The 72,089-nt window shown below is 37.3% G+C and overlaps 3 protein-coding genes, 1 non-coding gene and 1 pseudogene across 4 annotated transcripts; 3 read left to right on the top strand and 2 right to left on the bottom strand.

Annotated features, from left to right (window-relative positions):
* The first annotated feature begins 32,530 nt into the window (after window positions 1–32,530).
* On the top strand, window positions 32,531–38,939 carry LOC147568007 (glucomannan 4-beta-mannosyltransferase 9-like). The gene is made up of 8 exons (XM_086654468.1): window positions 32,531–33,370; window positions 33,644–33,742; window positions 35,272–35,524; window positions 36,586–36,833; window positions 37,562–37,675; window positions 37,819–38,018; window positions 38,130–38,330; window positions 38,495–38,939. The coding sequence occupies exons 1-8, from the start codon at window positions 33,035–33,037 to the stop codon at window positions 38,655–38,657; spliced, it is 1,614 nt and encodes a 537-aa protein (XP_086510594.1). The 5' UTR covers window positions 32,531–33,034; the 3' UTR covers window positions 38,658–38,939.
* A 7,936-nt stretch (window positions 38,940–46,875) lies between these two features.
* LOC147568006 (Thioredoxin superfamily protein) lies at window positions 46,876–47,969 on the bottom strand. The gene has a single exon (XM_086654469.1). It carries the CDS (start codon window positions 47,819–47,821, stop codon window positions 47,132–47,134), a length of 690 nt encoding a protein of 229 aa, XP_086510595.1. The 5' UTR covers window positions 47,822–47,969; the 3' UTR covers window positions 46,876–47,131.
* A 220-nt stretch (window positions 47,970–48,189) lies between these two features.
* On the bottom strand, window positions 48,190–48,263 carry TRNAE-UUC (transfer RNA glutamic acid (anticodon UUC)). The gene has a single exon. It is a non-coding gene; the product is annotated as a tRNA-Glu (tRNA).
* Window positions 48,264–62,965: 14,702 nt separating this feature from the next.
* On the top strand, window positions 62,966–67,114 carry LOC147568004 (enolase). The gene is made up of 15 exons (XM_086654467.1): window positions 62,966–63,110; window positions 63,458–63,521; window positions 63,954–64,018; window positions 64,114–64,161; window positions 64,555–64,641; window positions 64,728–64,808; window positions 65,034–65,135; window positions 65,223–65,303; window positions 65,573–65,647; window positions 65,755–65,817; window positions 65,898–65,975; window positions 66,076–66,270; window positions 66,364–66,555; window positions 66,661–66,717; window positions 66,801–67,114. The coding sequence occupies exons 1-15, from the start codon at window positions 63,045–63,047 to the stop codon at window positions 66,879–66,881; spliced, it is 1,335 nt and encodes a 444-aa protein (XP_086510593.1). The 5' UTR covers window positions 62,966–63,044; the 3' UTR covers window positions 66,882–67,114.
* A 1,274-nt stretch (window positions 67,115–68,388) lies between these two features.
* On the top strand, window positions 68,389–68,574 carry LOC147568003 (U2 spliceosomal RNA; annotated as a pseudogene).
* Window positions 68,575–72,089: the final 3,515 nt, after the last annotated feature.

The raw sequence follows: 72,089 nt of genomic DNA, 5'->3' as shown, positions 1-72,089 counted from the left end.
AACAAGCAGTGGCGGATCCAATTAGGGTCTAGGGGGTCTATAGACCCCCTCAACCTTTCCGATTTAGTATACGATATTTGATAAAAAAAACGAAAAAAAAAATTATCTTAACAGTCTAAGTATATGTAAGTTGTTATTAATAACAATAATTGTAGTTAGCTCAACGGTTAAAGGGAAGCTTTATCACTCTTGTGGTCGTGGGTACGACACTGGTCATACACATTTTATATCTTTATTTTTCAGTGGGTTCAAACCCCAATTCTAGGATTTTTCCTAACCAATTTTAGGATTTTCTAATGTACTTTTGAACTGAATTTTTAGAAGAGGCGTAGTAATTTTTTATACACCCCTCAAAGTATATCTTGGATACGCCACTGCAAACAGGTTACCAAAAAAAGAATAACAAGGAAAAAAGAATAACAAGGAAAAAACAATAAATAAACATCAGTTTCTTCAAGACAAACTCTAGTTTGCTAGACAAACAAGTGTTTTTATCGGTCACACAGATAGAAAATAGATAGTTGTTTCCGATAAAACTAATTTAATGCTTCGCAAAACGATCATCTTTAAGTTGAAAAAAGACCTGGTGAAAAGATCTACAAAAAACAACGACTACAAAAATACATTAGAAACAACAAACTATTAAGAAAATTTTTCTCTAAAAGGCTCATTGAAAAACGACAAAAATAACGGCGAGGAATGAAAAAAGAAAAAAGTGGAAACAAACAAAGCATTTCAGGAAAAGCAGTGAAATAACGATAAGCAAATAAAAAAATATGACGATAACTATAGCAATTGATACAATTTCGAGTTCTTCAACTGCTTGAAGTGAGAGAAGCTCTGACACCGGGAAGAATTCCGGCGAGATCGTACGATTAGAAACCCACAAATTGAACTCCGCCTTTTCTCTTTCAGTCCAGAGGAGCGAGATGGATACCGGGGAGTAAAAGTAATTTCGAGATACCACAGAATGACGAGCTCATCCGGAAACTGTGGTCAGTGGGTCAGACGCATAGTTCTGGCAGGGAAGAAATTTGGATTCTCGGTGCTTTCCAATGGAAGGGTTAGCATTTTGGAGATTGGGAAGGAAAAGTCATGGGAAATATCTCTTCATGTTGAAGGGGTGATGGGTCTCTGTCGATTTCTGGTCGTTGTGTCGTCAGCTCGTCGACGATCAGAGATAGCAAAGAAGATGAGTTTCCTTAGGGAAGGATCAAACCTGTGGATCTAGGAAAGCAAGATTAATGTGCGAGGGGAGTACATTTGGGTGCACAGGACGGGAGGCGGCTACAATGGGGCTCGCTCCATCAGATTTCCGGCAGCCGTCGCAAAGGAGAGTTTGTCCGGGCTGGCAAGCATGCTGGGTGACGTCATTTCACCTAATATGAGGTGGACGGGGAAAGGGGCAGAGGCTAAGTCGAGATGTGACGGCTTCACATTGCCCGAAGACGACCACACACATGCAAGGAATGAGGGCAAGGTTGTCAAGTCGCCGCCTGAACCAACGTTTCGCATCCCCGAGAGAGGATATAAACCCATCAACGCCTCTCAGTCTCCTTATCATTTCCATCTACACCATTGCCCTTACTCTATTCGCTCTCTTTCTCGTAGCCATACCGCCATGGTTGTCGCAGGGAATGTAGGGATCTCTTGGGTAGATACACTCGTTTTAGAATTAAACCCGTCGGTGGATGACTGGACGGGGGTCAGGAGGGTGATTACTAGTTTCTTGGGGTCGCCCGAGTTCGACATTCTACCGTTTCGACTGGGGGAAGCTATATTACGCACATCTCTGAACACGGTATATCTGCGAGAACTGGAAGCAATAATGATCGACGAAGCAGATGCTACTCTCTCTGTTCGAAACTGGGAGCCTGCATGCAACGCCTTAGTACAGAGAGCGAATGTGTATGCTGTTAAATTGTTTGGTCTGCCGTTCCACCTCTGGTCGGTACAAATCTTCGTGGTTTTGGTGGAAGGTGTCGGGACTATTCTTGCCATCCATGAAGATACCGACAAGATGAATAACCTATGGTATGCTTCGATAACAGTCCTTTGTGAGAAGGACAAATCAATCCCAGTCAACCAGGAACTTGTTATAGACGGAGTTTCTTTCCTTATATACGCGGAGGTGGAGTCCCTTTCAAGTACAGAATCTAAAGTTTGGCACAGGGGCTATTCCCCCCTCCAGAGTTCCGGTGAGTTTGCCTAGGAACTCTTTTCCGATCCTCCGTAGGACCTCTCGACCTAACGGAAGTAGCATGAGTTCCATCCCTAGTGGGGCTCATTCGGTGGGTTCAGTCAGCAGGAAGAAAGATATCATTGGTAGACTGAGGGAACCGGAAGGGGGAATAAAGATGCATGTGAAGGAGGAACAGTTAGATCGTTGCACGATACGTAAAGGGTCTGGGAACGAGGGACAGACAGGTAAAGGGAAGGAGATAGTGGGAGACAAGGTGGAACCTAGCAAAGGTAACCATAATTCAGTTGAGGAACCATCTCAGCCGGAGGAGGTATTATCGGCGGTGAGGGTACTCATGGATATGTCGGTCAAATTGGCCAAAACCAATGTTGGGCCGGAGCGCCTCAAGAAAGCAATTCACAAGGCAAAAGGCTTAAAAAAGGCGGTAGACGAAAGATGCCTGAGCCTGGCATCTAGAGGCACCTATAATCCCTCAGTCTCGAGCGAGCTATCTTTGGAAACACCAACTCGGGTTCTGAACAAACAAGAGGAGGCCCCGGGATCAGGAAAGGAGGATTTGGGAGACAAGATGAAGGAACTGGGCTGGTCGGTTGGGCCATTTCAGACTACGGTAGCGAAAGGGAAAGAGGTGGTTCAAGCGGAGCATGGAGAGTCTATCCTAGCGAAGCCTCTTCAATTTCTGGCCTCTCTGCCACCCCATCAGGATCGGGTAACGGAATTTGAATCCTTATTAGATGCAATGCGAGCGAGAATCAAAAAGAAGAGATTGGCAGGGCACACTTGGGAACTCAAGCTCCTAGAATGGAACCTAGCAACCCCCATGAAGCAGATACCAGTAAGAAATATTTCGAAGGAAAAGGAAGGGAAGGAAGGAAAGAGCAAGGAGGATGATGAAGAGCAGCCAGACCGGGTGTGAGCGGGTAAATCGACGAGGAGGGACCAAGGAGGGGGGTGGAGGGCCTCAGTTTCAATCTTTCTGTTGGGTTTAGGTTTTGTGATGGTTGATAAGGGTGGGGGGATAGTTTAGTTAGTTAGTTTAGTGAGTTAGTGAGGTTAGAGCCCTTGGTGGGAGGCGCGTCTGTGAGTGAGTAAGTTTTTAGTTTTTTTATCGTTTTGTGGTACTTGGGTCCGCGGTGGCTGAGTTGGTGTTGGTGATGCCCACCGCTTGTGGTTTTGTGTTGGGGGAGCGACCGGATCGCTCCTTCGTTTTTTAGTTTTATCGTCTTGTTTTCGTTGGTATCCAGCTTTCTCGTATCCAGTTTCTTCTTTCCAATATTAATTCAAATAGTTAAAAAAAAATATGACGATAACCACTTAGTGAACCAAACAAACATTTTCACAAAATGTGGAGACAACATTTAATATGTTGTGGGTAGGTTCAAGACTGTAATAAAATGTCATGTGTTTATTTTTTTTGGTAATTTTACACTAACAATGTGTTTTTTTTTAAATCTGGAATCTGAATTGGATTCCATGTCATATTTCAGATGTTTGTTTTTTAATTTAAGAAAATCTAAACATTTAGTTGAACTAGGTCAAGGTTTGAATTAGCTGAAAATGAGCCCACATATTTCAGACTTCAAAACAAGTCTGAAATAAAGATCAAACTTCTTAAATGCGTAAAATGACGATTTTTTCCCCGTCTTTAAAAAAAATCAGACTTACACCGCCACCGTCATCAGCACCACTGCCACCACCATCAGGACCATCGCCAGAGAACACCACCACCACCATCAAGACCACCACAACCACCATGACCAAAAAATTATCACAACCACAAACAAACCCCAACCACCACCACCAGACAATCATAGATGAGAAGTTTGGCAGAAGGGAACTCGCAATAACCTCGAAGGTCGACAAGGTTTATCTCGAACCCTCTAATAATGGTATGATCTGATCTTTCAAGACATAAATCTATCCTGATATTTACAGCAAATATTGATTGGTTGAAATCTGACAGAGCAAACAAGGATTGTAAGTTATTCAGTAGTAGAGCTAGCAAGGGTTATCTTGCTCGAAACCCTTGCTGGATCTGGCGAAGGTTTAGTTTTCTAGATCTTAGATTGTGGAGAGAGAAAAAAAATTGTGATCATCGGTTGTAGAAGACAAAAAGAGTATGGGTTCCCTACCATGGAAACCACCATTAGGAAGAGATGGAGCAGCAAAGTGAAAGTGAAAGAGAAGTTAGGATTTTTTAGAGGAGAAAGTGAAATTAGGGTTTTCTATGTCAAAAAGGCCAATAAGGTATAAATGTCAAATTTCTAATTCAGACTTATTGATTCAGCTTTACAAAAACAAATAAACTTTATCAATTAATAAAATACATTTGAATGATTGAATCTTTGTATTTCTTATCCTGTAAAAATTGTACATATTTCTAAAGAAGACTTCAAACATCTTTGTCAAATCAAAGACGTCTTGGGTTGCTATATAAAGACCCTTAATTCAGGCTATGTCAGAGGGCGTAAAAATTGTACATATTTCTAAAGAAGACTTCGAACATCTTTGTCAAATCAAAAACCAGTGATGTATCCTAAACAGGTTGCTGTAAAGAGGTGGCCCTACAGTAGAGATGGTCCAATGATCGATCTTTTTGGCATGGATGAACCACCAATGATCGTGTTGGATCCAAGTGATGAGGAGATGGAGTGTGAAAGAGATACAGATGTGGTTAGAGATGATCAGATGGATGTCCAGAATGAGTCTGAAAATGCTATGGAAGTGGTTACTGAAAGAGAAACAGATATGGTTAGAGATGATCAGGTAGACGTCCAGAATGAGTCTCAAAATTTTGAAGGAGAGTGTACTGAAAGAGAAGCAAATGTAGTTAGAGAAGATCAGATGGATGTCCAAATGGAACATGGCACTCAAACTAGAAATATTTTTGACTGGGCATCACTTGATTGCGATAAGTTCATGATGTATGATGGTGATCAGTAGAGGGTACTCTGAAAGATATGGTTGGAGTAAGTGATGCTTATTTTAGTTCTTTACAATCAGAGGTAACTGAAAGCAGCTCACAGGGTCGATCAGAAACGGTCCCTTCAACAACTGTAGAAGAAAACGAATACCAGGACTTTGGTGATGATGTAAACCCTGAAGAAAGGTATCATTCAAATAGGGAAGAGTCAGATGGGGGGAGGGATTTATACTCCAGTGATGGTGAAGATACTGAACAAAATAATCATTATGATCCAAGATTTGAAGAGTCTGGATCATTTTATGCAGAAGAAGACTTGTACAATACAGATGAGAAAATGGGCCAACATGAAAATGGGGGCCATAATGGAAAGGGGGCCAAATTGGAAATGACTTGTATCTTGGCCAGACTTGGCCAACGATTGAGCAGGCCCTAGTATCCATTAGAAACAATGCAATTGACAATCAATTTACAGATACTCAAATAAGAAATGAGAAAAGAAGATTGAGGTTCAAATGCAAAGAAAAGGGATTTTACTGGTTTGTGTACGTACCTCAGCCAAGCCAACCTTGAGCATACATGTACTGCATACCAAGATGATACAAACCCAATGGTTAGTTAAAATTGGATTGCTCACAAACTGATGGATGCCTTTGCTCAAAATCAGAATCCAACTCCGGAGAACATACAAGCCTCGGTAAAAACTCACCATGGTGTGAATGTCAATTACAAGAAGGGTTAATTCCATTTTGGCCACCGATTTGTGACCAACTCACCTTTTTGGCCCCAATAAGTGTCCGACAGTTCATTTTGGCCCCAATTTCCTATTTGGCCCCCACATTTTTTTTATAAGCTTCTCCATTCTACCCTTATGGAAATTCCGTAATTTAAATGTGTTTTTGTCTCTGTGTCCACCTCACCAAGCAATTCCACGTCACATTTGTCCACATAAGATCGCTGGAATATGTCGCTAGATGACATCTTTTTCCGGCGACCTTCATTTTTTTTTTTATCTTCTTCTTCTCCAATCATCTTCGCCAGAAACCGAAAATTTTGAGAGAGAAAGAAGAGGGGTAGAGAGAGAGAAGAGGAAGAAGAGAGAGAGAGAAAAAAAAAGAGGGAGAGAGAAAAAGAAGAAAAAAGAGAGAGAATGGAGGTGGAGAAGAAGATAAAAAAATGAATCGCCTAAAAAAGTTTTCGTCCTGCGACATTTTCTGGCGACATATTCCGGCGATCTTATGTGGACAAATGTGACGTGGAATTGCTTGGTGAGGTGCACAAAGAGAAAAAAAACACATTTAAATTACGGAATTTCCATAAGGGTAGAATGGAGAAGCTTGTAAATAAATGTGGTCGCCGGAAAAAGATGTCGTCCGACGACATTTTCTGGCGACATATTCCGGCGATCTTATGTGGACAAATGTGACGTGGAATTGCTTGGTGAGATGCACAAAGAGAAAAAAAACACATTTAAATTACGGAATTTCCATAAGGGTAGAATGGAGAAGCTTGTAAATAAATGTGTTCGCCGGAAAAAGATGTCGTCCGACGACATTTTTTGGCGACATATTCCGGCGATCTTATGTGGACAAATGTGACGTGGAATTGCTTGGTGAGGTGCACAAAGAGAAAAAAACACATTTAAATTACGGAATTTCCATAAGGGTAGAATGGAGAATCTTGTAAATAAATGTGGGGGCCAAACAGGAAATTGGGACCAAAACGAACTGTCGGACACTTATTGGGGCCAAAACGGTGAGTTGGTCACAAATCGGGGGCCAAAACGGAATTAACCCTTACAAGAAAGCTTGGGTTGCCAGAACTAAAATGTTAGAGCAAATTAATGGAAACTTTGAGGAAGTGTACAGACTTGCACCTGAGTTGGCAAGACAAATACTTATATCAAACAGAGGAAGCATATCTACAGTATCAAGACCAAGGAATGAAATGTCGACCGAAATTGACGAAATTTTTCGGTTTTACCAATAACCTACACGAAAAGTAACTTACAAAGATTTCTTGCAAGATTTCGGCCGAAATTTACGAAATTTCAGCCGAAATCTAAAACTAACCAAATATACGAACATGAATAAGGTAGAAACCGAAACAAATACCCTACTCTTCAAAGTTCTTGGATTATTTCTTCAACATTTCTTGTTGATTGCACTAATTTCGGTCTTCACCATCGAAACTCTAGCAAGTTTTGTGAAAATATTCAGAGATTTGATGGTCAAATTGAAACCCTAGAGAGAGAAAGTGAGTTGCGGCTGAAGAAGGACGGAATGAGATTAGGGTTTCAAATGCCTAAAAAGAATAACCCTGAAAGCACCCCTTTAAAATGTTGTTGCACCCCTTTAAAATGTTGTTGGCGCCCCTTCCCCTACTGTCCCCCAACACCTGCGAGGGTGCCAATAACATTTTGGAGGGGCACCTTTAGAACCACTGAAAATTGAATTTGTTATTTATTTATTTAAGATTATCTTTTTTACTTAACTCCTAAACTATTTCTTAAATGAATAAAAATCCCTCAAACTAACAGAATGGTCAAAATATAAATCAATTTACCCCCTAAACTAACTACTTTATTGCAGATTAGCTCCTAACTTAACCATTTTAGGGTTATTAGGATGTAAAAATCAATTTAGCCCCCTAACTCAACTATTGTATTGCATATTAAGCCCCTACGAGATTAAGCTTTCATACTAAACAAACGTTATCAAGGATACTAACATTTCCGTAGATTTGCAAAATTTCCACACAGACCGAAACGTTTCCACTTTTGGACCGACCGAAATTTCCACCGAAACTGAAGTTTTATTCCTTGATCAAGACATGATATGACAGAATCCTTTACATGTATGTGTGTTTGTTTTCGAGCATCTATTGAAGGATTTGTGAAAGGTTGTCGACCAGTTTTGGGCCTTGATGGCTGCTTCTTGAAGGGAAAATATCGAGTTGTTTATTTATCTGTTTTGGGAGTAGATGCTACAAATGGAATTTTTTCAATAGCTATCTACATATGTAGAAATGAATGCAAGGAGACATGGTTGTCTTTTCTACAGGCAGTGGGTCCACAATTGCAACGACACGAGCGACCACTGACTATCTTATCTGACCGGCAGAAAGGTCTTATTGATGTTGTTGATAATGTGTTTGGTAATGGAAGACACAGATATTGTTTCCGTCACATGTACAATAATTTCAAGCAAGTCCACCTTGGTCTTCATCTTGAGGAAATTGTCTTGAATGCGGCAAAGGCTTATTCAGTTACAGATTATAGGAGATGGATGACAATGTTACAGTCTGTCAGTCCGGCTTCCAAACAATGGTTAGAGAGGTAAACTCCTTCTTCATAGGCAATGTCACACTTCGATACTGATTCGAAGTGCATTTTCATCACCAACAACTTTTTAGAGAGTTTCAATAGTAAAATTCTGAAGCTTAGAGAGACAAACCCCTCTGCAACATGATTGAGAAGTACTGGTTAATGATCATGGACACATACCACAAGAGACGTATGCAGGTGAAAGACTGGTCGGATGATGAGTTGGTGTCAAAGGTGAAACCCTCCCTTGAAAAGCTCAAAAAGTCGACTAGGCATTACTATGTCCAACCTTCTGATGAGAACTACCGGAATGTGAACGTGAGGACTGGAGTTCGATGCCAAGTGGATTTGGGTAATCGCAGATGCACCTGTTGTGCGTGGCAAATATCTGGATTACCTTGTGTGCATGCTCCAGCTGTATTGGTGCCTAGAAGAGAAGATCTTACAAAGTAAGTCAAATTCCCCCATTTCCTTGTTGACCCCCATTTCCTATATTGCTTTTATGCAGGTATTGGAGATAATATTATAGGGTCATACCTTACAGAGCGACGTATGGACATCGGGTTGTGCTAATCCCAAATGAGGCAACATGTGGACATGTAAATTACTTCCCTTTATTTCGCACTTGTTTCAACGATGGACAACAGTTGATAATGTGTATCCTTGTAGCCTCGATATATCGTCAAACCCTCAAGAATGACTAGGCCGGCAGGGACACCTTAAACTCAGAGGAGGATAGATGCTTCAGAGAAGTCAGGTGGTAACGTTCGTGGTTATTACTGCAGCACTCGTGGGAGTCATGGACATAACAAAAAATCCTGCAGAGGACCCACAGGTCCAAGATCAGGGTAGGCATCTTCAAGTAGAAGGATTGGGAGTCAGCAACAACCTCATCAGCAACAACCTCAGCAGCAGCAACCTCAACAACAGTCTCAGGGAAGCCGAGGTGGTACTCGAAGGTGAAGAGGGGGTCGGAGTAGCACAAGGTACGAACTGAAACTAGGCAGTAGGAACCACACCAGTAGACCAATGAAGGTGCAAGGAGGGGAAGAAGGTCAGGGACCCGTAGTAACCCAAGGGGATCTAAGTAGTATCTTTGTTTCAAGATAATGGTTTCGTTTGACTTTTTGTGGTTGTGTTTTGAATTTGAAGACGGTTTTATGTGTTTTATTCCAGACAATGTTTTTTGTTTGGTTTTTTTGTGGATGTGTTGTGTTGATGGTTGAAGACGATTTTTTGTGTTTTATTCCAGACAATTTTATGTATTTTATGGATGTGTTCAATGTTACATGGAATATTCCCATTTTGGCGCCCATTCCCGTTTGCCCCAAAACACATAATAATTTGGATAACAATGAAGCAGATACATAATAACTTGGATAACAATTCCATTTTGGCCCCCATTCCCATTTGCCCCAATCTCAAAGTAAATCCTTAAACTTCTTACACATTTGATCATATGGAACTTGTGTAGTAACCATCTTTCCTTTGGTCGCTTTAGTCTTATGAACTCAATCATCAACCTAATCAAACTTGTTGCAAACAGCACAAGAAAAAAAATTCTTTTCATAATTCATATCTGTTAGCGATGTTCGAATCTTCCTCCTACCTCTGCAGTTTGATCTTGGGCAGGGGATGTCTATCCATGGACAATCTTTCGCCTAGTGATCATGAAGCCCACAGCAAAAGCATGATGCATCTTTGTTGTAAGAATCAAGACTTTTGAATCTTTGTTGTGGAGGGGATTTTTGTTCATCTATCTCTACCTTTTTCTCTTCGTCTCTCTCTTCATCCTTGCCTTCATCAAGCCACTGGAAAGCAAGCCATGTATGAAATTGGCAAGAAAGGTATTTCCCAACCATACCTTATCTAGTTTTAGCAACCTCAATACGTCTTATGCCAATGCATTTAGGGCTTTTGCAAGGACTGTAAACCCAGGGACATTCGATTGCTGAATGAAATGGTTCATCACACATCTGACAGGAAACTGTGAAAGTTATTGGTGGGGATGAAAAACTGCATCCCATCTCTTTGTTAGATGATAAAACTGAACCAGATTTCTTTCTGGTGAAGGAGAAGAAAAAACTAAGAAAGATGAAAACAGAAGCTAAGAAAACGGAAAACAGATTTTTGTTGGTAATTGAGCTCTTATTGTTGTTGAAGAAGAAGTTAAAGAAAGACTGATGAAGTTAATGGAGAGAAAGGTCTTATGTCTTGGGAAGGTAAAGAATAGGGCATTAGATGGTCGGATGGATGTGACAGCTCGGGATTTGGCGTGGGAAAGTGAAGATTTGGTCAGAGGGGTAATTCGGGTATAGAAAAGTATTGAATTTGACTTGATGATATCAACACTGCTCCAAAAGTGGATTTGAGGGCCGAAACGAACTGTTGGACACATATATGGAGGCCAAAACCGTGAGTTGGTCACAAATTGGAGGCCAAAACGGAATTAACCCTAAAATGTATTTGTCTCCTCCACAACTAGTGATACGAATCAATTTTTTCTTTCCCATCATTTTAACTTATGGTCAATTCAATTTCATTTCTAGCTCTGTTTTTTTATTTAATGTACATCCATAATATACTATATAATATATTTGTGCCGACAATTTTCTTTTGTTAACTATAGTGTTTGGAATTTTTATTATTTAATATGTAACTTCATTTTCTCCGTGTTCAAATACTGGATCGGGCAATTGTCGAACACAGACAACATTTGAACACAAACAACTCGGTCGACAGTTATTGTACACAATTTCATGTGTATCAAATGGTGAGACGCTTTTCTTTTGTTGAACTACATGGTGAGACGCTAGTGCCGGCCCTGGGCCTAGGCGACCCAGACGGCCGCCTAGGTACTCCAAATTTAAGGGCCCCCGATTTATATATAGATAGTATCATTGTATGTGTTATTTTATGCATATATATATATATATATATATATCAAATTTGTTTGGTAGTAAAGTTGGTGGGGCAGTTGATTAATGAACCTAAGGTCAAGGGTCTTGACTCCCGTGACTAGCATTGTATTTTAGATAAAAAAAATTCCTGCTGAAAACAACCTAATTAATAAGAAATTTAAAAGACAAAATCATAACATTTAAACTTAATCAAAAATAACAACAATCAATTTAAATACATATTTTTATAATTTATTTTTTCTTCTCTTATCTAATTTCTCTTCGAGGTGTAGGGACTCTCGTCGATACATTCGCCTCAAGGCCCCTGAAGATCAGGGCCGTTACTGTGAGGCGCTGGATCTTCTTAATTTAAAAATGTTGGTGGTAATTCATTACTGAACCACTCCTACTTCCATGTGATTGATAGTTGGTGAATGGAATCATTTAATAAAACCTAGTAGTAGCAAAGATCCAATCTGATAATTGTCACGTAAATTAGGGAATAGTGGATCTGATTTAAAATAATTTATTATCCCTAACTACCGTTCAACATTCTGTCTTAATAAATTTGTCCTTTCATTAAATCCAATACAACTATTTTAATGTGTGCCTCCTTTTCTCCTTTCAATCAATCTCTTCAGATTTAATGAAATGTGTTTCTGATGTGACGCCCATGCAGAAAAGAATTAAAGACTTTTTCTTTTTTTGTTGATACAAAAAAGAATTAAAGACTTAACAGTAGTGTTTTAATGTTTTTTTTTTTGTACAAGTATTTTAGCAATATCATTAAAAAAATAATTAAGTACTAACATAAATCTTTTTTTTTTTGTTGAGAAAGTACTAACATAAATCTGATAGTAAGGGATCTAAATTTTGTGCCTGGGAAGGGGGCGCGGAAATGAGAGCCCAATCCTTATTCGGCCAAAAGCACATCCAAATATCAGAGACACATTACTTTTCCCGTGTTTTTTTTTCTCCCCTTCTTACCCTTAGACGGGACATTTCCGTGTTTTCTAACAATCTGACGGGCAACAGAGAAATAATTAATTTCCCGTAGATGACGCGACGACAGAAAAACATTCAGATTTTTGAAATTTCAAAAATGACGCCATTTTTATTTGACCAATTTTTTGGATCCCGCCCAATATGTTTTGTTTCAATTCCTTTTTTCTTCTTATTTATACATCCAAAAATCTTCTTCATCATTCTTATTTTGTTTCACAGTTTATCTTCTTCATCTCTTTCAATCTCTAAACACATTAAAGTTTTCTATTCTTTCTCTCTCTAAAAGTTTTATGTTCTTATTTATCTTCTCCATCTCTTTCAATCGATTATATTATTGCCCTCTCTATCTTTTATGAAAGAGTGTCTACTAAAAAAGAAAAATATTTTAAAAGAGAAAGAAATCTGTTGAGATTGGAGAGAGAAATCTGAAAATAAAAAAAGAAAAAAAAAATCTGAAAAGTTGGTGAAAAATTTTCGAAACTGGTTCGACAAAATAAATAAATTTGAAAACATTTGGAAACAAAATAAATACAAGAAATTGGTTCAAAGTTGGAAACAAATATTCCTGTACACAGAACAATTCCCGGTACACAAGAAAATTTCCAGTAAAAAATGTCTAGTACATAACCAAATGGCCAGTAACAGAACAATTCCGCATACACAAGAAAATTCTCAGTTCAAAAGTGTCTAGGACATAACCACATGGTCAGTACACAGAACAATTCCCAGTACACAAGAAAATTCTCAGTACAAAAATGTCTAGTACATAACCAAATGGCCAGTAACAGAACAATTCCCCGTACACAAGAAAATTCTCAGTTCAAAAGTGTCCAGGACATAACCAAATCGTCAGTACACAAAACAATTCCCGGTAAATAAGAAAATTCGCAGTAAAAAAATGTCTAGTACATAACCAAATGGCCAGTAACAGAACAATTCCCCGTACACAAGAAAATTTTCAGTTCAAAAGTGTCTAGGACATAACCAAATGGTCAGTACACCAAACAATTGGTGGTACACAAGAAAAGTCTTAGTACAAAAATGTCTAGTACATAACCAAATGGCCAGTACACAGAACAATTCATGGTACACAAGAAAATTTCCAATGCAAAAATGTCTAGTACATAAACAAATGGCCAGTACACAGAATAATTTCCGGTACACAAGAAAATTCTCAGAACAAAAATGTCTAGTACATAACCAAATGGCCAGTATACAGAACAATTCCCGGTACACAAGAAAACTCCCAGTACAAAAATGTGTAATACATAACCAAATGGCCAGTACACAGAATAATTCCCGGTACAAAAGAAAATTCCCTTGTACGAATCAATGAAGAACTACAAAAAAAATATATGGAAACAAGTATAAAAAAATAATATATGGAAACAAATCAGTAAATAACTACCAAAAATGAGGAAATTTGTTGAGATTGGAAAGAGATAAGAAATAAATCTGGAAAAAAAAACGAAATTTGTTGAGATTGGAGAGAGAAATTTGTTGAGATTGGAGAGAGAAATATGTGTGGGAGAAAACAAAAAAAAGAAATAAGAAATAAATCTGGAAAAAAAAAGCGAAAATGGCAAGTTGGTAAATTTTGTAATGGCAATTCTGTAAATTCGTGGAAAGTACAAGGTTTGATATCAGGTGTGTCAGACTATTTTTCAAAACATTTCGCGTTTCTCGAGAGTTTTTCGGTGGCAATTCTGTAAATTTGTGGAAAATACACAGTCTAATGGGAGGTGTGTTAGATTATTTTTAAGAAAATTTTGAGTTTTCTGGGAATTTTTCGATGGCAATTTCGTAAATTTCGAATTTGGAAATTTTTCGATGGCAATTTCGTAAATTTCGAAAAGAAGAAGGGTGTTTCGGAAATATCATCACCCTGTCTGACGCCTTGGACCTGCTTTACATTTTTTTGCATTAATGGACTGGGCTCTTGTTTTGGGCCTAGTTTTGGACCATTCGTCCAATCCCTCATATCTTACTATGTAGTCTGATATCACTACTCGATTTTTAAGTACATTAAAAATTGTGTAGTATGTAATGTGTTTCAAATTATATTTATGACGAATCTATATCATGTAATATAGTAACTTTTGGAGTTCAGTGTCGAAAAAAAGTTGTAACATATGTGCTCTCTTTTAAAGAGAAAATACTTAAAATCTATAGAAAAGAGAATTTTCTATAATTTTGATTTCTAAAAACAAAGCATTATATGATGCAGTATTAACGTTCTTACAAAAACTTTCCTTTAGACTTATTCTAAGTGTGAATTGTGAAATAACATAAACTGTTTTTTTTTTCAAAAAGAAAAAAGTATATTGATTATCGTGCCGAGACAGCACTCAAAATGTCAAAACTCAAAATGTCAAAATTTACATAACATCGACTCTCAAAAAAACAAGAAGATTCCCATATCAAAATTCTAGTTGACGAAACTAATGAATAATTCAATGTCCTGACCTCTGCAACTATTTACTTCATTGAACTGAAATTATCAACAAACTAAAAAAAATTATACTGAAATAATCTTTAAATATACAAACAAAGAATATAAGAGTGACACGATGCACGTGATAAGCATACGTACAAAAGGATTCCATTGGTTAGGATTGATAGTAATCTTGGTCGGGGACCATAGTTCTATTGTTAATACAAAACGTGTTTTTGCACAAAAAAACACATCGAATAAAATATAATATAATATTATATATGTAGGAGCTGGCAAGTTACTTTTCTTGGCTTCTACTAGACCAATCCTTCGATTTAGATGCAGAAATGTTAATCTGGACCCATCAGCGCACTAACTTCCTTTATATGAAAAAGTTGGATCACATGTTATATTTGTAATTTGTATAAATGTGTTCGGGTTAAGATAGAAAAAAGTATGCTATTAGCCAAATTCTTTTTACCTTTTTTTGTTCTTTATGTAAAACAACTCAATAGATTCATACTATATAATCTTTCAACAACAAAAAAGAAATTCATACTATAATTCTCGATAGCACCTAGATTCTAGTTTTTTTTTGTTTTGTTTAAAGACCTAGATTCTAATTAGTATTCATCTAAAATGGACTTTACTTTTCAAAAGGATTTTAGTAATTTCTTAAGGTGACTGTTTTGGAAAAACAATAAGACTTTTGAGAGAAAAAAAAAATCGGATGAAAAGTTTTGATAATTTCATTTTTCTGTTTATGTTGTTTTAGAAAAACAATAAGACTCCCACTTGTACTTAGAATAAGTGCAATGCTCGATTCCCGTATCAATTTGTATCACATCTAATACGTCACGTCATTCAGACTTCCTTGATCTTGAGTACAACTATCAAAGACAAATGATTAACTTTTAATCCATTTGAGCGCGGTCACGCATTTTCAGTTTTTACTCATCAAGCGGTCTTGAGACACGTTTTCCTAATTTAATTAGGATGACACAATCTATTCTTGTGCTCCCACTCAGCTTCATGTTTATCATGTCTTTCCCAGTATCCGCTTTTATACCCCCCTTTTACGACGCGGCGTTTGGCGGAACCAAAGACAGACATTCCTTACATAAGATGAGTGGAACACTCACGTTTTGAGGAATCTCTCCAATCTTGTCAATGAGAAGCGTTTTGACGATCATGATTGATGTACTTCTCACTTGAGGGTTATCCACTGTATATTCCTAATAGTACACCCACGTAGTCGATTCAAATACTCATATTCCTATAGCCCATGAAACATTGTTATCTCCTCAACTCACGTGCTAGTCTTCCTAAGTCATCGTTGTCCATGCAATGACACAAACTAGAGAGGTGATAATTAAATATTCCAAGTTCACTTAATAGGGTTTTCATTTATCAGATCACGTATCTGACAAACCTATTCGGAATGTTTTATTATCGTGGGATGTCGTTTAAATACTAAACTAAATTTAGACGACCGTGAAATAACTAACTTATTTCTGATAACGAGAGTTTATAAATTTGAGCCTCTTCAGCAAAAACCCTCTTACATACTAAAATAACTAGTCAAGGTTATTTCCGAAATTACCTTATGCCTGGGACATTTAGTATGATTCTCATACTTTTGTCTTACGTGATAGTTTAGTTGACTATGGCTGTAATCCGATTAAACCTTGCTTATTATCAACTAATCGAGGGTCGATTCCTTTGATCTTCTATTGATAGTTCTAGTACCTTCTACTAGAATTAAGGCTTTCATTTTTTTCGTTTGTAGAGTCTGCAACAGTTCCCGGCTTGAAACACTTTCAGCCTATTTTCCTTCCATGTGTGGAAGTTTGCATTATCATGTTCAACTTTACCCACTCTAACCCATCCTAGCAATTTTACAAGCCTGTTTCATCTGAGTTCAGATGTTTACACCTCTTAATACTCCGGTATTCGAGATGTCTTGGGCAAATGTTTAAATCATGTCTCACATGACCGATCTTATGTGTATAACATAACCATCTTCCTCATGCGTGCTTGCTCATCAAGGTCCCCCGACTCTGAGTTTTGCCGAGCTATGCGCCATGAGTTTGGGTCGAATATCTCTTTCAGAGTCTTTCGTATTTGGACTTTTAAGAATCTCAAGTTTTCTTTGAAGGATATATTCCCTCGGTCTGAAGGAATGGTATCCTTCCGAAGGATGTCCTTCGACCAAGATGTCAATGCGTACGATTTGGCGAATAGGACCTTGATGACCTTACTCGGAAGATCATCTAGTCCGGTCGAATTAGGGGTCGTAATGCTTAGCTAGAAGCCGCTTACGATCGTCGGATAACTTCGGTAATCCTCGACTAACATTGACCGGATCCTACAAGGGTTACACATAAGAGTGATTGTTTGAATGGGAGAATTTACACTAGTGGGAGATTGGCAAATAGGTAGATTGGTGATAGGCCTAAAATTAGGTCTATTCCCGCAAGTATACGGGGTCAAGTTATAGTATTTATAATAAGATCGAGTATCGTCCCAAGAGATAGGTAGGTAACTTCAGATATTGAATGCGGGTTTAACCCAATAATCAAGATGTCAATATCTAACTTAGACTAAAACACACACACACACACCCCTCATAAAATTGATGATTGATATATAATAAATAAGAAAACAAATGAAACTAACTAAACTATCTAAGAGAGGGGAGAAGATATCTAAGGTTATAAAATCCACCACATAATTTCACTTTATAAAACAAGCACTTAATTACTTAAATCTCTTTTGTATTTACTCGGGATCCAATATAATGAACTATTTGGATTCCGGATGATATTCTAGATAAAACAATTTTATAATTACTAATTCTAATTGTCTTCCTTATAGAGATTCGGATCGCTTAACTATTATTCATCATCTAAAAAGCATACTCCATCTAACAACTTAACGAAAGTATGAAATATCTAATTATAAGGCATGAGTAATAGAAAGAAAATCCAATCCATATAGATAAACAATCAATAGACATTAAAGCACATCAAAAGATTTAATTAATCAAGAACAAGTATTATAAAGATCCAAAATGGGTTTAATTCACAACCTTAGATTGCTAAATTAACTATACATGGAATCTAAAGTGACATTCATTGACATTGTAAAATAAATGAAAATACTAAGAAATTAATGGAAAGAAATCACCAAGAATGTTCAAAATCCATATTCCCATGTATCTCCATTTTATCCAAGATTTGCTCCATTTGTGTTCAAGAATTGTACTCCAAGAAATCCAAGTAATAGCTATTTTATTGCAACCCAAATAAGAAAAAGAAAGAGAAGGAAGAAATTAGATCTAGAAAGAAGTTGGAAAGAAGAGATGAAGAGGGTAAAGATGATAGAAGAATATGGAAGGAAGAAGGAGAAGACTATTAATGGAAGAAAGAATAGTGGTAGAGAAGTAGTAGAGAAATATAGAAGAAGAATGGAAAAGATGGATTTAATAGTAGAGAAGAAAGAAAGAAATAGGTAAGAAGAGATATTAGAGAAGAGAGGGAGATTGAGAGGGTTTGCAAGTCTAGGTTCTAATGGAGGAGAAAGGGATTTATTTATAGGGTTAGGGTTTTGGTTGGGTTAAATGGTAAAAAGATTTAAAAGATAGGGTCATTTTGGGAATTAATGGGTTAAATATGAAGAAAGGACAAGTCTGGGCGGCTAGGTTAGGGTTTGGAAATTCGATTGATAAGGTGCTTCTCGGCCGAGCAATTAACGTGCGGCAGCAAACAGTAGCCGTCGGATCAAAGGACGCGCGGATCTGGGCTGTTAAGAGCGTGACACGCGTCGGTAGCAAGTAAGCTAAACAGCTTCGGTTCACACGGGATTAAGCAATAAAGGGATAGATCATCCGAAGCCGTCGGATCTTGAAAACGCGGAAGCGAGAGGCTGAGATTAAAACGTGGAGACGGGCGCTACCAAGTTAAGTTGCTACGGGTGCACGGAATAAGTATAAAACACGGGATGCACAGGAACCGTCCGATCTAGGACACGCGGAAGGCTACGGTCCAGATTAAGACCTGAACAAGGGACTACCGAAGCTCGCTGAGACGCGCTACACTGGATGATTCACGATGGTCCCACTTCGCTGCTTAGCGCGAACACGCGATTTAGATGCTCCGACCTCCGAACTACGACACGTGTCCCTAAGCATACCGCGGGCCAGAAACTTGCCCGAACTTGTACCGAATGCTGACCAAATGTTGACCTGACTTTGACCTTGGTTTATTCCTTCGTCCGGACTCCGATTTGACTTCCGTTTTCTCCTACGGACTCGTCTCGACCTCTACTTTTCAACCACGCACTGACCTTGGCCAAATTTCCAGAATGCCCTTGACTCCAAATGACCAAAATACCCTTTATGCATCTTTTTCTCATTTTTAACCGTTTTTCACACCTAACTCTGCAAAAGACACCTAATCAAGAAAACCAACCATTTTATTACAATAAAGACTCGAAACAGACTAACTCGGCTAATTTAAACGACTCTGATGGGACATTTTCATGACCCATCAATTGGATCCATTATTAGTAAGTCCAATTAGTTCGGAGGAGTCCCAACACTTACACATACATCCAGGCCCGAAAGGGGGGCCTGGGAAGGCTTTAAGGGGGTCGGCCATGTGATGGTCAACCTAAGCAAGGGGTTGGCCATCTCATGGCCGGTTAATACCTAAGTGGGCCGACCAAGGAAGCCAATTAAGGGGCTATGTTGGTCGCCCACACTAAAGGAACCACGAAAAGGGTATTTTGGAAAATACCTTCTAATTGAGTCTTTATGAATCCTAGTTTTGGTCAAACACCTATTCTAGGGTTTCTATATAAGGATCAAATTAGACAACCTAAAAGCCAACCAAGGAAAAGCCAACTGAAGAGAAATTCAGGCTGTATTTTCTCAGAGAGAAAGAGAGTTTCTCTTAATTATCTAGTCAAGAAAAAGGAGTTCTTCATCTCAACCTTCAAGAAGGTCCTAGCTGACTCGAAGGAGGGAGTTCAAGTCATACACTCGGTGTCTCAAGTAGAGGAGCTACAATTGGAGCTCTTACCTTTCGAATACTGGTCGGGATTTAGTTCGTGGGAAAGCGATTAAGGTAATCATCTTTCCGATTCTAGTTTATTGATATGTTCATGTATAGATCCTGGAAACCTAGTGTTAATCATATGATGACCTAAGTCAAATTCGAAATAACCGGGACAACCATGGGTCAAGGCCCAATATAGTAGTCCGACCCAAAAGATACTCGGGTCATGCTTAGGTCCGGCCCATGCACGGTTCGAGTCAAGACCGAGTGCATTGGGTCGTGCCTAGCACGTTCTGGGCGAGACCAGACGCATCTCGGTCTCGGCCTAGGCATAGGACGCATCTGGCCTAAGGCGATCTTTCCAGGACGTCTCGGGCCACTGCCGAGATGTCCCAGGTCGCCCCGGACGTATCCCAGATGCGCCTGGCCTATGGCCGAAGCACCTAGGCCATCTCGGTCCTAGAACGAGATGCCTAGAGCACCCAGACACATCTTTATACGTCTAGTGGAAGCTACCTGGTGTCTCGGACCGAGTCCGAGACGCACTCGAGTTACCAGAAGCACCCAGACGCGTCTGTTGTTTGCTCTGGACGTGTGCCCATCATCTCGGATCAAGTCCGAGGCGGTCTCGGTCAGCTCGGCTGAGACGTGCACGCGTCTCGGCCAGATTTAGCAACTTCTAAACGTTGCTCCTCCATGCAACTTCCAATTTTTTTTTCTTTTGCTTCTAAAGTTGTTGTCCAACTTGTTTAGAAACTTCTAAAACACCAAAATTTTGTTTTCAATCAATTTCTAAAATTCATGAAGAAAATTTCTTTTGAAAACACTTTTCAATACCGAAATCAATCAAAATCGAATCTTTTGAAACTCTTTTGAATCATCAACTTTGAAAATCAATTTGAAAATTTTTAAATCACATTAAAAATCATCAAATTGAAGTCTAAAAACACTTTCAGACATAGCTATCAATCTAATCAATCATGGATTAGTCTGAAACTTAGCAAAAATTAGCTATCTCCAAGAGGCTTTGACGCAACTGTTGGGTTATGATACGTTATAGTGTTCTAAGCGAAATCTCAGACATCTCATGTCAAACACTAGCATTCCCAGGATCATCATGCATAAGTTAATAATTAGCTAAGAGTTTTAGGATTACCTTAACCGCTACTTTTTCCCTCGAACCTTTCCAATCGAATGCGAAGACAAAGAGCTCCACGTGTTGCTCCTCCACTCAAGACACCGAATGATCTACTTGATCTCCCACCGTGTAGCTAGCTTCTTCTTTGTTGACTAGTTAGGTAGCTTGGGAATTAGTTCACTTTCTCTTCTCTACTTGATGCGGTAGAGTAAGAAAGCTTATTGGATTCCTAAAAGTCCTTTTTGGATAAGTTTACGGAAATAGTTAAAAATAGAAACTAGTTTTTATTTCTTGATTTCCTTAACATGTGGCCTCCCAAACCATGCCCAAAAGGGAAGATCTGACTGGCCCCATTAGGGGAACCGGCCAGTCAAGGCCGACCCCAATCCGGGCCCAATGAGTCACATTTTTGCCCCCGGCCCAAAACCCCTCTTTCGGGCCTTTTGTGCTATCTTTGCCTAAACTTTCTTTAGGCCTATGAGACATGTTTATGGGACTCCCCATGATTATATGTCTCATTCCCACTAGTCATATCATCCGATCAAATAGACACTCTTATGTGTAACCCGATGTAGGATCAAGTCGAAGTTAGCCGCGAATTACTTCCTAATGTGACGATCGTAGTTGTTTCTATCTAAACACTACGATCCCTAAATCACCGAACTTGATGATCTTATTCATCAATTTTCCTATCCGACAAATTGCTAGCATTGCATCTTTGGTCGAAGGACATCTCCTTCATTAACAGCAAGGCTATTGTTAGCATTTACTAGATACCCAACAATTATGGGAGAAGATCGTGGGAGGAAGATAAATTAGTGGGGAGAAAATCGGTTGCAATCTAAACTACATAAATCACTTCCCCTCACCCGCACACATATTTTTCTCCACTAAATATGGCTTTATTTCTCTCTCCCTCTCTCCTCTTCTCTGCAACTTGCTCTATTAATTTGGAATTGATTACTAATGTAATTTTTTTTTTTATTAAAACCACAATTTCATTCTTAAGTGATAACGGTCACAAAATTACATGGTAGATAATTCTTATTCCTCTGAGAACTACATGAGAGTTACATAAATAAAGTTCTACACAGAACTTTCGAATGTAAAGTGCCTCATGAAGGGAAAGGAATTGACAAGACACAGACTCAAAGAAAATACCCTAAAGGTCGAGAAAAGAGATCCTTAAGATCAAGAATAAAAAGACCCTAAAGGTCGACAACGTAGAATTTTACTATACTGATAATATAGAAAATACTAATTTACATCTCTCTCGACTTCCATTGTAGTAGTAGATTGATCATCCTTGATAAAGTCGCGAAGTGTTGAAGTAACGAGAGATCGTCAGTAACTGCTCCCTTTGAAGTGGATGGTGATGATTACTCAAGTTGTTTATCTATGACATCATTGATCCGTTTACCCTCAAGCGAAGCAATCTGTGACTTCGATCCAACACCTTTTCCTCGATTTTATACATATCCTATATCCCCTTTTCTTTTATTCCTCTTCTTCAGTTTTAATTTCTTCTTCCTAACATATATAAATGAAACTAATACTAACCCTAATATAAATGAGGGGAAACTGAAAGGATAATGAATTGCACACAGTGAATGAAAATGGGGATTTGTAGAGAGGATGTCGGTGAAAATTAGGTTTTCAGAGTGGGGTATGAAATAGTAGATCTAAAAGATAAGACCAAATAAAAAGAGGAAATTCCGGAGGAGGGATCCCTCCTCCGGAAAACAACAAGATCTTGATTCTCTCTTCAAGAGAAGAAAACGGTTATCGGGAGAGGGAGAGGGGGGTTGATTGAACACTAATTTTGTAACTCACTCACTCACATCTTCTTTGAGTCGAACAAGATTACTAGTATAATTGAAGTTGATAATTTGCAGGAAAGAATTTCAAAATTTACGGCGTTAGCCAAGAGGGATATGTCGCGTCCGTAGGACACAGCGGAAACCTAGTATATATAAAGACTCTTAGGGCCATCTTACGAGGACTAAAAGTCCATTTACTTCTACCTTTACTTTGTTTATTGTCTAAATTATATGGGATAAATCTTGATGACAAAATATTTCCACCGAGACTCGGTCCCCCGATCTCATGGGTTTAAGAGGGGGTGTCCAACTGCACCAAACAGTGATGGATAATCGTGTTTTATTTAAATTTTTCTTTGTTCACTCATCATTGTTTTGATAAAATTTGTCACCCTTTTTATTGCCATAATACAATTTGTTTACTTTTTGATGTTTGGATCGGTTCATCTCATTTTGCACCACAATTATATTTTTTATTTTAAATTTTATGATTATTTGTTTTTGCGTGTATATTTACTTATAAGCTCATAATTAAATGTTTTTACACTATGCATTTTTATTAGTTTGTGAGGGGATAAACTTTTGTGATTACCATTTCAACAACAAAAAAAGAAACACGTCATTACCATTAATTAATTGTTTTGTGTTTTTTCGCATGCATGGATCTTATTTCGATCTTCATTTGTCCAAAATGTAAGATGTTCTTCAATGATATTCGTTTCAATACACATCAGCTCAAACATTTCATATTACATTCACAAAAATGACCAAAAATGTTACGACAAAAATATATACACACACTTAAAAGGATCTTCATATATTTCATCATCTTCAATTGATCATCGTTGTTACCCAGAACTACATTTATAGCGTCTTCTTCTACGAACACTGACATATTTGACAAGCCCGAAACGGATCTGAAACCCAAACATGTTTGAGTTTGATTTGATGAACCTCAAACAAATCCAAAACCAAACGAACGTCCAGAGTCTCTGCTTCTTCACAATCATCTGCATTTGACGCAGCGGAAAATTCAAAAAATAATAATATTAGACCTATGTCCAAAACTTAGAAACTCAAAATCCCCAAGGAGTCAAGAAAATGCTAAAATTTTATTGATACAAATGAACAATTTAAACAACTATGGGATCTCCTTTATACATCATTAGGATTTTCTAAAACTAATCAAATTCGAATGAACAAATCCTACACAAATAAATTGCAGAATCAAGAAAATAGAAAACTATTTAAGAAAACTTTCTAAAGGAAAATTATTAAAAATGACAAAAATAATAATACTAAAAGTCCGTTTTGAGGGCCTAAAGGATGGAATATGTCCCCCAAATAGGTTGGTTATGGCGATCGCGACAACAAATGTGTGGAACGTTGTTTTTCCCCATCGCTCCAAATTTCATCCAATTCCGACACTCGTAGCTTCGATTTTGGTCGTTTCACTCGATTGCCTTTATTTTTTCCGTATAATTTCTTCCATAATTTCATTCAAATTTGTTTCAAATATACCTCTCCAACTTCACAGATATTTTCAACAAAAAAAATCACACATATTCTAAAGTGAATATATTCAACTTCAAATCTGTTCAGAAGATAGATTGTTCAAATTTTGTTGGATTAGTTAGTTAAATTTCTTAAATCAAACACATTTTCACGATTTGTTTAACCGACCTCAAATCATTACGGTTTTCGTGTTCGACGAGAAGCGCTAATCAATATATTTTGACGTCTCAAACTTTACAATGGGTGATGAATATGATGTGAGAGGTAGTCAGTGGTGTAAATGAGTTGACAATGAAGACGTTCAATCATTGCAATCGAATATCCCTAATAGACCGATCTGCAAACTAATATGCCCCCAGTTTATTGCTCTAAGAGCAAGTCCAACCCCAACCTGTTTCAGGCCCTAATAACCACTTTTTCACCTATATTTTACAGCCTCAGCTCAACGCCTAAAATTTAACTCCAACCTCAGCCTCTCTTGGGGCCCTAAAATTTGAATTTGAATTTCCCAATTTTACTTAAATAATTCGATTAAACAACATTGATTACAAACTAATAATTGATTAAAAATTTAAATCTACCTGAATATGACTAAACAACAATAGAAAAATTAAAGATAGTTAGAAGGGGTTTCTTGGGTCTTGTGGTCAACCGTTAAGCCAAGCTTTCACGCGCTGCTATAAGCATTCGTGCACCATGTTCGTCGAGAGACCTAACATCAATATTCAATAAGTCCCTCCCATATTGTTGGTTCTTGTGTTTTGTATGAAATTGTAGAAACTCTTGTTTAATCCGTAAAGCTTCTTGCATTGATACTGATCTCTGTTGAGATTCTTTCAATCTATTTTGTCAATATTCCCCAGTCGGAGTACCACTGACTTCTTTATCTTTAGCGGTAGAATGTATCGAATTTTCTCCGACTCTTGCATTTGCTTTGGCTTGTTTACGACCAATTGGTTTTCCTCCGATGAATTGGTATTAGAATCTCTTTTCCCGGATGTTGACTCTTCTAGCATGTCTGCCATCCACTTATTATGTGATCAAAATTTTGTAAGCATGTTGGAATCTAAAGCCTTTTCCTTTACGATTTCTTTTATAAACTTCAAGTGCTCTTTGTAACTGAAATAATCAAAATTGATTTTAAGTTCATATTATGAAGTCAAAAGATAGAAATAAAGAGATTCAAAGTAGGAAAAATTAGCCGGTCATAGTCGTTCCCCCCGCTTTTTGGAACTTTATTTACTATCCTCAAAGTAGAGATAAAACTTTGACAATCGACACTTATGTCACTGAAACGAGATTTACAACTCTTGACTTTATGTTGAGACTTTGCAATTGCATTAAATTCATCCGTTATTTTTTGCCAAAATATTTTATATTTTTGAAAATTTCCGACAACCACATCAAACGTGATTTTCAAATAACAATTAGTAAGTATAATATCTTCTTCGGGTTTATACGCAATCCGTTTAATTTTCTTGGTTGAAGTTGTGCCTTCTTGCTCACAAGAATCATCCAAAGTTTCATCTACCGTCGAGGAAACGCGTGAAGAATCATCAAAAATTTCATCATTTTCTAATTGACTCGAGTGATAACCGGGAGATCGAATGAGATGCATAAAACTTTGGCTAAACAATTCATTATCATTCAAGGAACCCATTGAAAAAGATTGAAAAGATTGGAGAGAAAAAACTGAAAGAGATAGAGGTTGAAGGGGATAGAGAAGGAGATTTAAATGAGGGAGAGATGAGTAATTGTGGGTTCAACCCCTATTTATAGGAGTTGAGCCACACCTGGTCATTGGATTTGCTCCAACAGCCAGATCAGGCCCCCCATATGACCGTTGGAGATGGGAGTTCAGCCGGCCCTTAATTAAGGGCCGACAGTGGTTGGACCTTGGGAGAAGGGCTCTAAATTCAAATTTAGGGCCTAGTTTCAAGTTGGACTTGCTCTAACTAATTCATCTTCAACTTATACCATTTTCTTCAAAAAAATTGAATTTTAAACGGGACAAATCGTTTTCATCTACCCTAATTCCCACCGGAGCAAGAGACAGAGAGAAGTGTAGAAGATCGGAGTGCTAGAAATGATTTTATAGTTGGTATAATATTCTTTATATATAGGGAGGGAGGGGGTGTCAAAAATGTGCTACTCAGATGGATACTTGTAACGCCCCAAGCCTTAGCAGTTGCCGATATTGTCCCCGCTTTAACCACCTCACACAGGTACGGCGTTTTGTCCTTGGCGAAGGCACCACAAGCCTACCCAAAAGGCCTCGATACTTACTAAGCTTGAGCTTACACATATAGCCCAGTCTCTGGACACTCTTGTGAGCAATGTGGGACTATTACAATCCCCCACCCTCAGCGAAGAGCCGTCCTCGGCTCTGATACCACTTTGTAACGCCCCAAGCCTTAGCAGTTGCCGATATTGTCCCCGCTTTAACCACCTCACACAGGTACGAGGTTTTGTCCTTGGCGAAGGCACCACAAGCCTACCCAAAAGGCCTCGGTATTGGGCGAAGACACGCGATTCGCCCGACCTATCAGAGCACGCAGCGTACTCTGATGGTCGGGCGAATCGTGTGTCGTCGCCCATACCGAGGCCTTTTGGGTGGGCTTGTGGTGCCTTCGCCAAGAACAAAACCCCGTACCCGTGTGGGCTTGGGCCTGGGAGGTTAAAGCGGGGACAATATCGGCAACTGCTAAGGCTTGGGGCGTTACAATACTTGATTACAATATAAGATTACTTTTCAGTGGTAGTGATTTTTTTTCTTTTGTTTTCTTTTATTGATGTAAAATTCGAATAAACTCACCCACAAAATTATACATGTTATGTTTTATTTCGACGTCCAAACTAAAATAACGTGTCTAGTTAGGAATGGTCAATGCTAACATTTATGTAGGAGTGTTAATGCCTACAGTGTACATACTTGTCCTATTTGCCAGTGAACAAATTTGTTTTTTTACTTTGTATTCTTAATGTGATCGGAAAATCTAATTATAGTAAAGTGTTTGGATTTGTTAACAAAAACTTAATATTACGAGGAGGTTGAAATAAGAGGTATACTGAAATAGTAAACTTTAATATGACAGCATATCTTTATAATTTACGGCTTAGAATTCACCTAAAATTGAAATTATTGTCAACAGTCTGGAAGGCTGATCTCCTATGACCTTATAAGAGGTTTCTGTGTTTTTGTAAAAAATCTTGGAGAGAAGAATTGTCATGAAGATGATGAAAGCAGACATTAACACCACACAATGGACATTTATGTTGGTCTCGTTCTTGTTCACCCATGCTAAAACAAGGTAAAAATTTCTGACCATGTAAGTACTGAGGAATTTTGAATACCCACCTAATCAAGAGAGTAGTTGAATATGAATGGAACAATATTTTTCAAATTCCTCTAAAGGGGGGTAGTGGAGCAAGACTTTCGCGGACTCTTGAGAGTCCGCGAAAGTCTGAAGCATTCAAATCCAGACATTTGAGAGTCCACGAAAGTCTGAGGCATTCAAATCCAGACATTTGAGAGTCTATGAAAGTCCGAGGCATTCGATTGTAGACAAAATATGTCCCAGACTTTGGTGGACTTCATAGTTTGATGAATTTGTGAAGGATTTGGGACAAATTTGAAAGCCAAAATGTCTTTCAAAAAACAAGAGACATTTGAAGTCCATCATGTGATCAACAACAATAATAATATTAAAATAATAAATGTCTACCAAATGTCCATCAATGTCCACAAATATTCACAGATGTTTACGAAAGTCGAAAATATATTTTTGAAATGTTAGTATAAATATATTATTTCATGTGATTAAACAATAATAATAATATTAAAATAATAAATGTCTACCAAATGTCCATCAATGTCCACAAATATTCACAGATGTCTACGAAAGTCGAAAAATATATTTTTGAAATGTTAGTATAAACATATTATTTCATGTGATTAAACAATAATAATAATATTAAAATAGTAAATGTCTACCAAATGTCCATCAATGTCCACAATATTTACAGATGTCTACGAAAGTCGAAAAATATATTTTTGAAATGTTAGTATAAATATATTATTTCATGTAATTAAAAAATAATAATAATAATAAAATAATAAATATCTACCAAATGTCCATCAATGTCCACAAATATTCACAGATGTTTACGAAAGTCGAAAAATATATTTTTGAAATGTTAGTATTAATATATTATTTCATGTGATTAAAAAATAATAATAATATTAAAATAATAAATATCTACCAAATGTCCATCAATGTCCACAAATATTCACAGATGTTTACGAAAGTCGAAAAATATATTTTTGAAATGTTAGTATTAATATATTATTTCATGTGATTAAATAATAATAATAATATTAAAATAATAAATGTCTACCAAATGTCCATCAATGTTCACAAATATTCACAGATGTCTACAAAAGTCGAAAAATATATTTTTGATTAGCACAAATATAATATGCATTACACATTTTGTCAATGGACTCAAGATCTTAAAATGTCCCCAGGACATTTTGTCTATGGATCAAATGTCTTGAAATGTCTATAAAGACATTTTGTCTACAAACTCTCAATGTCTTGAAAATGTCTATGAATACATGTTGTCTATAATAACTCATCTGAAATGTCTTGAAATGTCTACGGGACATTTTGTCTGTGAAAGTTTATGATTTGAAGACATTTTTGTACAACTTTTCATCATATTCTATTTTAGATACCTAGACATTTTATAACTTTCTTTTTGTTGCAAAGACATTTTATAACTTGTTATTTATCTAATTTAACTCGTTACACTAATTTAACTACTATAATGTTTCAAAGTTAAAATAAGGATTTAGAACTCGTTACATTCTTTAAAAACGAAATAAAAATGTAATTTATTTTTTACTGTCGTTTTTCTTAGATATTTTCGCTCAATACTTTGACCGTCACCACAAAACTAGAATCATGATAGTGGTCGTCAATCACCACAATATCAACTACTAATTGATGTTTATTAAGACATGAGAATAATAAATAGATAGAATAAAAGCCGTCTCCATTATAGTGTATAAAAGAAAATAGGGGTTGTCTATAGAAATGGCAAAAGTCAAACAAAGATCATGGAGGGTCACTAGTAAGGCACCCACTAATTATATTAAGGGTTATTTGGCCCCCAATTATGTGACCTACTCAAAAAAACATATTAGCCTACATTTGTCCAACATTTTAATTTGGATTTTAAGTTACTGTGAATTGAGTAGTCAAACTTAAGAGTCTCTCAACAAAAAAAAAAACTTAAGAGTAAATATTTTTTTCTTTGTGGGCTTTTTCTTTTTCGCCAGTAAAAGTCATTGAAAAATAATCGGCTCATTTGGGGACGACTTGCAACTTAAAAGAAAATTTGATCTCTGACTACTTCTTCGTTTCTCCTTCCACTGCCACACTCCATTTTGAACTCACCATGCATTCGATGTCTAATTTGATCTCCTTTCTTCTCGTCTTTCACCATCCTCTCTGCCTTCAAATGTCTTCATAGTAAATCTTATCAAGATCTATATCTTCCAAATTGCTCTAAAGAATTTGGTAGATTTTTGTCAGCTCGTTCTCTCTGGAATAATCCCTGATCCAACAATTTACTCATCCTTCTCTAAGCATGCATTTATTCCAATTTCTAAAATATGTGATCTTACTATTTAAAGGATTTTAATAGGTTATAAAACTGGAGCGAGTTCTAAGATTTTTCCTCAACTATATTTATATGATAATAAGGTTAAATTAATAGAAACATAGCAAAGAAATACACATCAAAAAAAAAAATACAATGTGGGATATGTTTGTTTCCTCTTTGGAGTCTAATTCCTCTTCTTATGGTTTTATTCTTCTCTTGAACTCTTACCTTACTACCTTCCCCAGATTGGAAAGAGGGTTAAGCCGAAAATTCAATTTGGAAAATAACTTGATCAAGTTTCGATTTGGTGCAAAGTCCAAATACATCACGAAACCACGATAGATTATGAAACTGGATCATTTTTAACTTGGAAACATCAACAATTGAGAAATTACGCATGTAAAGTTGTTGATGAATCTACTCGTAAATTTTTAAAAAATTGTATTATGATGATCAAACTATAGGGATCATTACTCTTTCTCTCTATAGAACATCCCAGGTTAGAGTTTTAGCCGACTAAAACCATGGTTTTCATTAGGTTTTAGTTGAATGGACTGAAACGTAATTTAGATTTTCTTTCCAAAACCTCAATCTGGGGATCTCTAGAGAAAAGAAATAAGAGTATAGAGGAAGGATGGTGGTGGTGGATGAAGAATAAGTGTGCTAATGATTTAAGGAGAGAGGAAGACGAAGATAAAGATTGATTTTTTTTTAGCTTACCCCCTCATCACTAATTGGTAGTTGAGTTTACCTCCCTCAATAATGAGTAATTGAGTTTACCCCCTTAGATTTACTATTTTAAACAAACACACAAAGATTGTGTTTGGCGTACGTGAAATAAATGTGATTACCAAGAACAATTATCCTTCAATATGATACCCCGTAGTTATTCCACCTTACTTTTATTGTTTGATTTGGTCGGTAATAAGATTTGATTGTAATTTGTGATTTTATCATTCCATGCCAAACATGTCCTTAGTAGTTTTGCTAAAAATACTAAATTCAAGGGGGTAAGCTCAATTACTAATTATTGAAGGGGGTAAACTCAATTACTGATTAGTTTTGAGGGGGTAAGCCCAAAAAACCCTAAAATGTAAAAAAATATTGACCGTTGAACCTAAAGGTGTTCAAAAGGCCGGGGCTGGCCGTGCCAACCCGAAATAAAACAGGCCAGGTTGGGTTGCGGGCCGGCCCCAAACAACCTGGGTTGGAATTGTCCCGGGTCGGGTCAGTCCCGGGTTGGCTATACCCATGGCCCAGACCGGGACTTGACCCAGGGCGGGTCTACCCGGGCCGGGCTCAACCAGGGTCTGACCGGGTCTTCTTTTTTTTTATATTATTATAAGATATGAAATTAAATTAAAATAGTATATAATCTTAAAAGTTAATTGAAATGAAACATTACAAATATGAAACTATAAGATTACAAATCAAAACATTAGAAATTTTACCTTTTAAAAGTAGATCTTAGAAAATAAAGTAATGATTATTTACCTAAAAGAAAATATTACTTACCTAATACTATAAGTAAATTAAAACAAAATAAAACTTACCTAAAAGATCCTACATTATTTACCTAAAATTTCTTCCCTAAAAAGAAAAGATATGGTTGAACTTACACAAAAATAGTGTTTATAGACCTTACCTAATTTTTTTATATTCTTTAACTTAAAAGGAAAAGATTATCTAATTTTACATCAGATATAAATCTTTGATGGGAACATTTCTTCTCTAACTGAGGAACTTACCTAAATTTATTTTTACATAAAATTTTTTACAACTTACAAAAAAAATTATTCTCTAACTTCAGTATTTTATATTTTCTAGATAAGATATACAACCTTAATAGGAATAAAATTATTTAAAGAAAGGAACGAAAAAAAAACAAAAAGAAGAAAAAGGTTAAAAAAAAAAGGTGACGGGCTCGACCCAGGCTTTTATCGGACGGGGCCGGGCTTAGCCTGTCGGCTCTGGAAGAGAGGCCCGCCTGGGACAGAACCCGGGTTGACACCCGTTTTCCGTACGGGCCAGCCCGGTCCGGACCTGTACGGAATGGGCCGATCACGGGCTTAGCACGTCGGCCCTGGAATAGAGGCCCAACCAGTGCCTGAGACAGAACCCAGGTTGACCTGCCCCGTTTTCCGTACGGGCCAGACTGGTCCGGACCTGTACGGAACGGGCCGGTCCGGACCCAACCCGGGACGCCCTGGCCTTTTGAGCACTACTGGTTGAACTTGGCTAACAAAATTATAGTTTAGAAAGTTAAATTAGAATACTAGACCAACATAGAGGCCAACCTTTCCAGTTGGTTACAAATTGGGAGCCAAACGACAACTTCATAAGAACAATATTATGATACAAAAATAATGATACGCCGAACAACTCTCCTGGCTGAATCCCGATCGGGTGATGTAACCGGGCCAGATTTAGAGAGAAAAAGTGAAAAACCTCTCTCTCTAAATCTGGACCGGCCATGTCACCCAACGGAATTCAGCCCGGAGAGTGTACCGGCACGGTTGATTATGATAAGTGGATCCGATCATTCCATTACTCTTGACCTACTCCCCCCCATTAGAATACGTGGTTATGCGTTGGCTAATCAGATCCAGTTTTTATAGCTGGCTAAAAGTCACCGTAGTTAAAAAGGCCACCCGTGTTTTTATAAAAGGCCACCTTTCTTCTTATAATTCCATTCAAGAACTAATGAGAGAAAGTAGAGAGAGAAAGAGAGTAGTAGTAGTAGTAGTAGACTAGTATTGCTACTGTGTTAAATGGCTCAAAGTAGTCCTCTTTCTCATCTCAATTCCTCTCTCTCTGGTTTTCAATAGTGGGTTTTACTTTTTTCTTACTAAACTCTATCTCTGACCCTCATTATGTGCTATTATTGATCAGATTATCAGATGAAAGAGATAAAGAATTTCATCCTCATTTAGTCAAGATCCACTGATTTTGAACTTAGTCTGCTGCTAGTCCCCACAATTTCTTCTACTCTGTTGTACTCTGTTCTTCCACAACTACAGGAAGTAGAGAGAGAGAGAGAAATGGATTCAATTTATGAAACTCTTCAACTATTTCCAAAAACAATACTTCATTTGAAGAGAGAAGATATAACAGTAATAATTGGAATTATATGGGATGAGATTAGAATTTTATTAGTTGCTCCAATTTTGAGAATCTCTGTTTTCCTATGTTTAGTAATGTCATTAATGTTGTTTATTGAGAGGGTTTATATGGGTGTTGTTATTCTTCTTGTGAAATTATTTGGGTTAAAACCAAATAAACGTTACAAATTTGAAGAAATTGAAGATGATGTTGAAAAAGGAACTTCAAATTATCCAATGGTTCTTGTTCAGATCCCTATGTACAATGAAAAAGAGGTACTACTTAGTATTTAATTCTCTCTCTCTCTCTAGATTTTATTGATTCCAATTGTATGACATGTTTGCCAGTCATTGAATGGTCCATTTTTGAAAATGACCCACCAATTAAGTGTCAACTATATATTTCTCCATGTTTTTCAATTCATGATGATGGCAATCCTTCACTTTTCATTTTCCACTTTCATTATTGATGTTATTTATGGGGTTAGTGACAATGATAATGTTTTATTTAATTTTTCTTTTTATGTTATTTAATATTTGATTATGCAGGTTTACAAGCTATCGATTGGAGCGGCATGTGGTCTTTCTTGGCCATCTGATCGGATCATAATACAAGTCCTTGATGATTCCACCGATCCCGCTATTAAGGTAATATTAATATGTAATAACTATAGAGATAAGGTCCAATGCATTTCTAGTCAACTCCGATATGTTTGTCATTTTCTTTTATCAAAATTTATATTTTTTCAGGTTGTTTTTTAAGGAATTTAATGTCAACTTCACGAATTGGAGAATAAAGTATAACAAGATAACATTTTGTTGTTGAATTTATTTGCAGTTATATAGATATATCTTCCATGTAAAAGACTTGGAGTATTAACCTTTCGATATTAATATTAATAATACGTGAAATGGGCATTTATTGAACGACTTGGGCTATTAAGAGCATCTCCAATGCAAAACTTAAAAAAAAAACTCTATATGACTTATGTGTTGAGTCTCAATTGAGATTCTCTTTCCTGTATGGCTAACTTGATTGTCTCTAATTCAAGTCCTTCTCCAATGCAACACTCTAAAAAACTCTAATAGATATACATGTCACACATACATTTAATAGGAAAAAGTGGTTGAGAAAGAAAAGTTTTTTATTGGTTCAAAAATTAAATTTGATGACTAGGACACTTAAGACTCTCAATAGAGATCTCAAAAATAGAGTTTCTAGTTGAGACATCTTAAAACTTAATGCTTCCACGTCATCTTAAGATCTCAATTGAGTTTTGCATTAGAGCATCTCCAATGCAAAACTCAATCTTAGAAACTCTGAGTGCCACATAAGATTTTCTAAGTTTTTCTTAAAAAATCATCTCCAATGCAAAACTCAACTACGATCTCAAAGATGATGTGTCGAGAGTGGAATAGAGATATCTCAAGAAGACACTCTATTTTCAGAGTGTCCTCTTGAGATATCTCTAATTGTCCAACTCATCAATATTTAAATTTCAACCAATAGAAATCAAGTCTTCGTATATTTCCAAAATAACTAATTATTTTTTTACAAAAATAACCACGACACATAAGTAAAATAAAAGAGTTTAGAGTGCTGCATTGGAGACATACAAGAATTGAGGATCTCTATTTTCGACACCTAGGAGTGATAATCTCAATTAGAACTTGACAAATAAGATGAATAGAGATTTTTTTGAGTTTTGCATTGGAGATGCTCTCAGAAAGGTTTTTCACAAAAAACACTCTAAAGTCCTAGGTGGCACTTAAGATTTTAAGCTTGACTCCTGCATTGAAGATGCTCTAACCTTTCGATATTATTATTAATAATAAACTTAGAGAAGTCTAAATTTATAATATCCTCCAAGAAATTGAATTAGACAATCGGAGAATTATTATGGATAGAAATGATCTCTTTATATTTATAATTAGAGTTGAACTTTGGGTGCCGTAAAAAGTTTAATGATAGTAACTCATATGTGATATTATTTTTGCTAATTTGTATAAATTGTTTGACAAGGTAGAATGGTTTAATGTTTCTAACTTACCCAAGGTAGTCCCACATTATGAACTTTATATTCTTGTTTATTTTGGTTTACCCTGTCTTAATAAATTTCTTGAAAACAAAAAGAAAATTACAAAAATTAGTGATAAAATTTAACACAATTTTGCAGGATTTAGTTGAATTGGAATGCCAAAGATGGGCAAGCAAAGGAATCAACATAAAGTATGAAATTAGAGATAACAGGAATGGGTATAAAGCAGGGGCTCTTAAAGAAGGATTAAAGCATAGTTATGTTAAAGAATGCGATTTTGTTGCCATTTTCGATGCTGATTTTCAACCCGATTCAGATTTCCTCCGTCGAACCATACCTTATTTCGTATACAATCCTGAGATTGGTCTTGTTCAAGCTCGATGGATATTTGGTAATATATTTTATCCTTTGTGCTTTTACTAATTAAACTCATTTTAATTAATAAAAAAAATGATATATTTATCAAACTAAAACTCTAAAAATAAGAGTGAAAGGGATAGATAAAAGAAGAAAAATAGTAGTACATGACAAGTCCCCACTCCTCACGGACCTCACCCATAGACAAAACTAGTTTTTTTTTTTTTGTTGTTGAAAATAGACAAAACTAGTTGACTGTGGGAAATTAACATAAAAAAGTCTTCAATTGACTAATCAACTATTTATAACTAACACTACTGATTTATTGGATTTTAGTAATCTAACAAAAATGTATTTAACACTAATTTTAGTTGAAGAACAAATTTTATATTGAATTTAGCATAAAAAATTGATTTCTTATAGCCCCTAAAACAATTTCAAAGTGTAATCAAAACATAAAACCAAATTTGTGGTAAATTATGAATTCTCTTATGGTCTCCAAAGTCAGTAATTTATGTCTAGCTTTGGAGAGAGTTAGAGAGATAGAGAGAGAGAAAGTCAGAGAGAAATATACAGCTTGAGATTAGCTGTTTTTTTTTTCCAAGGCTGGGAGATCTAAAAACTAAAATAATGTAGAAATGGGGAATATTTTTGGGATGCCTTTTTACAAGAAAATCACATGGAATGAACCCCATATTGTCTCATTTAACTGCCCCATTCCAGCCACTAAGCTAACTTTATTTATTCGAAATTTGACTTTTATGTGATTTTGCTATATCATAAAATTTCATTCGTAACTCGGAATGGTGATGGAGCCCTTCAAATTGTGCAGTTAGATATCCCCATGTAGATTCTAAAAATTTGTAGAAACTATTATAAAGTAGAGTCAGTAACTAAATAGAGTAGAATATGAGAACTAAAGTTCGTATGCAGTGTTGTGATTGGAAAAATATGTACATCTTAAACTATTTATTGGGTGTCTTTGATCCCACTTGTCCAGAAGTTGATCATAAGAATAAATTATTATATCATGGTAATTTGTACGAAGTTACGACAAATGTAAATCTTAACATCACTTTGACTTTTGAGTTGCAGTTAACTCGAACGAGTGTATAATGACAAGAATTCAAGAGATGTCGCTAAATTATCATTTTAAGGTGGAGCAAGAAGTAGGTTCCTCCACATATGCATTCTTTGGGTTTAATGGTACTGCTGGTGTTTGGAGAATTAATGCTCTCAACGAAGCTGGAGGATGGAAAGATCGCACTACAGTTGAAGACATGGATCTTGCTGTCCGCGCAAGTCTTAAGGGATGGAAATTTGTCTATATTGGCGATATTAAGGTAATTACTACACTTACTTTTTACCACAAAATTATATTACTATCGGATTATATTACTATCGGAAGGTAGATTCAATTTTTGGTAAAATATTTACGCATGTGACTCTAAATCCTAAGTAGTAGTTAGTGACTTTGGTCTTCTTATATAGACAAGACACAATTACAAATAATAATAATTAGGAAGGGCGCGTGCATTTTTATACATGTGACTCTAGGAATGGGACATTAGTGAGTGAAGATTCAACATCTTCCCAATCAGGGCACATGGTGGGGGCATCTTGGCCCAAGAATGTCATTCTCACATCACACCATTAGATGCACCTCCCTTAGTCCTAGGATAACCATATATAAATAACAAAACCTTAATATATGGTTGTTTTTTTTTGTTGAGGATAATATATGGTTGTTAAAGCTCATTTATTATAATAAAAAATATTATATACTATGTTTTATTCAAGCCAAGTTTCAAATTATATATCATATAAATTGGAGTTTTTCTAAATCAAAAAGAGCATAAAATGAGAAAAAAAAAAGGTCAAATTAGTGGAGAATTATAAGAAAATAAATAGCTCAAAATGATAGTTAACCAAAATAAAAATATTAACATGAGACTAAAGAGGCAATGTCTTTCTATAACTTCATAAGGTAGAAGCGTAGATATTTCCGTTTTATTTACATTTAATTTGATATAAAACAATAAAATGATTCATGGTTGTTAAATTATTAAAGGTGAAAAATGAGTTACCTAGTACTTTCAAGGCTTTTCGTTATCAACAACATCGTTGGTCTTGTGGTCCTGCCAACCTCTTCAGGAAAATGGCAATGGAGATCATAATGAACAAGGTAAGTTCTCATTTTGGTTTCAATTTGATCTTATTTAGGATATATTTCCAAGTCCAATTAAAAATGTCTCGTTCATTCTAAAATATTATTTTACCATCAAATGAATTGGAAAATTTGACTCTTTTATGTATAAATTATTGCAGAAAGTAACACTATGGAAGAAGGTTCATACAATCTACAGTTTTTTCCTTGTTCGAAAGATTGTAGCTCACATTGTCACCTTCTTCTTTTACTGCGTAGTCATTCCAGCTTCCGTTCTTGTTCCGGAAGTCTTCATTCCAAAATGGGCTTTGGTTTATATCCCATCCATCATAACAATTCTCAATGCTATTGAAACACCCAGGTTTGTTTTCAAATTTGTACGAAAAATATTTTATTGATATAACAAACTTACAACAGTTACTTGACAAATTTTATATCTATGGTCCTGATTGTCTATAGTTAACTTTTGCAGGTCAATTTACTTAGTTTTCAATTGGATTCTTTTTGAAAATGTCATGTCTATGCATCGAACAAAAGGGACATTTATTGGTTTATTAGAAACCGGGAGAGTAAACGAATGGGTTGTTACTGAAAAATTAGGAGATGGTCTTAAGGCGAAATCGGCAACAAAAGCACCCAAGACAAAACCCTGGCTAACCCGAATTAGTGAAAGGTACAGAACTTTATTTCCATTTTTTATAAGTTATAACTAGACAACATACAACCATTATCATAAATATATAATTTCGCAAGAGGTTTGTTTTCATACACTGTTTGTTGTTATCCCTTTTGAATCGTCTGAATCTGACTTTCTCTTCTGTCCTATCTATGAAATAGGGTGTACGTGCTAGAGCTATGCGTTGGGGCATGCATATTTTGTTGTGCATGCTATGATGTTATATATGGGAAGTATTGGTATTTCATATACTTATTTGGCCAATCCATTGCCTTCTTCGTTACCGGGTTAGGTTTCGTGGGCACCCGAATCCCAAGCTCATAAGAACATAAAACGGTGAGAAGAAATGCCCGGCCACATTGTCACTATTGTATCAATGTATCATCTTGTTCTTCTTCGACAACACAATCAACCCATTCTCCTTCTCTCTGTCTCATATTAAATTAGTGTTAGAAGAGTTTAAGTTAGGATGCAATTCGATTTTAGATTCTTTGGAATTGGCAAATGTTTATAAGAATAAGGTTTAGCTTAGCTACCTACATATTGCATTGTACACAATCGTTTCTTAGTCCTCAATAAAATCCAAGCTTCTTGTATTTTGATCAATTTCATATTCCTTTACTGTTTGTTTTCTTTGGATTAGTGAGTAAAAGTTGACATTCACTCATAGTATTTCAGACTTTTCAGTAATTAGAGATACTTTTTCTTCTAAAGAAAAATCACTTTTTACCATGAGTATAAGAAGATGAAAAGTCATCCTGTTTCAGTGTTTCTTATGAAATTTTAAGTTAAAGACAGAGGAAAGGGCGGGTTCTCCTAATCTGTTGGTCCAACCTAACCAGGCAGGATCGGCCCAATCAAATTACAAGTTCCATCGCATCGGAGGAACCCACTACAAGTTGGGTTGGGGTTTGGCCCACAACCAATTTTACAATTCGCACTCACATGTAGAGGCACACCAAGCAAAATCAAAATTTTACAAAGGCACCCCACATTGCTCATACACAACATCTTCTCCCCAAATGTTGCTTTTTTTTTTTTTTGTTGAAAGACTCCCCAAAGTTTGCTGGCCGATGAACCTCGTAAACGCTGATGATGATATTAAATTAAATAAGAAGCATTACTTGAAGGGAGATTTTACAAGCGATGCCCAAAGTTGGTAATGGCAATATCGAGTTTGGTTAAAGACAATGTGTGTTTAAAAGGCAATGCCTCAATAAATGTTTGACCTAACGACCTCATTGCCCGACCGCCGATCTTGACTGTTTTTTATTCTTTCTTCATCTTCTTCTTTTTTTTCACATCTTTCTCTAATCACCTAACGACAAGGTATTGTTAAATTGGATATTCCAACCTCAGGCCACACTTCACCCACATATTAATCGTTGTTCACGTTGATAAACTAATAAAAAAGTTCAACAATTAAAAGTTCAGAAAGTTCTTTTTCCATATCCAAATATGCTTTGTTGTACTTATTAGTTTTCTAATATGCTTTTGTTAAACTTTTCTTTCGTTAATCTAGTTTGTATGTAACAAATACACACTCTCTCTCCATGTTTTTTTTTTGGAATCTGATAACTTCATTGATAAGGCAAAGCCAAGATGGATTACAATAAGAAGTTAAAAGAAAGAACAAAGCACAAAGAAGTAACCCTATGCCCACTACCTATGGAGGAGGCATTTTAGTTTCTATGTGACTTTAGTGGTTCCACCACTATCATGAGTCCATGACCCATTACCACCCTACGGTTCCCTTGGTTGAGTAACTAACTTTGAGTGGGTCAAAGTTTGTAACCGTTTCTCCACCACGGACTAGAGTGATCGGAAAACTTCCATCGACCTCGGTCAGGATCCTTCTCCCATTGTCAGTCCAGCATCTTCCTCCATGAAACCAGAAGCTTGAGTCTGAACATGATGAGTTTGAACATGATGAGTTTGAACATGAACAAAGGACCATACCGAATCAAAATCATGTTCCATCGTAGATTTGTCTGCTTCAGATCTTTTGACCAAGACTGTATCCTCCCTAACGATCCTGGGACTTTACATTTGACTAAATCCACTTCTCCTGAGGTATCCAGATTTGCAAGGAGAATATATGCGTCCTCTGTAAATGTATATGGATATGGGAGATTCAACACACCTCTATAAATGAAGAGAGTTTTGAGTTGTTGAAGAAGTATCAAAAAGTTTTCCATGACCAAACACTCGAACCGGAAGAAACACGAAATCAACAAAAAAAGATCCTATATATCAACAAAAATAGGCCCTAAAAGACCAACAAAGATAATAAGTATTTATTAGAACAAGAAAAGAAAGAAATCCGGCAAAGGGAGGACCCTTCGTCGGAGAAGTGACGATTGATTATAGGAAGCTTTACTCTAAAAAACGGTTACTTTGTAGAGAGAGAGAGAAAAAGTTCTACTTTTTAAAACTTATGTAGCTCTCTCTCTCTCTCCATGTTGTTCCTTCGCTGAAATTTAATTTTCTAATAGATAGAGATGAGAGGGAACAAGAAGAAGGAGGGAGGATGAGGAGAAGAAGATGAAGGAGGAACGAAAAAGATGAAGGGGGATGAAGAAGGAAGAAGAGAAAAAGAAAAAATTCAGCCCTAAAAATGGCATTGCCTTTAACCAAAATTGGTCATGATGAATTGACCAAGTCAATTTTGCAAAATACATTGCCTTTAACAATAAAGGGCATTGCCTATAAAATTTTCCTTACTTGAAGATGAAATCTTGTTAAATCAGTAAAAGAAAAAACTGAAATTCCAAACTAGTGCGAAAATAACACGAGATTTAGAAAAAAAAAAAAGATTAGAATGAAGAAATTAAATGAGAATATACTTATGTGCCTCACTCTCTCACACAAAACCTTGGGGTTCACCTATCGGACCAGCTATTAAGTGTACATGGACTGGGGTTACATGACCCGATTGGATGGCAACCGACTGGTTGACTCTACCCCTATGCAAACCGGTAGATACAAAGATCTTGATAAACTTATGTCGTATCTCTTCCTTCTTTATGTGCGTTTTACTTAGTTATCTATTAAAATCTAGTATAAATACATGTAACCAATACAACAATTAATGTATGTGAAATTATTCATATTATTTTCTCTCTCCCTCTCTCACTTAGCTAATTTTCTCCCTCTCTCTAGCTCGGCTGAATCTTGTTCTTCCTCCTTTGGTTTGTTTCACTTTCACATGGTATAAGAGCAGGTTACATTTTTTTTTAAATGACTTCTACTGGTGACGTATCTTCTGACATTACTACTTCTCCACTTCTCGCGTCCTCGGTGTTCATCATTCGGATTATCCCACTACGGTGTTGATTACCCCACTTCTCGCAGGAGACAACTACGGCTCCTAATCTTGTGAGACGAAGATGGCTCTTTGAGCCAAAGACAAATTAGGTTTTGTTAACGGGTCCATTCCAAAACCAAGTTCTCCAAGCGACTAACACTCTTGGGAAAGGTGTAATGATCGCGTCGCTAGTTGGATTATCAACTTTGTTGCTACGGGTATTCGTTCATCACATTTCCGGGCCCACCTCCCCCATGGGTCAATAAATATTAATATATGTGAAAGAATGGGAATCACAAACCCACCTCCCCCATGGGTTTGCTATTACCCCTTTTTGAGGAAATCACATTTCCGGGCCCACACCATTCCCGCAAGCCAAACAATGATCTGGAATGGGATTCCCGGGAATCATATTCCATTCCCACGCCATTCCCGCGCGCCAAGCATGGCCTAAGTTTATATATTTTTTTTATTTATATATCCCTGTTTAAGAACTTAAAAGAAAAAAAATTAATGGATTTACACGGCCCTGCCCGGCTTGAGTCTATACCCAGTCCCGAGTTGGGCCAAGGTATAGCCAACCCGGGTTGAGACCCGGCCCGGGACCTTTCCATTCCGGGTTGGCTAGGCCCAGCCCGCAACCCGGAATGGCCTGTTATTTGACGGGCCGGCCCGACCTGACCTGACCTTTTGAACACCACTATATCCAAGTACCATGCGTCTGAATCATCACCATCAATGGTTAGAACATCGTCCCTAAACCTTGATGCAATAACTCGAGTACGAGTTGAACCAGGACTTAATTTTACATTTAAAGTATTATGAGTATCGAGAGAAATAAGTTTATTCTCAAATAACTAAGAATGTGAAGCCACTGTCTCATCATCAATTTTGATTAATATTTGATGTTTTTCTTCAACTGAACAATCTCAAACTCCATCTTCATCATTTTCTACTAAATAATCATCTTCATCAATTTTGCAAGCTAATAAAAGAGTTTATCCCTCTTCCACATCATCTTAAGTAAAGTTATCATGCTCAGAAAGTTTATTGGAAACTTTACATTTTGATTTATAATGACCAAATTTTATACAACAAAAACATTTAACTTCGGATTTGTCATACCTTCCCTTTCTTTTGGATTCCTTACTATAGTTTTCTTTACCACTAGAATCACAATTTTCAAACAGAGTCACTTAGTTGTGAAAAACGTATTCTATACACCCTGCAGCAACCCTCTAGTTCATCTTTTGTTCATGGAAACATAATGAACTCGTTAAACCTTTAAGTGACCTAGTTGAGAATTAATTGCGTTCCTCAGTTGTAGCAACAACATAGTCAAAACGACAAGTTGATCTCATGATTTTCTCAATAACACGTAAATCAATTTACTTGTCACCGTTCACCTGCAATTGATTAACAATATATTTAATTCTAGAAAAATAATTAAAAATACTCTCTGAGTTAATCATACGAAGAGATTCAAATTTACCTCGTAAAGTGTGCAACCGTTCATTTTTTACCTTCTCATCACCGTACTAGAATCTTTTCAACAAATCTCGCACTTCTTTAGTTGTTTCAGCTTTTCTCGAAAACAACCTCATCAACAGCTAGACAGAGAAGGAACAATGACTTCTTCTCCTTCTTTATATTCTCTCTCAAACTACCTTTTAGACTTAAGAGAGATCTTCAGGCACTACATGATCAACTGATTCTACATATCTAAATTCGACAACCTGCCAAATTTCCTAGAAGCCAAATAATACTTTCGTTTGGATACATCATTAATCAAAAGTTTTCTCACAAGAAATATTTTATAGGGGCCCCCATTACTGGTAAAAGGCCCCTTCTTTAAAAACGCCCCTCAAATCAATCATTTTGATTAGAATGGCCTCTCCAAGAAAAAGCACTCCCCCTACTCTAATTTGACCTTAAGGCAAAGTTAACGTCGTTAGGTCAAAATTAATCAAACCAACACATCCCTTGACCGATGCTTTCATCTTCATCAGAACATAACCCCTCTTTCACCTTCTTCTTGAGTTTATATTCTCTCCCTCTCTCTAAAATTTATCACCACTATCACAACATCCATTTTCATCTCCATTTCTGTCTCGATCTCTCTCGGTTTATCTCCCTCTCTGTCGTTCTCTATCTCTGTCTATGTGTGGTTGAAAATCTAAAACAAAAGGTTTATTTTTTTTCGAATTTTTGAAACAACATTGCTTGAATACTTGAATCTAGTGGTTATAAATGTTTTGGAATAAGATTTTCGGACCTTATTTGAAAATATTTTGTCTGGAAGCGGGTGAAAATCAATAGAGGATGAACCCCCCCCCCCCCCCCCCCCCCCATTTTTCAAGTAAACCTTAAAATCTTACCCTTTTATGGTTTTATTTTTGTTATCTTTGATTTTCTTATATGTGTTGTATTGATATTCATGATTTTTTTTTATTTATTGCTTGAAACTACATTAGATTTAAGATTTTTATTGTTTGAAGAACACCTTGCGGTCGCACTAGACCGAAAGACTACTGTGCGATACTACGGTAGGCTCGAGCCTAAATGGGACATTTTTGTGTTCTATCATCTACTACCGATTTGTTAGACTAATTGTCGGTTCGAGCTCACCGTAGGTGATGAACCAAGTTCATTAGAGCCATACCGAAAATACCTTCTTGTTGAACACAAAAAAAAATTCATACAACCAACAAATAGATTATATAACATGTAAAAATGTGTTAAAGGATGCTCATATACCTCTTGAGAGACTAAATCTTGTACAAATAATGATTTTTGGGATCTTTTGCTATTTCTCCAAATTTTTAGTAAGTTTGTTCATCCACGACGGTTTGCAACAATGAAGATACTTCGTGGCTTCAGAGACGAGTGTAAAACAATGTGAGATGCTGCACAATTTCAGAACTTGCCCCGTTAGTAATGGTCGTCGGTGATGGATGACAATTCCAATGGAAAAAGAGTGGAAGAAGAGAAATAATGTCTAGGAATTTGAGTTTTGGAGAGATTTAAGGTTGTGATAAGTAAATTGCTAATGTGAGTGATATACGACTTTAAAATGAATTTTTTTTCCCATTCCATGAAGGGCTAACAAAAATGGGAGGGTCCTATAAAACTTCCCTTCCCACACAATCGTGGAAGCTGAGGTGGATTAACCTGTTCATTTTTGCAATTAGGTTAGTAATCACAAAGAAAATCTTAGTTCGGATACCAAATGTTGGAAATTATACTATACAATTTCTGAATGATAAAGAAAAATATAACTTGTACAGGCAAAAGGCAAGAAACTAAAGTGAATCAAAGCCGAGAAAGGCAAAGGCAAAAGGCAAGATTGCAAGGCTATACGAAAGGAGATCGGGGAGGAAGTTTAGATTGCTAGACAGAACTAGCCGGAAAACCCTTCCATACCTGACTAGGGTTAGCTCGGTTTTGTGTGGGCGAAGTCTTTGGACCAACTCACTGGGTGTGGACCGGTTTTGCCTCCAGCACTAAACCTACCAACCAATTTATGTATAGGGCATGAAGCCCAGACAAATTAAAGAGGCACACAACCCATCCGAACCTACTATTTCGGAGGGGGTTTGATTTGATATGGTAACAGTGGTGGTTGATCCTGTGTCACAGAACTGAGCGGGTGCTGCCCAAACAGGACCTCATATTCTTGTGGCCCATGAGGGATCCGAGAGAACAGATTGGGTACTAGTGGGCTCACTGGTTAAAACATACCCCGACTCGTGCTCCTAACACCATCCTCATTCAAAAGCCTTCATAGTTCAGACAGTTATCATATCAAATACACCAGCCGAACCAATAACAATTGGCTTAACTACTAAAACCACAAAACTTCAAAGAGAAATGTCTACTTCATATGCACTTGCAATAATAGCAAAAAAACCAACTGAGCTCTGGGTAAAAGCAGTAGTATCTCAGTATATGCTTATTCTAAGATTATAGTGAAGTTCCTAATATAAATTAGAGACACTATAACCCTGAATTCAGCCTACCTAGTCCATTACTTTACAATTTCAAGGGTGTACTGAAAATCTTTCAAGAAAGGAAACATCTCAAGTATAGATCAAGGAAACTTAAACAGAGTAATCAAATTTTTTGACGGAACAAGACTAAACAGAATATCCTCTTACTGATGAAATTTGTTTCTGTCAAACAGATCAAGGTAAGAAATATGATTAGGTATAGACAATGAAGGCAAGCATTGGAGAAGCTGACATTCTCCCAGAGTTCAAAATAGTTAGGGCACATATACTTAACCATCTTTCTTATCATGATTAGGTATAGAAAATGAAGGCTATAAGTTCTTGCTCAACCTTACACTGATGAGTTTCCTAACTAGTTTTGAACACTGGGAGAATGTCACCTGATCATGACGATTTAATGTTAGCGTGACGGTTTGTTTCTGGCGACCGCTCCACGAGCCCACCCAGCCCAGAAGGACTCGACACTTACTAAGCTCCACGAGCCCACCCAACCCGCAAGGAGTCGACACTTACTAAGGTTGAGCAAGCACCTATAACACGCTGCGGACTCCTGCCTGAGGGAAACTGCTCAACCTTTGTAAGTGAAGAGGCCTTCTCCCTTGGGTGTTTCTGGCGACCGCTCCACGAGTCCACCCAACCCAGAAGAACTCGACACTTACTAAGGTTGAGCAAGCACCTATAGCACGGTGCGGACTCCTGCCTGAGGGAAACTGCTCAACCTTTGTAAGTGAAGAGGCCTTCTCCGTTGGGTGGGTTCATGGAGCAGTCACCAGGAACAAAACCGTGGCGCTGTCATTAAACCGTCATTAGAGGTTTCTGATGTAACTTGTTTATGTCAATCTTAGTAAACTGATATTAAACCGTAACGCAGTCAGATTCCTGATATCATCTGTGAGGCCGCAATCCTTAGCGGTTTCGATATTGTGTCCGCTTTAGAAACTCATGGGTACGAGATGTTTCTTTCGATGGCTCTATGACCCCACCCAACTCGAAAAGGCTCGACATATACTAAGGTTGAGCAATCACCTGTTGCCCACACCCCGCACTCCCACCGGAACGATGTGGGACTATTACATCCTCCCACTATTTGGTTAATGGGTATTCCTTTTTACAAGTGTGGCCATCTATACTCAGCAGTTCAATCAAATTAGTAGTAATAGATAGCAGCAGGACTATTAGCAGCACTCTATGACCTTCACCAAACAGACTATAAGACTAACAACAATTTTATCAAAAATGCATGATAGAAATAAATAACATTGGTTGAATTCAACTAGGGTTTGCTCAATATGCAATAACAAACACAATCTACTATTCGTTTTTCTACTGATTCTAAATTATTCCATTAAAGCAAGAGGGAAATCTGTTTCCAAACTTAAATCAGAAACCCATTTTCAAAAACAGAACTAGAAGAAAACCCCTCAAAATAGTAGACTAGAAAGAAACCCAAAATAAAAGTACCCATTAAAATCTCACTAAATTCAAAGAGCTTTAAGGATATCCTCAGCACTGCTATTGGTAAAAGCACCACCTTCTTCCAGATTCAAAACCTTAACAACTCCATCTTCAGCAAGAAGAGCATATCTCCTTGACCTAACACCCAATCCAATTGGCTTATCACTTAGGTCAAGTTCAACACCAAGAGCCCTAGTAAAATCCCCATTTCCATCTGATAATAACAAAACTTCATCCCCAACTTTCAAATCTTCCTTCCAAGCTTTCATAACAAAAGCATCATTAACAGAAATACAAGCGATTGTATCAACCCCCTTAGATTTCAATTCACTCGATTTCTCAACAAATCCTGGTAGATGTTTTTGAGAGCAAGTTGGGGTGAAAGCACCAGGAACGGCGAAGAAGACGGTTTTTTTACCCTTTGTGAGATCTGAAACTGTAGTAGTTTGGAGTTCTCCGTCGGAGTCCAAGTAAGAGAAGGTGGATTCTGGGAGCTTTTCCCCGACGGAAATGGTGGCGGAGATCTTAGTGGTGGCGTTGGTGGAGAAACGAAGGGGTCTTGATTGGAGGTTTTGACGGAGAGATAAAGAAGAGAGAGAAAGTTTTGAGGAAAGGAGTTTGGGGGAGAAACGAGTAATGATAGATGAATGAGAAGAAATCGCAGTTGGAAGTGATGTGAATCTTGCCATGATTGGTGAAGCTGATGCGACTGCCATTTTTCTAGAGAGAGAAAGTTGATAGATAGAGAGAGAGAGAGAGAGAGAGAGAGAGAGAGAGAGAGAGAGAGAGAGAGAGAGAGGGGGTTCACTGAACTCTTCAGTGGTTTATCAGGAGAGGAGATAGATGAAAAGAGAGATGGAGAGGCCGGTAAGGAGTAGATTTGGGGTTGGGTGAGATGTTTTAGGGGCGGAGGACACGATGTTGCCACGTGTGTGACGAATAGCCGGTAATTGACAATTTGACCAGGTGTTATCGTGTGCTCCGAAGCGGATGACACGATGTTGTTATTACCTAAGCACGTGCGGACATATCTAGATGGCAATACGAGAAGAAAAAAGAGAAATGGGAGAAAAAAAGTTCGAGTTTCCATTGCCGGGATTTGAACCCGGGTCGCCTGGGTGAAAGCCAGGTATCCTAACCGGGCTGGACTACAATGGAATAGTGATTAATGTATGGTATTTTAGAATATTAACAACATAAAAGTGGTGAACATTTGATTGCTGCGATGGTTGACAATTTTGACATAAATTCTAAGGCAAAGGAGATGGAATCATGGATATTGAATTTGGTTTATAAAAAGTATAAATAATGTAATAAATTTGTCGGGTTTTAGTTTTCTTTCATGTTGTTGGGCTTTTTTATTATTGGCTCCTTCTCTTTCTTCACCTCTCTCTTTTTCTCTCTCCTATTGTCTCTTTAGTATTTCTGGCGCGAGGGAAGATCCCCTTCGCCGGAGATCAGAAGTGAAATGGTTGAAGATTTCCTCCAACAGTGTCCTAGTTTAGGAGATCTCCCAAAACAACCTCATTTTTTAATCTCTCCAAAATTGAAATGGTTTAAGTACTGATTCAGGAGATCCCCAAACTGGTTCTCCAACGAATGAATCCTCCCCTTCTTCCGATTAGATATGGAGAGAGAAGAGGAGATAGGGGAGTAGAGAGAAAAATAATAAATGGTGGTTGTAATTTCATTACAAGTAGAGAAGAAGAAAAAAGAGAGGAGAAAAAATGGTGGTAACCGCAATGGTGGTGCTGGCTGGATCGAGTTGGTGATAAAAGATGAGGAAGAAGAAGATGTCTTGTTTTCTTTTAGAATTTTACATCCTGAAAATTCGTCAAAGTTCACATATTCTCTTTAAAATTATCTATCCTAAAAAATATGCTTATTTAGTGTCGACCAATATAATTATGTTATGACATAATTAACTCTCGTTGCAATCGGGTAGCGGGGTAAGGATTGTTTAAAATTTTGTAATGGTCGCCATATGGACATAAATTAACATCTCCACTCGACACAATACCTAACCTGTTTATTTCCTTTACACAAGAGAGGACCCAACATTCACAATGCAACTACAGACAAGTGATTCTGACTTTTGTTTTTTGTTGAGTGACGTGATTCTGATTTTGAAACGTTTACATGTACTTCCATCTTTTTAGACAATTCATAGACAATAAAATATGTCAACTGCCACAAGATCCACCTTTAATGGGAAGAATGTGAGAGCATGATCCATGAATGACACAGATCAGTGTCATACTCAAATAACAAATAATAATAATAATAAACCATTACCGATTAAATTTATGAATCACTCTTTCTGGTTATTAAAAAAAGAGTACTAGTGCAAATCATGCAATTAGAACTATGAGTCGAATATGCAACCCCCATGCGTGAAAGGAATATGTATCATTTTTCAAATGCCCCATGAGAATTCAACACCACCTCAGTTCACTTGACCTAAATAAACTTTTCAACTCTTTCAAAGGTCATCCTTGTCATACCCCACACGGGCCCTCATATTTGAATCACAATCTTCCTGTGTTTTTTCTTCTTTTATGTGGTTGTACTTTTATTACTATGCAATAAAAACAAGCTACAAATGTAGATCAAAGTAGCATTGTCCTTTAATATAAAGATCATAAAGTACTAAATTCAAATCTAAATTTCTTTGATTTCGTATATGTCTTATTAGTTTTGAGAATTTTATTTTGTCGTCATATTATACAAGTGCTATTCTATAATCTACTACGGAAGGTAACTAGTTCAAAATATCGTTAATAAACAATAGGGTTATTTCCCTAATGGCCCCCTACTTTGTGACCAGCTTCCCGCTTCCCGCCTGGCCCCCTACTTTACGAGAAATACCCATATGGCCCCCTATTACCGTTAACTTTAACTTTCCGTCACTCTCTCTCCTCCATCTCTTTTTCTCTCTTTGCCATGTCACGCCACCTCATCTGTTAGGCCACCTCATCTGTTAGGCCACCTCATCTGAAAGGGTTCCTTCGCCGGAGTTCTTAGAGAGAGAGAGAGGAGAGAGATAAAAAAAATAATTTTTTTTTTTTTAGTTTGAAGGTCGCCGGCCGGCGACCTCTGCCGGAGAAGGTGATGAGGTGGCCTAACAGATGAGGTGGCGTGACATGGCAGAGAGAGAAAAAGAGATGGAGGAGAGAGAGTGACGGAAAGTTAAAGTTAACGGTAATAGGAGGCCATATGGGTATTTCTCGTAAAGTAGGGGGTCAGGCGGGAAGCTGGTCACAAAGTAGGGGGCCATTAGGGAAATAACCCTAAACAATAACTTATATATTTCTACTAGGATTCCCGTGCCCTAGGACACGAACAGCTGAATCAATTAAATTTGACTAAATTTTAACCTAGTGCTTCTATAGGTGCCCCATGGTATTGCTTTAGCCTCTCTCCAAACATGTCACTCCATTTTCCATATTTATTATTTCTATATTCTGGATATCCTAACATTTGGTACTTTACTTATTATTATTTTTTCTTAAATTAATTATTTTTATGAGAAAGAGAGAGAGATTTTAATTTTTTTAAAAAAACTCTTGTAATTTCTTTTGTTTCCTTTTTTCTTAAATTAGTTATTTTATTTCTAAGAAGGACAAAGTTATTTTTTCTAAATAGGTTATTTTATTTTTAAGAAGGACTATATTTAAAATTTTAGGAAGGGCTTCTAGACAATATCCTTTATTAAAAAAGGATGTTTATCCCAATAACCGTTTTTCTCTGTTTTATTATATAGATTACAAGTTAGTGTAGTAACTAAAATTTTAAAATCCTTAAATATTAGCATAGTATAAGTTCATGCTTTATATAACTATAAGGTCTAAAATGCCTAAAAAATAACTTCAAAATAAATAGTTTTGCCTTTAACAAGTAAATAAAAATAAATAGTATCACATAAATTTTGTACTATCGATTACCCTCTCTTTTTTTTCAACAAAAAAAAAAATTACCCTCTCTTTTTCTTACTAACCCTTTATGTGTAGAATTTTTTGGTGGAAGGTCCCAGGTATGAACTTCAATAACACCATAAGTCCGCTACCATCACAAAATACGTCAAAAAGTCCCAAAAAATACAAATTTTGAAATGCACCAAATAAATTATTTTTGCATACATCATTTTTAGGCATTCACTAAATAAATCATTTGTACTTGACATTCAATTGAACTACAATCCTAGGTAAATAAGGTGTACAAGATTCTTATGATTTCATTCAAACCATATTACTATTTAGAATTGATGTGCTGTAACAGAGATAGGAACGCTATATTGCTATTCACATGGATACGAACTTTAGTGAAGTGAGAACGACACGTATTACTAGTAATTCTAGTGTGATATCAAATTGATTGATAATAAATCTTTCAATGGTCAATGAAAAAATATATTTTTATTTCTTGTTAGTTGATTGGATTAAACAAAACGTAAATAACCATATACATTTAACTATTGAACACGCAATTTAATTTGTGTTACGCATAAAACAAATCTATTCATATATATATATATATATATACATATGTATTTATATTTACACGTTCACTGTACAATCAACAAATTAGTGATACATTCGTTTATTTGTATGAGACAAAAACAATTATTTAAATTTATGGTGTGTTTGGATGACGGACTCACGAATCTGTGGATTCACGAGTCCTTCGGATTCATAATTCCACGGATTCATGAATAAGTAATTTCTTTTGGTTTGTTTAGTAATAACTAATAAAAACCCTAAGATTTATTATTATTTGAATTTTTTTAACTCTTTTCTTAAACTTTTTTTGAAGAAATCCTTTTCTCGAAATTCGTTTCTCAAACCTGTTTTTTTTCAAATATTGTTTGATTCGAAACTTAATTCTTCATAAAAAAGTTTTCGAAAATCGTTTTTCCAATTATTTTGGGAAATTGTTCTCTTTCTCCGAAAAATCTTTTTCCGCGAAAAACCATTTTCCCAGAAAACTGTTTCTTTCTTTCCGAAAACGCTTTTTTCGATAACCGAAATTTCCTGAAAATTGTTTTTTCACGAAAAATGTGTTTTTTTCCTTTTTTTTTTCCAAAAAATCGATTTTCCCGAAACGGTGTTTACCTTGAAAAAGGTTTTCAGGAAAAAATGTTTTCAGGAAATTTCTTTTATAGAAAAACCGGTTATCATGAAAAACAATTTCAGGAAATTTCAGTGAAAGAAAAAAACGATTTTCGGAAGGAAAAAAAATGATTTTTTGGGAAAAATGAAACGATTTTTCGGTATTAAAAAAAGGGTTTTCGGGGAAAAACTATTTTCGAGAAAAAAAATAGTTTTCTAGAAAAACTGCTTTGGAGAAACATCGATTTGAGAGGAAAAAAACGCTTTCGGAAAGGTTACTTGAGGAAAAAGTGTATTTCGGAAAAAAAAAACGGTTTTTGAAAACAAATTTTCCTGGAAAAATGATTTTTGGAAAAAAAAATAATGTCTTTAAATAATTATTTTGTTGAAAAATATGTGTATAAAGAAATAATTTTTTTGTTAATTTTAATTTTGATTTTTTGTTTATTAATCCAAAAATCCTAGCAAATCTCAAATGGTAGGGTGAGATTTTTGGTAGCCAAACAGACGAAGGAATCTTGATTCCTACCAACTCTCATTTTTGGATAAGAATCCTACTTTGGAACTATTTTTTGTGTTCGGGAGTTTGATTTGGGCAGGGGTGGGAATCGGTCCGGATGGACGGGAAATAGACTTTAACTCAACCGGTCCGGATGGACGGGAAATAGACTTTAACTCAACCGGTCCGGGCAGAACGGGCACAAGTCCTAAATATTCTTTCGGACATCCGGACAAAACGGACGGACATTTTAGATTTTTTCTCCAACAAAGTGCCCGCCCGTACCGTTTTGATAGTCGGACAAACCGGGTATCGGTCGGGCACCGGTCACTAATGAACAAATAAAGAAATTTCTCATTGATTACGATCAGTTGTATTCTTCTTCTCATGGATTACGATCGGTGTGGATTCTAGGATTACTGATGAGATATTGAGATTTTGGAGGAGAGAGACTAAGACAAGATTAAGAAAAGTGATTCTATGGTTATATAATTTTACTCTTGAAATCTAACGGTTGTAGCTAACCTTACAAATCTAAAGGCTTAAATTCAATCATATAGGTGGGCGGGTATAACATGTAGGATAAACGGACGGGTTCGGTCGACGGAATATATAAGCGGGCGGACTCGATCGGATCACCGAGTAAGGACTTATGCCTGCGTCCGTCCGCTTAAGTTGTTTCGGTCGGGCGAGTAAGGACTGATTTGGGCATCAGACGGTCACAGACCCTTCGGATTCGGACGATCGTTGGCGGGTTTCGGGTTTCCGGGCCAAAATCCCACCCCTACTCCTCCTTGTGTGTTCGAAAACCTAACTCACTTGAGTACTCTCTCTCTTTCTTCGTCTCGACACTTCAATTAGTCAACTTCCTTCTACCCTAACTGTTTGTTATATATGATCAGAAATCTCTACTTTACAAGGAAACTGGTTAGGTGGCGGGATTCCTGATTTTCTGTTGGGTAGTTCATATAACTTCCTTAAAATGAAGGGCTAAATGTTATCTCGATCTCCCACTCACTCTTTCTCTAAAACTCAGAACTTTTTTCTTTCTCTAGGTCTGGGGTTTAAGAGATAGGCAACTGTCTTTGATCTACAACTTTGTTGCTCGAAGAACCGTACTCCTTGTTGATGAGGTAGAAGAAGGTGAGGTTGAAGGGATAGAATATGAAGTGGCAAAGAGAAAAAAAAGAATTGGACAAAGAAATAATAACATTATAATTACAAAAATACCTAAGGTAAAAATTGAAGGTTGGATAAAATTTTGGGGCTAAATCGAACTCTCAAACACAATTGGGAGCCAAACAGGAAGCCAGACACTTATGAGGCAAAATCGACCAGTTGGTCACAAATTGGGAGGAAGTTCGCGTGCAATCCAAAAACGACCCAAAATACATTTTCGGTCCAAATGTCAGGGACAACTCATTGTTTCCTGGTTTTCATTTTTTTTCTCCCCTCTTGACGGGACATTCTGACATTTTCTGACAATCCGACGCGGGATAGTACATTTCGTTTGAAAAATCGAAATTTTTGGCCGAAATTTTGGGATCCCGCCCGGCATACTCTTTCTTCTCGTTTTCTTTCTCTCTCTAAAACCTTCAGAAAACATAGATGTTGATTATCTTCTTCCTCTCTCTCTAAACTAATCTTCCTTTCTCTCTAATTTTTTTTTGAAAATTCTTCCACTCTCTCTCTCTCTTAACTGATCTTCCGAATTTGATTATCTTCTTCCTTTTTCTCCTTCTACAAGTTTATCAACTTCTAATATCTTTCTCTTTCTAAAAATTTTTCTGTTAATTTTTCCTGCCTTTATACAAATATTCTGAAATCGATTATATTCTTGCCCTTTATCTTTTTGAAAGATTTTCGACTTCTGAAAAATCTATATTTTTCATTAAAAATCTTTAGAAAAAGGGTTAATTCCGTTTTGGCCCCCGATTTGTGACCAACTCGCCGTTTTGCCCCCAAAACCAATTTTTCGGGCAGTGCTGACATCATCGTTGCATAAGCAATAAATTCCTATACCCAAAATACCCCTCTGACCGAATCCCCCCCTTTCCCAGGTAAATCTTGAGCCGTCACATCCCTCTCAAATATCCCTTCGGCTACTAAATGCCGCCCTTACCTTCCCAACTAAACTTTCCCTTCCCTAGGCAGTTACAGAGAAATCACCTCTCTTATTCTCTTTTAACATCCATCTTCTCTTTCATTACCCTTTCTTCTTCTTATCTTCTCTTTCATTACTGTTCTTCTCATCTTCTCTTTCATCAGTTTTCTTTTCTATCAAAACCTCTGAAAATCTCAGTTAAAAATGTCGAAGATTATCAACATCATCGTTCATTATGCTGGCGAGTTGAAGGAAAACGTAGACATGCTTGATGTGAGTCCGTCTGATTACATTGGGGGGGATATATTCCTGATGCCAGACATTCAAGTTCCCCTTTCAAAAAGACTGACGTTGCTTCGTCTGATGGATATCATTGGTAAGAAGTTAGGGCTAGAAGGAGGTGTTACCATGGAAGTCTGGTCTCTTGTAGAGATTGAGAATCGGGTTGGTCTATTCGAAACACAACTTCTTCAGATTATGGATGATACAAGTCTGAATACTTTGGTTGAAGTTGGGATTCCTAAGGATTACGAAAATATTTGTCATATGTATGTTCACATCGACTGGCCTGAAATCCCTCCACCACCAACACAACCTAGGACTAAATCAAAGTGTTTGACGAGGAAAAATCGTCACTGGGGTGGTAAACCAATCACATATCCTAAACAAGTTGATGTTAGAAATCGTCGAGGGATCGATCTTCCTTGCATGTCTGAACCACTAGTGATAGTGTTGGATCCTAGTGATGAGGAGATGGAGTCTGAAAGAGTTGATCAGATGGAAGTCCAAAATGAGTCTGAAAATGTTGAAGGGGACCAGATGGAACATGGTACTCAAACTGGGCGCCAATCTGAAAGAGTCGATTAGATGGAAGTCCAAAATGAGTCTGAAAATGTTGAAGGGGACCAGATGGAACATGGTACTCAAACTGGGCGCCAATCTGGGAATGATTTTGACTGGGCATCACTTGATTGGGATGAGTTTATGATGTCTGATTCTGATCAGTGGAGGGCTACTCTCAGAGATATGGTGGGAGTAAGTGATGCCTTACTCAGTTCTTTACATTCAGAGGTATTTGAAGGCAGTTCACAGGGTCGATCACAAACGACCCCTTCCACAACTGTAGAAGAAAACGAATGTCCAGACTTTGGTGATGATGTAAACCCAGAAGAAAGATATCATTCGAATGGGGAAGAGTCGGATGAGGGAGAGGGTTTATGCTCCAGTGATGGTGAAGATGGTGAACAAGAGGATCATTATGATCCAAGATTTGAAGATTCTGGATCATTTTATGCAGAAGATGACTTGTACAATACAGATGAAGAAGGGGGCCAAAATAGAATTGGGGGCCAAATTGGAAATGACTTGTATATTGGTCAGACTTGGCTAACGATTGAACAGGCTCGAGTAGCAATTAGAAACAATGCAATTGACGATCAATTTGCATATGCTCAGGTAAAAAATGAAACAAAAAGGTTGAGATTTAAATGTAAAGAAGAGGGATGTGACTGGTTTGTGTACGTACCGCAGCTGAGTGATAAGCACACGTACAAGCTCACCCAGGCTAACTTTGAGCATACATGTACTGCAGATCAAGATGATAAAAACCCAATGGTTACTTCAAATTGGATTGCTCATAAACTGATGGAATCCTTTGCTCAAAATCCGGATCTAACTCCAGAGAACATACAGGCCTGGGTAAAAACTCATCATGGTGTGAATGTCAATTACAAGAAAGCTTGGGTTGCCAGAACTAAAATGGTAGAGCGAATTAATGGAAACTTTGAAGAAGGGTACAGACTTGCACCTGAGTTGGCAAGACAGATACTTATATCAAACAGAGGAAGTATAGCTACAGTATCAAGACATGATATGACAGAATCCTTTACAGGTATGTGTGTTTGTTTTCGAGCATCTATTGAAGGATTTATGAAAGGATGTAGACCAGTTTTGGGTCTTGATGGTTGTTTCTTGAAGGGCAAATATGCCGGTGTTTGTTTATCTATTTTGGGAGTAGATGCTACAAATGGAATTTTTCCAATAACTATCTATATATGTAGAAACGAATGCAAGGAGACATGGTTATCTTTTTTACAGGCAGTGGGTCCACAATTGCAACGACACGAGAAACCACTGACCATATTATCTGACCGGCAGAAAGGTCTTATTCAAGCTGTTGATACTGTCTTTGGTAATAAGAGACACAGGTATTGTTTCCGTCACATGTATAAGAATTTCAAGCAAGTCCACCCTGGGCTTCATCTTGAGGAAATTGTCTGGAATGCGGCAAGGTCTTGTTCAGTTACAGATTTTAACAGATGGATGACAGTATTACAATCTGTTAGTCCGGTTGCAAAACAATGGTTAGAGAGGGAAACTCCTTCTTCATGGGCAAGGTCACACTTCGATACTGATTCGAAGTGCATTTTCATCACCAACAACTTTTCTGAGAGTTTTAATAGCAAGATTATGAAGCTTAGAGACAAACCCCTATGCAACATGGTTGAGAAGTACTGGTTAATGGTCATGGCCACATACTACAGGAGACGAATGCATGCGAAAGACTGACCAGAGAATGGGTTGGTGCCAAAGGTTAAAGCCTCACTCGAAAAGCTCAAAAAGTCTATCAGGCATTACTATGTCCAACCCTCTGATGAGAACTACTGGAATGTGAACGTGAGGACTGGAGTTCGATGGCAAGTGGATTTGGGTAATCAAACGTGCACCTGTTGTGCGTGGCAAATATCTGGATTACCTTGTGTGCATGCTCTCGCTGTATTGGTGCCTAGAAGAGAAGATCTTACCAAGTAAGTCCAATTACGCATTATTTCCTTTTTGGCCCCATTTCCTTTTTGGCCCCATTTCCATTTTGGCCCCAATTTCTTTTTGGCCCCATTTCATTCTTGGCCCTGTTTATCTGTTTTGGTTCACATGTTCCTTTGTCATAGGTATTGTAGCTACTATTATACTGTCAAAGCTTATAAAGCGACGTATGGTCATCGGGTTGTGCCAATCCCAGATGAGGCAACATGGGGGCTGGTAAATTACTTTCCTTTATTTATTTCGCACGTGTTTGTTTGGAAATATAGAAGAATTCATAATAATGTGTATCCTTCTATCCTTGTAGCCTCGATATGTTGTCAAACCCCCAAGAATGACTAGGCCAGCAGGGAGACCTAGAACTCAGAGGAGAAGAGATGCTTCAGAGAAGCAGGGTGGTAATGTTCGTGGTTATTATTGCAGCACTTGTGGGAGTCATGGACATAACAAAAAATCTTGTAGAGGACCCACATGTTCCACATCAGGGCAGGCATCTTCAAGTAGAAGGGCTGGTAGTCAAGAACAAAGTCAGCAGCAATCTCAGGCTAGTCGAGGTAGTACTCAAAGGGGAAGAGGGGGTCGTAGTAGCACAAGCGCACGAGCTGAAACTGAGCAGCAGGTACCACAACAGGAGACCAGTGGAGGTGCAAGGAGGGGAAGAAGGCCAGGGACCCGTAGTAACCCAAGGGTGTCTGACTAATATATTTGTTTCAAGAAAGGGGTTTTTGTGGGGCATTTTGTGGTTGTGTTTTGACTTTGATCATATGGTTTTTTGAAGGAGGTGTTTTATCCCAGACATTGTTTTGTGTTTGCTTATGGGTTAATTCTGTTTTGACTTTGATCATATGGTATTTTGTGGATGGATGTATTCAGACAGTTACTGGTTGAAGATAGTTTTATGACTTATTTCAGGCAGTTTTATCTGTTGTATTCCATTTTGGCCCCAATTTCAGTTTTATGACTTGTTTATTTGAAGACACTTACTAACATAATAACTTGGTTAACAATAAAAGAGATACATAACAATGAAAGAGAAACATAATAACTTGGATAGTAACAATGAAACAGACACATAATCAAACGTGCATAACAATTACAGTTTGGCCCCCATTTCCCATTTGGCCCAATCTCAAAGCAAATCCTTAAACTTCTTACACATTTGATCATATGGATCTTGGATAGTAACCATCTTTCCTTTGCTTGCTTTAGTCTTATCAACCCAATCTTCAACCCAATCGAACTTGTTGCAAACAACACAAGAAAAAAATTTCTTTTCAAAATTCAGATCTGTTAAGGATGTTCGAATTTTCCTCCTACCTCGGCAGTTTGATCTTGGGCAGGGGGTGTCTACCCATGGGCAATCTTTCGCCCAGTGATCATGAAGACCACAACAAAAGCATGCTCCAACTTTGCCGTAAGAACCAAGATCTTTCAATAATTGTTGTGGAGGGGATTTTTGTTGATTTATCTCTACCTTTTTCTGTTCGACTCTCTCTTCATCTTTGGCTTCATCAAGTCACTGGAAAGCAAGACAGGTATGAAATTGGCAACTAAGGTATTTCCTAACCCTACCTTCTCTAGTTTTAGCAACCTCAAGTCGTCTGATGCCAATGCATTTGGGGCTTTTGCACTGACTGTAAACCCAAGGACATTCAATTGCTGAGTGAAATGGTTCATCACACATTTGACAGGAAACTTTGAAACTTATTGGTGGGGATGAAGAACTGCCGCCCATCTCTTGCGGCCTCAAGGTTGGTGAAGAAGATGAAGAAATATGAAGAAAGAGGGGTTGAAGAAGATGAAGAAAGAGGGGTTGAAGAAGATGAAGAAAGAGGGGTTAAATTAAGATGAAGAAAGAAGAAAATCAGTCAATGAAGTTGAGTATTGACTGAACGAATTAAGATGAAGAAAGAAGAAGAAATAGGGTTTAGGGTTTCCTGTATTGACTGATGAGTTGAGGTGAAGAAAGAGTAATGAAGTTGAGAAGAGAAAGAGTAATGAAAGAGGGAAAGTTTAGTTGGGAAGGGAAGGGAGGCATTAAATAGCCGAAGGGATTTGACAGGGATGTGACGGCTCAAGATTTACCTGGGAAAGGGGGGATTCGGTCAGAGGGGTATTTTGGGTATAGGAATTTATTGCTTATGCAACGATGATGTCAGCACTGCCCGAAAAATTGGTTTTGGGGCCAAAACGAACAGCTGGACAGTTATTGGGGCCAAAACGGCGAGTTGGTCACAAATCGGGGGCCAAAACGGAATTAACCCTTAGAAAAATCTACCAACATATAAGGCGAGAATGTTTGAGAAAAGGAAATTAGTAAGATTAGAGAGAGAAAATATGTTTAAGCAGAAATAAAAAGAATAAAAATAGGACATATGGAGAGAGAAAAATCTGGAGAGAAAAATATGAAAAAAGAATAAAATTTAGAGAGAGGGAAAATAGGAAAAATCTAGAGAGAAATTCGAAAAGTGTCTAGTACATAACCAAATGGCTAGTACATAAACAATTCCCGGTACATAAGAAAATTCCCAGTACAAAAGTGTCTAGTACATAGCCAAATGGCTAGTACATAAAACAATTTCCGGTACACAAGAAAATTCCCAGTACAGAAAGTGTCTAGTACATAACCAAATGACTGGTACATAAACAATTCCTGGTACACAAGATAATTCCCAGTACAAAAGTGTCTCGTATATAACCAAATGGCTAGTACATAGAACAATTCTAGGTACACAAGAAAATTTCCGGTACAAAAGTGTCTAGTACTAGTGGTACATAACCAAATGGCCAGTACATAAAACAATCTGGTACACAAGAAAATTCCTAGTCCAAAAGTGTCTAGTACATAACCAAATGACTAGTACATAAAACAATTCCCGGTACACAAGATAATTTCCAATACAAAACTGTCCAGTAAATAAACAAATGTACAGTACAAAGAAAAATGTCCTATAAATTTTCCTTAAAAATAATTTAAGTTTTGGAATGAATGTCCTATAATTGTGCATCATATAAGGAGAGAATGTTTGAGAGAAGGAAAGAAGTTAAGATTGGAGATAGATAATATGTTTAAAAAGAAAAAAATACAGAGAGAATCAAATCAAAACTACAAAAAAATATATGGAAACAAATCAATGAAAAAATTTAAGATTGGAGAGAGAGAAAAAAAAGAGTTATTTCCCAAATGGCCCCCAACTTTGTGACCAACTTCCTGCCTGACCCCTATTTTAACAATAATTCCCGTATGACCCCCTTTTTCTGTTATCTTTAACTTTCTGTTACTCTCTCTCTCCTCCATCTCATTTCCTCTCTCTGTCAAGTCACCTATCATGCCACATCATCATCTTCTCCGGCAGGGGTTGCCGACCGGTCAAATGTCTGACCGACGACCTTCAATTTTTTTTTTTTTTTTATTCTCTCTCTTAATTTTTTTAACCTTCTTCTCTCTAGATCTGGTGAATCAGATCTGGTTCACCAGATCAATGGCTTGCGAACAGACCTTCAAAGTCTATTTCGCAGGCCATTGATCTAGAGAGAGAAGAAGGTTAATTTTTTTTAAGAGAAGAGTTAAATTATTATTATTTTTATTTTTTTATGTTTGAAGGTCGCCGACTGGAAAATTGGCTGGCTTGTGATCTTCGCCGGTGAAGATGATGATGTGGCGTGCTGAAATGATTTGACAGAGAGAAAATGAGATGGAGGAGAGAGAGTAAGGGAAAGTTAAAGATAAGGAAAAAGGGGGTCATACGGGAATTATTGCTAAAGTAAGGGGGTCAGGCAAGAAGCTGATCACAAAGTTGGGGGTCATTTGGGAAATAACAAAAAAAGTAATTTTAAAGAGAGAGAAATCTGTTGAGATTGGAGAGAGAAATATGTGTGGGAGAAATTAAAAAAACGAAAATGACAAGTTGGTAAATTTTTGTAATGGCAAATCTGTAAATTCGTGGAGAGTAAAAGATTTGATGGGTGGTGCGTCTGATTATTTTTCAGAAATTTCACGTTTCCCGAAAAAATTTCGATGACACTTCTGTAATTTGCGAATAAGATAAGGACGTTATCGATTTTTCCCATGCTCTTTTGACGCTTTTGACATGCCTTCAAATTTTCGCCAACTTTAAGCCCGACTCATATTTTGGGCCTAATTTTGGAGTTCTTCATCCAAAACCTCATGAATTAACCCTTTTTTATTTCAACTAATGGTCGACGGATAGTTCAACAAAATAAAAAAAAGGGTTATTTCCCTAATGGCCCCCTACTTTGTGACTAGTTTCCTGCCTAGCCCCTACTTTACGAGAAATGCCCATATAGCCCCCTCCCGTTATAACACCGTTACTCTCTCTCTTCCATTTCTTTTCTCTCTCCTCCAACATGTTTTCTCTCTCTGCCACCTCGTTAAAACCTGCCAACTCATCATCTTCTCCGGGAAGGTCGCCGGCCGACCAATTTTCCGGCCGGCGACCTTTAAACCTAAAAAAAAAAAATTTTTTTTTTTCATCTGAACAGACCATGAAGGTCTGCCGGAACAGACCTTAAAGGTCCTCCGGCGAAGGGTAACCCCCTTCGCCGGAGTTTAGAGAGAGAGAGGAAGGTGAAAAAAATTTTTTTTTTTTTTTTTTTTAGAGAGAGAGAGAGAGAAGAGATGAAAAAAAAAAATTTTAGGTTTAAAGGTCGCCGACCGGAAATTGGTCGGCCGGCGACCTTCCCGGAGAAGATGATGAGTTGGCAGGTTTTAACGAGGTGGCAGAGAGAGAAAACATGTTGGAGGAGAGAGAAAAGAAATGGACGAGAGAGAGTAACGGTGTTATAACGGGAGGGGGCCATATGGGCATTTCTTGTAAAGTAGGGGGCTAGGCATGTAGCTGATCACAAAGTAGGGGGCCATTAGGAAAATAACCCAAAAAAAAAAAAACTAATGGTCGACGGACCCTCATGCTTTATTAGGGTTTAGCGCTTTAACCCACAGCATATTCTCGGCCACATGCGAATAATGATGGGATATCACATGGTAAACCACCATCTCAACAACTCTCCACGTGTTATTTACCCATTTCACTGACGTTACAATCAAGGAAACGGAAAGCGGAAGAGGATCTTTAGAGGCTTAATCAACGGTAACAAGAAGATCCAACGGTTCAAAATCACCCATAATTTACTGTATTTAGCACCTGACTACCGTGGAGAAAAAGTGTTTATCGTGCGGTAAAAGTAAAACAAGCGGCGACGAATTCTAACGGCGATTTGCTGCTGATTAGGTTGCTAATCTAATCAACGGCTACGATTAATCAACTTTCACTACAAATAGATAGGATTGTAGTGAGAGAATTTCAGTGCTTTAAGTTCCTGAACTCTCTTTCTCTCTTTCTCTCTTTCTCTCTCTAAAATCTCCAATCTTCAGATCCAAGTTAGTCATGGCTACCATTCAGATCGTAAAGGCACGACAGATCTTCGACAGCCGTGGAAACCCTACTGTCGAGGTTCTCCTTCTTCTTCCTCTCTCTCTCTATATCTATCTATCTAGGTTGATCTCTTTTAAGATGAGTTAGAGATCTTTTGTTTTGAACTCTGATCTATTATTGTAATTAAGTATGACCTGATTTCATAGCGGAACTTTTGTGTTTATGCTTAAGATCTGTTTTCTATTTACGATCTGGTTGAAACGAATCGTATTTAATGAACTACTATTAATCATGAAAACGTTACAGATCGTTAAGAAGGAGATTAAAATTGTTTTTCAGTTTCATATTCATTAGAATTTCAGTATTTAGATCGGTTTTTATTGACAATGTTTTGATCTGTATTTTAATGTATATCCTTTTTATAGGTTGATGTTACTCTATCAGATGGTACCTTCGCTAGAGCTGCTGTTCCAAGTGGTGCATCCACCGGTGAGATTGCCTAAACCTAAAATAGTTCTTTGATTTGATCTGCTATTTCGGTTTCTTGATTGTTCATTCATTTAATTCTTCTTGACATGCAAAACCTTCAGATGCTGTACCGTGATTACTTCCTGCATGTTGTATAATTGATAGATTTGTGTTTCTTGATATTGATTAATCTAATCTTCGCTTTATTTGTGATATCATAGATATGTAATTAGGAGATCATGAACTCTAATAGTCTATTGTTTTCATAAGTAAGCATATCATTTTAATCCGAATGAAAGCTGTTGAGATTTTAAAATGCTGAATCTCTTTAAAGATTGGATCAAGGAAATCATTTGATTGGATCATCTAGGCCTTGAATTGTAACTGAATTTATATGACCTTAAAATGGTGTGATTTTTAATTGTTTATTAATGGATCAAATTTGGTAATTAGGTATTTATGAAGCTCTTGAGCTCCGAGATGGAGGCTCAGACTACCTCGGAAAGGGTGTATCAAAGGTTGGATGGTTTTGCTTTCTGGCCACTTTAAGATTCTTTGAAGTAAATCGAGCAGATTTCTGAACTGGTTCTTCCTAAATTTTCTTTGCTTGTAGGCTGTCTCAAATGTTAATGATATTATCGCACCTGCATTGGTTGGCAAGGTTTGTTTCATCCTTCTCTTTTATTTCAGATGGTTATAGTAAGTCCGTGTTGGTTGGGTGGTAACTTGTTTTTCTAGTCTCCCCCCTTAATTTGAAGAAAATGAAGAAATATTTGAACATTATGCATATACTTTCAAAATTAGTGTAGTGATTGAAATTAGTTTCTTCTTTCTTGGATTACTGTAAGACAACTAGAGTTTTCAATGGCTTGCTTGTCAAAAAGTATTCTCTAATGATATAATAGAACTATAATAGCATTTAAGGTATCTTATCTTCAATATCAACACTAAGTGAAATCGTGAATTTAAATTTGAGGGAGAACTAAGAGACTGTCTTTAGACAGAGTCAACTTGTATTAGTTTTGTATTTAAAGTAAATATTTTCTTGGCACAGGACCCAACTGACCAAACCGCCATTGATAACTTCATGGTGCAAGAGCTTGATGGTACTGTGAACGAATGGGGTTGGTGCAAACAAAAGGTATTGCTCTTAACAATCATGGTTTAGCATATGCTTAGCAAAAAAATTCTTTAATAATACTATATGTTTTCTGAACTATTTTCCAGCTTGGAGCCAATGCAATTCTTGCCGTCTCTCTTGCAGTTTGCAAAGCCGGGGCTATCGTAAAGAAAATCCCCCTTTACAAAGTAAGTGTAGCTTTCTTCGTACTCTTCACTGTCAATAACCATTTGGATGAGTAAAAAAAACGAAATTCATATTTTGATATGTGTAACCAAATTAAAGGTGACATTTCAAGTACAAGATAGATTGAAACTCCCTGGACGAAAAAGTAATATTAATGATTAAGTATATATCACTACACTGTACTTGTATTAGTCTGATTATAATATTTTCTTGTTCTTGTAATGCAGCATATTGCCAACCTTGCTGGTAACAAGAATTTGGTGTTGCCAGTGCCTGCTTTCAATGTTATCAATGGAGGATCACACGCAGGAAACAAACTTGCAATGCAGGTAAATGCCTTGTTTTTAACTACAAACTGTACATTTGTGGAAGAATTTAGCCCTTACCATTATTTTTTGGTTTGATTCTCTTTGCAGGAGTTCATGATCCTTCCAGTAGGAGCCTCTTCTTTCAAAGAAGCAATGAAGATGGGTGTTGAAGTATACCACCATTTAAAGGTTTGCCTCCATCTATTATTTCTCTTGTTAAAGATCCATAATTAAATCTCATTTCTCGTTTACGTTAAGCTAGTCAATAGTTTATGAGTTTTCCCTGTCAGTATTGTCCCTCTTAGTTATATACTCGTTTACTCATCTATCTTCAAGTTCTCACTAGTCCATTTTCCGATGCTAGTAATTTCATTGACGACCCTGTCCAGTTAAGATTTTGCTTAATTGAGTACATTTTGCTATTCTAGAACCCAAACTAATAAACAGTTCATTTGCAGTCTGTCATTAAGAAGAAATATGGTCAAGATGCAACCAATGTTGGTGATGAAGGTGGCTTCGCTCCCAACATCCAGGTCAGTGAAGTTATTCGTTTATTCTCATTTATTCGTTCAACCCGACATTTTTAGTTATCTTTTATTTGTTGTAGTTCTGCTTGTCAAATGTGTGAAGTGATTTTCAGGAGAACAAAGAAGGTCTTGAATTGCTAAAGACAGCCATTGCTAAAGCTGGATACACTGAACAAGTGAGTCCTTATTCTGACTTTCAGCGAGTATATCTCTTTTTCCTACTAGAAGTTCACCTAACTAATAGTTCATTTTATAGGTTGTTATTGGAATGGACGTTGCTGCTTCTGAATTCTACGGAACAGACAAGACCTACGATCTTAACTTCAAGGCTGAGGTAAAACAAAGTTCATCTATATTGAGACTTTAGGTTTGGCATAATAATAATGATTGTTCCAATTCTCACAAATCATCGACATTAATTCAAATTGGTACAGAACAATGACGGGTCACAGAAGATCTCAGGAGACAAACTCAAAGATCTTTACAAGTCATTCGCTACTGAATACCCAATTGTATCAATTGAAGACCCATTCGACCAAGATGACTGGGAACACTATGCTAAGATGACTGCTGAAATCGGAGATAAAGTACAGATTGTTGGAGACGATCTCTTGGTCACCAACCCAAAGGTATACATATTGAACGAAAAAACTCTATTCTAGTATAGAAATTGAAAATAAAATATTTTTTGTGTGATTTCTAAAACTAGATTTTACTTGCAGAGAGTTGAGAAAGCAATCAAGGAGAACACCTGCAATGCCCTTCTTCTCAAGGTTAACCAAATTGGATCCGTAACTGAGAGTATTGAAGCTGTGAGGATGTCGAAGAAAGCTGGATGGGGTGTCATGGCCAGTCACCGAAGTGGTGAAACTGAAGACACTTTCATTGCTGATCTTTCTGTCGGTTTGGCCACTGTACGTACTCTTCTCAAGTGTTTAGGGTTTTACTGTTTAAGATTCAGGTTTTAGGGTTTAGCTAAATCTTGCTTGAACCTGATCAATTTTTTTTCCTTGTAACAGGGTCAGATCAAGACTGGAGCTCCATGCAGGTCTGAACGTCTTGCCAAGTACAACCAGGTATAGAATTTTCTACCAAATGCCCGCTTGTTCGTTTATTAAAATCTGCTTACTTATCATTGATTTTCTTTTTTCGTATATAGTTGTTGAGGATTGAAGAGGAGTTGGGTTCTGAAGCAGTTTATGCTGGATTAAACTTCCGCAAGCCTGTTGAGCCATACTAGAGTTTAATTTTACTTTCTCAGAACTCAGATTAAACATTTTCATGAAAATGAAAAGCTTTGGTTTCTGTAGTTCTGATTGTGGTCAGTTAAGTTTATTATAATTAGGGTCGGAAAAGAAGACTTTCTTTATTTAAATAATATTGTAATCAAGTTTTGGTTGGAGAGTTATTCTGCAGCACAACAATGAGGTACTTCGTTTTTTTAATGGTTGAAATGATTCACTTTAGCGTTTCTATTTGATTGTGTTCTTTGAAATTTGGAGAAGATGAATTTCGTCCCAGAGTGGAAACCTAAAAATTGTTCTATTATGCTTGTTATTATGAGTAAGATATAGATGTTCCTAAACTAGTTAGTAATTCTTGTTATCAGAGAACCTGGTTTCGGTTATAGGTGGGTAAAGATTACATCCAACTGTTAGATATAAATTTCCCTTCTTCAAAATCGAATTAAAACAGTAGGGTAATTGGTTTCTCTATCTCCTTGGGCCAAAAATTGTACCAGGCCCACTTCGCCTAAATGTTGGCTAGACCCAGCCTACTTCGAATAAATACCGCTTAGGCCCACTCGCCTACTAGTTGGACACTCTTTAGTCGCCCCTCAAAGCATGAAGTAGATTTCCCCACGTGCCACTTGACTAGGTTAGTTAAAAACCCCATACACATCACCTCTATCTGAACTCACCTCTGACTACGAAGAGTATAGAGTTGAGGTCTCTAGGTGATAGATTGACGGCTAGAACCAGTCTCTAGACGACGATAACCTACCTTCGAACTCCAGACACTAGCATTATCTTCTAGTGAATCGTTTCAGATGGCAATATTCGTTCCAGATGGCAATATTCTTCTATCTTCAAGCTCCATCGCTCTGGAAGTTCTTCTAGAGTCTCTGTTCCATCCCACTTCTCCATTTGCCAGAATTTCTGATCGAGACGACCTCTCGACCTGCTATAGGAGACCAACCCGACCAACTATCTCGTAGAGTCGAAGTTCCGGCCACTCTACGAGGAGCCATCCCTCTGACGATACAAAACGGTGACATTCTCCCGTTGTCTCCAAGACTTCACGGTTTCCACTTGTTTTTGTTTGTCTACAGGTCCAACCAGAAATTTGTCCATCTCGAGGTCTAAAGCCCAAGTAGTCGGTGGCCCGCCAATCGACCTTCTGTTAATTGTGTGATTTTCTACGGTCCACACTAATAATAACTACTATCCACGTATCTTAAGCTCCCACTCTTTCTGTTTATTTCATATTTGATTCAATTTCTCTTTGCATTTCTTATGGTTTTTATTCAATCTATCTTCCACTCTCTCTGTATACAATAAGTCTAGACGAACTTTCTTGGAAACCGTTGATTGAATCGTGCCTTCCAACTGGACAAAAGGACAAAAGTTCCAACCTGACGCGTTAAGCTACATAGAGAGAAAGAAGTAAATTGGAGATTAAATGTTTTTCTCTCTACATTATGTGAACTAAATGTCCCGTTTTGTGGATAAAATGTCCCATTTTGTATACCTTTCTCGGCCTTTCGGCTAAGATCAAGTGTAGTTTCTGTTGTTCATCTGGTTATCAATCGATAAGTCGATATCTCTCTTTTGCTTGTCTTGATTAAGACAGAGTTTTCCTTTCTCTAATTTATAGAGAGACAGACGATAAACGAATAATGATTTATCAGTATTCCTTCTTTCGGATTAACCGAGTTAGACAGACGTTAATGTAGTCGAGGCGAGAATAAGTTCTCTTTCCTTAAGACATTTTACACCCCCGTAATAGTACCAAATGTTAGGGTGTATGCCTTCGGGATACAACGACTTTCCTTTCAAAATTTTAAGATGGTACTTCTATATTCTGAAAGCGGACGGACCTTCGTACGTATTATGAACTCTCGGACTAATGCGAGTGATCTTCTAGACGCTTTCAAAATTCACTCGAAACTTCTTTCTTCATTTTTTTAGATATTCCAGACACACTAGAATATACTAGAATTACTTCCCAATAAGATATTCCAGACACACCAGAATATACTAATTGTTAGAAGAGAAAGAAGAAGAGAATGAATTTGATGTGAAAAATGAAGCGGGGTTGGGTTGTTTATATAGCAGTTGAATGGGTGCATAGTGTCTTTTGGGGTTAAAGGACACAACTGTTCGGAACCAGGGACTCAACTGAATATTTAGAGGCGGTGCATCCTGGGACGTTAGATCTGGCTTAAAACCGCGGATAAAACGCCATCCCAACACCGTCCCGACGCGGAAGTGACGCGCACCGTTGGATCTCTCTGATCCAACGCGTCTGGAGAGATCCCACTGCTGTCTCGCTCATCTTCAGGCGCGACCGTCAGATCTCGCTTCAAAAACTCGGGTGGAACGCAAGCCGTCCAGATCTGGACGTGCTCGCTTCACCCAGATGGTCCCCAATCTAACGTTGTCCGTTTTGACATTTCAGTCCCTAATTCAACCGATCTCCGTCCAAATTTTAAACTTGAATTTCTCATTCATCTGGAATCGAATTTGAGTGATTCTTGGCTCTAAATTGAAGAGCTCTACGAGACCAACATAATGGAGCGTCCCTTTTCTGGGTTTGACGAGTCGGGTCGATCCAAAATTGGCTCCGATTCCAGCAATCCCCACATGAATGAAAATTCGAAGTTTTACTATGATATATGCAGACATACTATACTGACGGAGCTCATATGCGGAACTTCGCTGCATCGGAAGAAGGTAGTCTTTCGACTTTGAACCTTTCCTAGTGAATACCTACAAGGTCTACAAGGACGTCAGTGAACTTTTCGTCTTGAACTGAGTCCTGAGAATTGTAAACCAAAATAGCTATCACACAGCTAATCCCTTACTTACTTAGGTTCTCGGTTGTGTTCATTTCGGCCCTGAACAATCCTGATTTCGTGTATGCTTTAGAGAAGTCGGCTTAGACAACCTTCTCATAGAACCGGCATCAATTCATACAAATATAGGTTATCCGTAATAAGGTATCCTGCTATACCTCACGTTAAAATCAAGTTCTAAGTTTTCGGATTCATTAAAAGCTTAATGCTTAGCCTCTCACTGCAGGCAACACTGTTGTCATCCTAGGAATGGGTAAGAGATAAAAATCTCTTATAGTGTTACTATCGAGTCAGGATATAACTTCAGTTGCCCTTTGAACCTAGATCGTGGGATCTCCAGTCATCTAGGTAGGGTTTCACCATGCATTTACAAATTTACTTTAGGCGTTAGCCCCATTCCCCTTGATGATGCAACTACTAACTCTCTAGATAACCCTTTTGTAAATGGATCCGGTAGGTTATCTTTGGATCTTATATAATTTATAGTTATGATCCCTTCAGAAAGAAGTTGCTTAACGGTATTATGTCTTCGACGAATGTGTCGAAACTTACCGTTGTACATCTTGCTTTGTGCTCGTGCAATCACTGCTTGGTTATCGCAGTGAATATTGATTGCAGGCACCGACTTTGGTCATAGTGGAATATCTTCAAGGAATTTTCGCAACCATTATGCTTCTCCCCTTGCTTTATATAGAGCAATGAATTCTGTATCCATTGTCGATCGAGCAATGCATGTTTGCTTCGAAGATTTCCATGCTATGGCAGCCCCTCCCAGTGTAAACACATATCCACTGGTAGATTTAGTGTCATCGATATCCGATATCCAATTTGCATCTGCATATCCCTCTAAGACTGCGGGATATGTGGTATAATGGAGTCCGTACTCCTTCGTCTTCCTTAAATACCGTAACACTCTCGTTATGGCGTTTCAGTGTGTGTTATTCGGGTTACTCGTAAATCTACTTAGCTTACTAACTGAGTAGGCTATGTCTGGTCGAGTACAGTTCATTAGGTACATCAGACTTCCAATAATCTGAGAGTACTCTAACTGTCTTACTCCGTTTTCTGTATTCTTCATTAAGTGAATACTTGGATCTATCGGAGTATTCGCCACTTTTAGGTAATCTTTGCTGAATTTATCTAAGATTTTCTCAACGTAATGCGTCTGAGATAAACTTACCCCTTCAGCCGTCTTAGAAACCTTAATTCCAAGAATGACCTCCGCTTTCCCTAAATCTTTCATTGTCAAAGTTTTTTAAAGCATATTTTTAGTTGTATTAATGACATCTAAGTTATTTCCCATAATTAACATGTCATCCACATACAAACATAGAATAACACATCCCTTAGCAGTGATTTTTGTATAGACACATTTATCACATTCGTTGATCTTGACCCGTTTGATATTAATGTGTCATCAAACTTTAGGTGCCATTGCTTTGGAGCTTGCTTTAGCCCATATAGTGATTTCACTAATCCACACACTTTCTTTTCTTGACCCGGAGCTATGAACCCTTCTGGTTGGTTCATGTAAATCTCTTCTTCGAGTTGTCCGTTTAAGAAAGCGGTTTTCACATCCATCTGATGAATTTCCAGATTGTATAAGAATGCTATAGCTACTAACACTCTTATTGAGGTGATTCGACTAATTGGAGAATAGGTGTCGTAGTAATCTAACCCTTCTTTTTGTTGAAATCCCTTTGCAACAAGTCTTGGTTGATACTTGTCTATAGATCCATCTGTTTTCATTTTCTTTTTGAAAATCCATTTGCAGCCTAGAGGCTTACAATCTAGTGGGAGGTCTACTAGCTCCCGTGTATGACTTTGCATGATAACAACTTCTTTCCAGAATGGAGCTTCTGGAGTATCTATTGCTTCTGTGAAAGTTTGAGGTTCATTTTCTACCATATAGGTTAGAAAATCAGGACCAAATGTTTTAGCTATCCTTGTCCTTTTGCCTCTTCGAGGTTCGAGTGTTGTTTCCTCGATTTCCATATCATCTTCCTTAGATGTTTCTGGATTTTCCTCTTCCTCGTCTCTTACACGTTTTCTACTTTCAGATGATACTTTAGAATTCTGTTTGAAAGGAAAGACGTGTTCAAAGAACTTAGCATCTCTCGATTCCAGAATGGTATTTACGTGTATGTCTTCAATCTCAGACTTGTGTACTAGAAATCTATAGGCGCCACTATTTATGGCGGGCCCTATGTATATACAGTCCACGGTCTTAGGTCCCATCTTGACCCGTTTAGGAGGAGGAACTAATACCTTCGCTAGGCACCCCCACACTTTCGTGTATTTAAACGACGACATCCTTCCTTTCCATAGTTCATATGAAATTTTACCTGTTTTCCTATGGGGTAACATATT

Source organism: Eschscholzia californica, unplaced genomic scaffold (assembly GCF_041429995.1).
Source record: "Eschscholzia californica isolate CP2 unplaced genomic scaffold, dmEscCali1.0.p SCAF_1, whole genome shotgun sequence".
Taxonomy (NCBI): domain Eukaryota; kingdom Viridiplantae; phylum Streptophyta; class Magnoliopsida; order Ranunculales; family Papaveraceae; genus Eschscholzia; species Eschscholzia californica.
This window is presented reverse-complemented; position numbering and strand designations above follow the sequence as displayed.

Excerpts from the sequence above, each read along its gene's own strand:
- LOC147568006 (XM_086654469.1), bottom strand. The coding sequence starts at position 47,821 with ATGGCAGTCGCATCAGCTTCACCAATCATGGCAAGATTCACATCACTT.
- LOC147568004 (XM_086654467.1), top strand. The coding sequence starts at position 63,045 with ATGGCTACCATTCAGATCGTAAAGGCACGACAGATCTTCGACAGCCGT. Across the intron at positions 64,019-64,113 it reads TCGGAAAGGGTGTATCAAAG|GCTGTCTCAAATGTTAATGA; the intron begins GTTGGATGGTTT and ends CTTTGCTTGTAG. Across the intron at positions 64,162-64,554 it reads CACCTGCATTGGTTGGCAAG|GACCCAACTGACCAAACCGC; the intron begins GTTTGTTTCATC and ends TTCTTGGCACAG.
- LOC147568007 (XM_086654468.1), top strand. The coding sequence starts at position 33,035 with ATGGATTCAATTTATGAAACTCTTCAACTATTTCCAAAAACAATACTT. Across the intron at positions 35,525-36,585 it reads TCAAGCTCGATGGATATTTG|TTAACTCGAACGAGTGTATA; the intron begins GTAATATATTTT and ends TTTGAGTTGCAG. Across the intron at positions 38,019-38,129 it reads AATGCTATTGAAACACCCAG|GTCAATTTACTTAGTTTTCA; the intron begins GTTTGTTTTCAA and ends TAACTTTTGCAG.